We start from the raw sequence: 70,685 nt of genomic DNA, 5'->3' as shown, positions 1-70,685 counted from the left end.
TGTTGCTTTGTATGATTTTGCGGCTCATTTGCTTTTATTAAAATTTGCACGTTTTTCACGCTTATCAAACGACGGAACAGACTCCGGCACAGACTCTGAAGTTAAGGCTTTGATTGTGCGTAACCAGCGCCCATACCTTACCTTTAGCCCACCCCTTCCACCCACCGCCAACTCATCCAGTCCCACGCATAGCCATTGTTGTCCCTTATGCGACTATGTAAATGCCTGTGTGTGTGCGTGTGTGTGTGTGCGTGTGAGTGCGAGGTTTACTTTATGCTAATTTCAGAACAGAAATGAATAAATGTCTTTCGTTTCTTTGACTTTGCGCCGTTTTTGCCTTTGCCTTTATTATTGTTATGTAAATTTTTATAGTTTCCCCATCATTTAGTTGCCCTCACTCACACACACACACACAGAGACACACACACAAGCAGAGAGAGAGTGAGAAAGGCCGTGTCCTAAACGCTTTTTCAATTCGGTTTTTTGAAGCAGGAGGCTCTGGCTGCGGTCTGTGGCTGCTGTTTCCGTCCGTTTCGTCGCTCAGCTTTTGAAGTAGAAAATTTAATTTTCATACAGACACTCGCAGACACACACACACACACACACACAGACACATTGAATGGCAAATGCATACATTACTAAGCGCGCGCTCAAATGTAGGCAATGAAATTTCCGCTTTACAATCCCTTTCGACTCCCCAGACTCGACGTCAGCTGCGACGTCAGCAGCGACTGCGACAGCGACTGCGAGTGCCTTGACGGCGCAACCTTTTGTCTGTCATTTGTTCTAAAAATTGTATGCAATAAATAAAAATTACACGTTCAACAATTTTTATCTCGCTTTTGTGATCTGAGCGCCGGCAATGGCAGCGCCGGCAACAATGGCATTTGGGCCGCCACATCCGTTTGCCCCGGGAGCCCGACCCCTGCTCCTGCTCCTGCTGCTGCCCCTCTACCCCTCTGGTGCGCTCTACCCCTTTTTGGCTGCCATCTAATTGGATATGTTGGGAGCGTTGTTGTCCTCGATTTTCAGCTTTTAGCTTTTGGCTTTTAGCTTTTAGCTAGCCAGCGATTGAGATTGCGCTAGAACGTCTTCTGCTCTTTTTGGCCAGCGCATTTCTTGATAGCAGCCGAGGACAAGGAACAACTTCAATTAGACGAACAACAACAGCACGAGGGAATCAAAATAAAAAGATAGTGAATAAAGAAAACGAGAGCGAAGGCAACAAGAAAAGCGAAAAGAAGCTGCAAAATGTCGCTGGCAACTCTTTGGTATGCGTGCTAGAGCCAAAGCCAAAGCCAAAGCCAAAGCCAGAGCCAAATCCGAAGCCAAGGGAGAGCTAGAGCTGGAGCTGTATAGAAAAGCGGCCTGGCCTGGCCTAGCCCGGCGGGCAATCAGAACTTATGTTTACCCCAATTAAGGTGAACACGAGACCGTTTTTGCGATCCAATGAGTTAGAAACAAGATAAAGGACTAAAAGCCATACAAACGGCAACAATAAACCGGTCCTAGGCCCGCTCCTGTTCCCCCCTGCGCACCGCCCCCGCCCGTAATCCAGCCCAGTCACAGCCAGCACAGTCTGGCCATGCATGTTTATGTGTCGCTGGCACAAACAATGTCCACGACGGGCAGCCGATAGGAGCTGGGGCCATGTCGAGAATACCCAGCCATGATTAAAAATTGTGCAAGCGTTCTTCATGTGCTGGGGTTGGCTGGGGAGGGGTGGAGAGGAGTGGAGAGAGGTGGGGATCCAGCCGAAAGCAACCGCCGGCTGCCGAGTGGAGGGCGATAAAAGCAAAGTCGCAAAATCCAAAACCAAAGTCGTTCAATTTTATTGTCATATCAATGCGTGGCATAGCAAAGCGTGGGCCCAAGCTGAGCGCGTGACACGAGCCCCGGCACGAGCCTAACACATTGTCAATTAATTCTGATGGACAAGTCAATTCGTGCCCCAATCAAACTCTCAGCTCAGCTCGCTCCACTCGACGATCTTTCGTCGTGACACGACACGAACTGGGCTTCGTGTCACTACAGCTATGCTCGATCAATTCTATATGTTCTACCCATGTCAGTCTGTCTCTCCTGATAGAGTCGAGCACTCACTCAGACTCAGACTCACGCACTTCCGTGAGTGTCAACGAACTGAGACTCACGCGCTCAGCGCTAGTGGCAACCCTTTAAGTCACGCCGCCCCGGCTGCTGCCTCGGCGTACTTGTCCGTCCGCCTGTCTCCGTAATACTCATTAGACATAACGACCTGCAGGCAGCTGCGTTTCCCTGGTCAACCACATTCTCATTCGGATCCCAGTCCATGTCCTGGTCGCCAGAATCCGACCCATCAGGCAGTCACGCAGCGCACAGATCAAAGCCTAGTGGAGCTGGAGGAGCAGGTGGTTTTGTTTGGTTTGGTGTGGTTTGTTTTGTTTTGTTTAGCATTGTTTTGCTCTGCTTTGTTTTGTTGTGATTCGATTTGACTTGATTTGATGCGGCTCAGTTTCGCTTCGGCATAGTTTCCGCCAAGCGGGCAGCACTTGGGGCCGTTCTCAAAGTGGCCTATCTGCGCCTTTCCACTATTTACACAGCTCATTTTATCTAGTTCGATTGGCAATTTATCTGAAATGCTTTTTGCCACAGACACAGAGACAGCTCGTTTACCTGAACGCACAGCCCAGCATAGCAAAACATGGGCCGAGGCTGGGCCGGCTTATAATTGGGACTGGTAACATGAACGGTATCGGTTTTTGAATCTTAATTTCTTTGAACAAAATCAAAGACCCGGTGACGGACGCAGCCAGCCAAAAGTTAACTAAGCAACACACAGGACCTCCATTGCCCTCCCTTACCTGCCTTACCCAGCTGCTGCTGCTGCCCTCCATTCAACTAGGCTTCGCTTTTCGCCAGCCCCACTAGAGTGAAGAGGACCAAATCGCAACAAATGGAAATGTTGTCAAGCTTGAAATCCTTTTATAATGACAAAAGGTTTCACCTCTAAGCCGATTACAGCAACGCAGACATTCGACTGTAACACTTCGCTCCTGACGTGCCCGGAGACAAGGCAGCGCAGCTTACGCTTTAGGCAGCACACCTGCTCTAAGGAAGTAGCTGCCGAGATAAGGCAAGCCCCAGAGACTGAGTGAGTGGGAGCAGGCCAACAGCTGCGCAGCTGCAACTCAGCCGGCATTCAATTTTCTAATTAGCTCTCAACATTTCAATTATACCGAGCTACGTTTATAGACTCACAGCTCCCCAATATTGAAAAACTCATCAGAAATCTATAGAAATATCTTGAAGAGGTCTATTGATCTATCGAAAGTGTTTTGCGCTTAGTTGACGATCTGAAGGAATTCCATATTCCATGCAAGCAATTAGTGAAAAGAGAGAAGAGAATGAACGTGCCTTGAGTCAGCTTCGAGTTCTCATGTTCGAATCCACTCAACTTCACAGAAGTTGACTGTGGAAAGTTTATGAAACTCTGCAATTGGAGCTGTCTATAAACAGTGGCTCACAGCATATTTCAATCACTTATTTATATGATAAATATATACAAATTACTGACATTTGGAAGTGACTAATGATGAAAAACTCAATTCAAGCAAAGCTTTAGTTTTTAAACTAAATTTGTATGTGCCCAAAGGACGTTATTTAGCTTTTAGTATGTTTTTCAGTACTTTAATACTAACTGCAAAATAGATATATGTATTTTGGTCATTTTTAAAGAAATATATAATAATAAAGAAATATGTAATAAATATTATTTTATATTTATATTTTATTGTGGTTTTGTATATTTTTTACTATATAATTGCATGTTTTTTTTTTAAATTAAATTAAATTTATTTATTATTATTATTATTTTTTTATGAATTTTTTTTTTGTTTTTTTTTTTTTATTTTAACAAAATTTCTATATAAAATTTATATATTTACATACATTTTTTTTATAATAAATATATATTCTACTGTATTTACTTGTTTTTTATTCAATATTTTTAATCTAAAAGTCTAATAAAGAAACTTAAATTTCTATTTCTATTTTGTATTATCTTTTTTATAAAATGTCAAAGCTTAAAATGAAAACAGCAAAATATTTTTCTTATAAGCATTAGAGCTGATAATCGCAACTATCGATACACATGGCACACACATCGATAGTGTGAAACATCGATTGAAGAAAATAAAGAAAACGACTATCGATGTTTCTGCAGCTTTACTGTTTACATATTTATTTTATTTATATTTTATGCTTATTGTCTATGGCTCTGCAGCGCAATTTACTCAAAGCCTTAACTTCTTAGTGGACCAGTATATTTGTACTTCAAATTACTATGTACATACATACATGCAGTAACATACATACATATATTATAAAATTGAGCTGGAATATCTTTGACATTTTGCAGTTCTTCAATCTGTACAAACAGATACATATATAATTATTATACATACATATATTGTATATATTATCGGTTGCCTCCAAAATACGAAATATGCAAGTTCCTTATATGCATTACAAGTGACGTTCCTGCATAGCCGATCTGTAATCTCCAACTCAAATCGCAAGACTAGCATTTGGGTGCTACGAGATCAAAGCTCAAGAGCGCAGATGGACAAATGGACGGACAGCGATGGAAAGACGTTGATGCATGTATAGACAGACCGAAGCAGGGACGGAAATGGTTACATCGATGCAGCTCAATATGCTGATCAGGAATACATACAAATTTAAGGGCTAGGCCACGCCTGCTGCCGTTCGTTGCATACAGAATCATTATACTTAGAGTTTACATTATTATCAGTGGATAAAAAGAGTGTTTTACATTGCTTTAAATTGAACTATAAAATGTGAATTGAATTCAAGATGATATCGAAATGTAAATGATATTTATAGCTTTGCAGAAACTTAGGTACCGGATCGCCAGATGATATTTTGAGTATGGGTATAACTCATTGTAGAAGAGCTAGTCAACTTTGGTTGTAGTTGTGAAAGAGCAAGTCAATCATAGATAACTTTAGAGGCAGTAGAAATATACTGCAAGAACATATCAGTCGAAGAACTAGAAGCTTTAGATGCAAAACATTTATTTGGTTAAGTAGACCCTCTATTGAATGGGTGAGTTAGAAAAACATATATGAAATGTCTGCGCGATGAGCGAACAATTATGGAAACGTGAATTTGGATGCTGAATGAAGTGTCCTCGCCTAAATGGATGAGGTTGGGTCGTTGCCGGCAGTGTCTTCGGCATCGATGTCGCTGAAGTCCTCCTCCATGGCGAGCGGTGGCACTGGGGGATTTTGGGTGCGCCGTTGGCCTTGGTTTTGCTGTTGCTGCTGCAGCTGCTGTTGTTGCTGTTGTTGCTGTTGTTGCTGCAGCAGCTGCTGCTGTTGCTGCAGCTGCTCCTGCTGCTGCTGCTGCAGCAGTGCGAGCGGCGTGCCGCGGCGCAACTGCGAATGTTCGACCAGGCTGCTCAGATCAAGATCGGTGTCGCGCATGGTGTGCATGCTGCCGCTGAGGCTGCTCAGCTCGGGCAGCCAGGATTCCGGATAGAAGTCCTCCTCCTGCGAAGCGCTGCTGCTCATGCCCAGGCTGCCAACTGGCCACTGAAAGCCGCCCATGCGTGCCGGATCCGGCGGTGGGCTGCGAACGCGCAAGCCACTGGTTAGCTCATTCTCCGGCCCCTGGCCCTGGCCCAGGCCCGACAAGGCGCTAATGGGCGGCAGCTCGAAGCCGGTGGTGCGCATCGAGCTGCTGCCGGCGCCGCCGCCGATGCGCAAAATGCCGGTGCCATGCATCAGCGAGACATGGTTCACCAGGTTGGTCATGCGCACGGTGTCCGCCGCTGGCACCGCCACGCACAGCGGACAGATGACGGGCGTGCTGTCGCCGCGATGCTTGGCCTGCATGTGCTTCACCAGCTCCTTGACGGAGTGGCCCATCTTGCCGCAGAACGGGCAAGTGAAGCTGTCCGCGCACAGCTCCGGTATCTCCTCGCCGGCAAAGAACAGTTCGCGCGCAGCCCGATCCAGCAGGCACTGGAACGGATGCTCGTTGCTATGCTGTCCCGTCTCCACCTTGTTCTCGTAGCACGCAGCGCACAGATCGTAGTTGGGGCAGCGCAGACACTTGTATCTGTAGTGCACCAAGTGGGTCTTGTCGCAGCCATCGCACTTCACATCCCAATGCATAGCCATCCTGTAGAGCGAGAGCGAGAGCGAGAGAGAGAGAGAGAGGAAGCGGTTAGTCTATCTGAACGGGTTACGCGTTTTTCTATACACAATTCTATAGCCGTTTTTGCACTCACTTTGCGATTTATTTTCAGCGTTTGTTATTTCTTTTCGGAATTTATAAATTTTTTCTATATATATATTTTTTTTTTCGGTTTTTGGAAATTTTATTTTTTTTATATTTTTTTGGTGTGATTTGTTTGGTGTTTGAATGCTTTCTGATTCTGAGCTCCTATAGGGCTATGCTATGCTGTGCCTGCTTCAACGACGATGACAGTTGACTCCGAGCTTACTATTATCGAGAGCGATAATTGCTTGGGATCTTATATAGAAGCAGCTGAGGCTCGTTACAGCTATTTTTGTTTATAGAGCGATCAAACTGCGCGCTCACACACACACACTCAGTCTCTATAAGTGTATATAAATCTGACTCTGTGTGCCAGATCCAATATCATATTTATTTCATTCAAGAGAGAGAGAGATAGAGGGAAAGGGAGAGGCCTTCGCGTTCACCTGACTCGAGTGGCCCTTGGGCAGGAGTCCTGGCGCTGGGCAGCCAGCGCGTGTCTCCTTCATGTGTGCGGAATACATCAAAATTCGTTTCGTTTGTTCGCGCTTTGTACATAAATTTCATGCAAATTGACTAATTAATTTTTGCGCAATGGATTCTTATCGTGCAATGCCATAGAAACACACACGAGCCACACACAATATTTGCATAATGCCCATGTGCATGTGTGTGTGTGTGTGTGTGTGTGCTAGGGTTAAAGTTGAAAGTTGAAGTTGGTGGCAGGATGCGCCTAAGCGGCACAGGCACGCGGTGCAGGCGCCCACGCACCTGGGGGCAGGCAGAGGCCAGAGCAGGAGACCTGCAGAGCAAGGCAGGGCTCCAACTGACCTCTATGGCTGCACAGGGTGAGGGAGAGGGCGGGGGAGACGGAGGGGGAGCGAGCGAGAGTGCACGTTGCGGCACAAACAACAATTTTAATGACGGATATTAAGCATAACCACAACTATGGTTAGTAGTAGTAGTTGCTGCTCCTGCTCCTCCTGCTGCTGCTGCTGCTGTCGCTGCTGCCGCTGAAGTAGCGAACGGCATAAAATTTACAATATTTCCGTGTTATTTTCTTTCTTGTGTCCCGCAGGATGAACAATGTAAGGCAGCAGGAGGCGGGCCGCATTGAGCCTGCCAAATATGCTGATTGCAGCAATAATGATGATTATGTTTGCCTGGCCTGCATGCACGACGCAAATTTGTTAGCCAAAGCGGAAGGAAGTCGAAGCATTGACAATGCCAGCGACACGAAACGAACTGCAACAACAGCAACAGCAGCAGGAGTCGAGCAGCAGCAGCGGCAGCTGGAGGGGCAGCAGGAGCGGCGGCAGCAAAACTGTTGCAGCTGCAAGTGTGCGCCACGACAATGTGAAGCAACAAAAGCATTTAACGACTTGCAAATGCGACCAGCCTGACGGACAGTCGGACGGTCGGACGGACGGACAGACTGACCTGACTAACCTGACTGACTGCCTGGCAAACTGACTAACTGACATTTAAACAAATGCCATAGATAGCGAGCTTGGGCTAGCCACGCTGGCCAAGTCGCAGCGCAAATACACTTATACTCACATCATTGCAGATAATCCAAAGCAATTTTCAATCAATCAATTAATTATTATTTTTCACTCGATGAATGCAGATTCGGTAACAATTTGAGAGCACGCGACGCTGCGCAGAGCACTGTCATTACTAAAAGACGCAGCGAGAGTGGCGGCTTTTCAATAAAGAATCTTCTTGGCGTTATGCAACACTGTCAATGCCAATTATCGATGCTGCTGTGCAAAGCTGTGGGAAGCGTTACCAAAGCAATGCAAGAAATTCGAGGTGGACAAATTTGGCGAGCCGATGGGGCAACATTCGATGATCTACTCTCGTTATATAACACTATCTTCGGACCACTTAACAGCAGTAAAGAATGTTAAAGTCGCGACTGGACTGGAAAACAGATGTAAACAGAGAACAGAAAAAAGAGAAAGAGAATCAGAGAAGATCGGGATATAACAAATTGGCTTTTCTCGGTCAGATATAAAAGTTATTCAATTCGAATTGGAAATTTGTAAGCAAATTTTGTGAACTTGTTCCACACATTAGAGATATGCGCTCGTTCGCTCTCTCTCCCTGTTTATCAGTCCCCTGTTATTAGTCCCTACTTATCTATCTTCTTCATATATATATATATATATATATATATATATATATATGTATCTCAGTAAGACTCTATTTATTTATCTCCATCTCTCCTCTTATTTCTCTATAATTTTTCCCTCTCTGTCGCTCTCTCTATATGTCTCTAGCTACTTTTACTTTCACTTCTTCGCTCAGTACTTCTATTCCGTTATCTTTCTCTCTTGTTTTCTCTTTATCTCTCCCATTGTTATCCCCTTCTCTCAATTACTATATTTTCTCTCGCTTTTACCTCTCTCTTTGTTATTCATTCTCTGTCGTCCTCTCTCTTTCCTTCTATCATTCTCTCTATAAAATATGTATATGTCTCTAGGTCTCACTCTATTTCTATGTGTCTGTTCATATATATATCTATCTATCTATATCTATCTCTCTCTCTTTCTCAGTCCTTTTCTCTGTCATTTTCTCGTTCCTCACTCTATGTATATGGTTCTCTTTTCTCTCATGTTCTTCCAAAGCTCGTTTATTACTTTTCCCTATATGTCTCACATTCTCTCTTTCTCACTCCAGATATCCTCTCTTTCTCACACTTTCTCTTTCTCTGTTATTTTCTCATTGATCTATTCTGCACTTTTTTCTCCCTCTTTATTACTCCGCTCTATCTATCTCACAGTCTCTCCTTATCTCTCAAAAGTCACTTTCAATCTCAACCAGTTCTCACTCTGTATGTCTCTCTTTCTTTCACTCTTTATCTCTCTCATTGCAATTATTTATACCCATTCGGAATTCAAGTGACAAACGCAACAATAGAATCAACGCCATGAGCCCTGGGGCTAGGGTATTCAACGACCCTTGGCCTTTGGGCAAATTATTGCATTGCGTGCGGAAAGTTTTGAAGCACCTGCACCCGAAACGCAGCCAACACCGGATGAATCGCTGCGGCCATATTAGCAAAGTGAATAGGTTTTTATTTGTAACGGAAATGTGCAAATTATTACCAGTTGTGTTTGTTGCTGCCCGTCCGAGTATTGTTATTGTTTTACTTGTTGTTGTTGTTGCAGTTACTATTGCTGCTGTTGCAGTTACTATTGCTGTCGAGCTATTTGCATAAGATCTCGATAAGCACACAAGAATTTTCCAGCTAATTGCGTCGCATAGAGAGCGCTTACTCCCATATCTGCTGGAAAAACGATCGCCCTGCCGGCCCAGTTCTCTATGGAAGTGGCCTTGGGTACACACATAAGCATAAACATTGCTCGGAAATGAATTGAGACGAGCATTTTATTAATTTGATATTTGTTTATGCAGTGCATGGTACGAATTAGATATAGGCTAGCGCGTAAACAGCCGAGCCGCGGCGCCGTTACTGTCTGCCAATTCTCAGGCCTATCCAGAAGCGATGAAGACACCTGAAGCTTGCGCCACAGCAAGTTGGAGACCTTGGCGCCACAGCAATGCGGAATGAGCAAAGGCCTCAACGTGCGACATCTTTTGAGCTGCTGTAAGTTTCAACATATGTGTGAACATATGTATATAGATAGATATATAGATATACATAAACAAAGCTTGATCACAAGATCCGCCAGACGCTGTGCAGGCCAAAGTTGTTCCAGGTAATTTTTTCTCGAGCTGTGGGCTGACAGATTGAAGCATTTGGAAGAGCTTGCTGCAAGTTTCAAGTAAAATCAATAAATAGAGACTTCTACATGTAAACATATAAATAGATAGATAGAAATAGATATACAAAACGTTATCTCAAGATCCGCGAGACGATCTGAAACCTAAACTCGGATATAGGCCGAAGCTCTTCCAGGTCACTTCATTTCGGCTTTGGATGTACTCGAACTGTGTGCTGAGAGATGGAAGCATTTTGAAGAGCTTGCTGCAAGTTTAAAGTAATATCAATTAATAGAGAATTCTGCATGTAAACATATAGATAGATGTACAAAGCGTTATCTCAAGCGTAAGCCAAAATTCTTCCAGGTCATTTCGTCTCGGCTCTGAATGTACTCGAGCTGTGAGCTGTGAGTTGAGTGATGGCAACAGTTGAAAGATCTTGCTGCTAGTTCCAAGTAAAATCAATTAATAAACATATACATATATAGATCTTGATCACAAAATCCTCCAGACGCTGTGTAGGCCGAAGTTTTTCCAGATCATTTCGTCTGGGCCTTGGATGTGCTCGATGTACTTAGAAGAGCTTTCTGCGAATTTCAAGTAATATGAATTATTCATGTAAACATATAAATAGATAGATAGATAGATATAGATATAGATATACAAAGCTTGATCTCAAAATTCTCTAGATGCTGTGTAGGCCAAAGTTCTTCCAGATCATGTCGTTTCGGCTTTTGATGTACTCGAGCTGTGAGCTGAGAGTTGTAACGCCTTGGTGGAGCTTTAACAATCCTGTGCTTGATATAGGTCAGCCAATAAGCATCTCCCTCTATGTATAGTGCGACTTTTTCCCTAATCATTTCATTTATGGAATTCAGTTCGAAGTGAAATTAAAACCAACAAATTGACTTTAATCGATAAACGCAAGAATAGCAACAACAACTATCGATAACGATCTGTGGAACTAGTTCATCTGGTCGACAGAAAGTGTGCATAGCGAGCAGAGCTTTGTGTTGTGTGGCATGCGGCATGCGGCATGCGGCATGTGCGTTGCGTTGCAAGTTGCAATTGGCAATCGATGCAACGGTTGACATTTGGCCTGCACTTTGAGCTGTTGATTTATGCATGTGGTGGCCAAGCGTCTTGCTCTTTTGGAATTTAATTTAATTTATATTTCATTTGCGAGATGCAGCTGAAGCGCACCGAGTGGAGTCAAATCGAGTCGACGGCGACTCGTGGCGCGATGGGGGCGGCGATGGCGATGGGGCGCGGCACGTCAAGGCGGGTCCCCGGCCAGGTCCATCTTCGTGGAGAGGCCAGGCTGCTATCCGTTCAGCTTTTTATGCATGTAGCCATTAACTGGCTGCCCGACTGGCGATTCGATTCCTTTGAGCTGACATGAAGTGCATTAGTGTGACACGGGCATTCGCCAACCACACCCGATCGGACTGGATGTTGGCCGCACGCCCAGCCAGCCAGTGGCCAACAGCAGCACCGCCCACACTCATCAAGATTGCAACGCCTGTTGGGCTTGGACTGACTCGGCTTGTTTGCCTTGCATTTGTCGTGGGAAATCAGTTTAATGGAAATTATAACATTCGATTACTTTTCAAACTAAACTCAAAGCAAGTCAGATGATGTGGCCATGCGCCCGCCCCCCTCTGTGGCTGGGGCTGCGGCTGTAGCTGTAGCTGTAGCTGTAGCTGTGACTGCGGCTGCGGCTGTGGCTGGGCGTCAGCCGTGAAATAGCAGCAGCCCCACCAAACCAACTCGGCCAGAGTTTTGGCAAATGCCTACAAGTATGCTGCAAATAAGTGAAAATTGCCAAAGCACAAGCTGTCAAGTTCTCAATCTCTTTATCTCTCTCTCCCTCTCACTTAGAGCTGAGTAAATTTTGCATCATCTGCTTTTTTTTTTTTTTTTTGTATCTCTATTTCGACTAAGTTGACGCAACTGACATTACAATGGACACTGGAAGCAGCTCAGATTATCAGCTCGCTAACCTTTCTGCCTCTTAGGGCATTCAAGTTTGCACTGGAGCTGAGAGGCCTGTGAGTAGCTGAGGGGTCTAGCGATTCATACTGACACAGCACTCAAATTATTTGTAAATAAGTAATCAAATAATTTATTGATGGAATAAGCAAATATATCAGGATCAAGCCAGACTGCAAGTGAGCTGGGAAATGTGACTCGGGATATAGCAAAGAGTACGAATAAATTACGCAGCGTAAGCAACAGAATGGAAAATCGAGCGACTCTGAATATGCAGACATAGAGGGCATCTGCTTTTCTTATAATCTAAAGTCTGAAGTCTTAAATTATATTTGAGGCATACATTTTATTTTATTTATTTATTTGTATTATTTATTATACTATTTGATTTTATTTTCATATACTCTTATTATTTTTATTTATATTATCTTTTTTAGCTATTCATTTGCAATAGCCAAGTATAGATGAAACTAATTCCAACTATAATTCATTGTTTGGGCTGTCACATTGTACTTATATTATATATTACATTATATTCCCAGTGTTTATTTTTTTTTATTTTATTTATTATTATTATTATTATTTTTTTTTTTATTTAAAGAAAAAAGCAATTTTATTTATTTTTTACTATATTTATTATTATTATTATTTTTTTTAAATAATAATAATTTGTATTGTGCCCGTCATGTCAAAAGATATAGGGCTGCCAGATGGGTTCCTCGTAAATGGGAACGAAATATAATTCTATTAGATTAAGTTGCCAATAAAGGTGTGAAGCCTTTGTTTAACAAAATATGCAAAATAAATATGAAAACAAAAACTTCCTTTTGAGTAACTGGACTTTTGGATCTTAGCTTTAAACATGACTGCAATGAAATTGCTTTCAGCTACTTTAGTGATTTTTTGTGTCAATGCTGATTTTATTTTGTTTATTTCTTATTTTATTTATGTTTTTTTTTTTTATATTTTATATTTTATTTTATATATTTTTCAACTATATATTTTGTATTTTTTTACTGTATTTTTGTGCACACGTGACGGCTACGTGATGTGTCCCGAGTGCAGGCAATGGCTACGATTTCAGCTCTTTCTAGAGTCGCTCTCAGCGTATGTGTGTGAGTGAGTGTGTGTGTGTGTGTGTGTTGGTGTGTGTGGGTCACGTGGCGCACTTCAACACTCAGACTGGCAGGCAGTGCACAGAAAATGCACTGCCTGCCGTCGATGTCGGGTTTAATGAAGTGCAACGGGCGTCGAGCAATTGAAATGCATTGCCTGCTTTTGGGTGTTCCACCTGACGTCGAAGACGACGCACAAATCACAGTGGAATTGTTATTGCAGCTGCTGCTGTTGCTGCTTATGTGGTATCATCAAGTGCCGTTAAACATGCCACACGCATCAAAGCAAGCGAAAATGCTGCAAGTACAAAAACAGCAGCACAAGCTAAATCCGGACATGTGGCATAAAAAGCCCGAGACGGAGCAACACGAGCTCTAAATAAACCAAAAACAAAACAAAATCACACACACGCACACACACAAACACAGAAACGAAAATAAAAATAACTAAAAGAAGAAGAAGAAGACACACACACACACGCTCGCCCACTCACTCAACCACCCGCCCACCAATTAAGTTCAATTCCCATTCACATGGCCAGCACAGAACTGTTCCCAGTTACTGTTGAGCCACTGTTAAGTCACTGTTAGCTGGCCATAACAATGGTAGGCGGCTCTGCCGCTGCCTCTGTCGCTGCCACTGCCGCTGCCTCTGCCGCTGTCTGCGCCTGCGCCTGCGCTCATGCCGCATTGGCTCGGCTCTGGCCGCTTTTAGCACAGGCGACCCGAGGCGCTGTCGTATGATTTAGAACATGTCCTAATAAAACCAGGACATTCAGCGGCACGCAGCCTTTGGCTGCAGTCGAGTGCCCCGGACGACGGTAGCGTACGCGGCGATGCCAGCGCCAGCTCCGCTCCGGCAAGCGCGCGAAATGTACGTAACTTTGCGGCTGCACTTGCAATTAGACTGATGGAGCCCGAGCTGCACTTGTCGCTGCCAGCGCTTGATGACATTTGAAAAACTTGCCATCTGGCTGGCGGGCAACTTTGTCTTGGCCATCAGGCAGCACGTCGACGCTCGACGCTCGACGGTCGACGCTCGACGGACAACAGACGTCAGTCAGCAGCGCTCTGTTTATGTTGAGTTGTGCTCATTAGTGCAGCTCTTATGATGATAATTTGGATTAAGCAACAAGCAGCGGCCTGCCTCCATGGAAATGCTATGCATTTCGCTTAACATAGTTCCCCTTCCCCGCACAGGAGCATCCGCCATGGCAGGCCCAGCGCATTGTAATACGGCATTTAAATATGCGCATGCAAATGTTGTAACCTTTGCCAATTATATATACAAATCGATTCATTCTAAATTACAAAATATATACAATATCTAAGTATATATGTCTGTGTATATCTATATACATAAGTTATATCAATTGAGGCGCATTTCTGCTGAGCTCAGCTCGCTTGCAACTGCTTTTCAGGTTTTCTCCGAATTGCGCTTGTTTTCTGAAATCATTTGAATTCTAATGGCTTAATTATTGAGGTATGTGCCAGCACGTACTATCCTGAATAATAAACATTATATATGTATGTCAAGTGATTAGATTAAAACAATTGTCAAATCAAGATATCTGTGACAATGGGAACAGTGGGCTTAGTTATGCAAATTAGTATATTAGCTATAAATGATTATTATATCTATATTTCAAAAAATGTTATATTATTGTCATGGTCATGGTCATGCTCATTGTCATTGTCATTGTCATTGTCATTGTCATTGTCATTGTCATTGTCATTGTCATTGTCATTGTCATTGTCATTGTCATTGTCATTGTCATTGTCATTGTCATTGTCATTGTCATTGTCATTGTCATTGTCATTGTCATTGTCATTGTCATTGTCATTGTCATTGTCATTGTCATTGTCATTGTCATTGTCATTGTCATTGTCATTGTCATTGTCATTGTCATTGTCATTGTCATTGTCATTGTCATTGTCATTGTCATTGTCATTGTCACTGTCAATGTCAATGTCATTGTCATTGTCATTACATCACTGCATACAGTTGAGCAACGCTGTATATTGTCTACCGATTACAGTCCTAATATTGTATTAAGGCATTCACTGCAGCTTCCATGCTTATCCGCACACGCTCAATTTAGCAGTAAATTCCCAAGGGTAAACTATATGATGTAGTAAATTATTTTTTTTTTTATATACTTTGATTTTATTTATTTATATTATCTTTTTTAGCTATTCATTTGCAATAGCCAAGTATATATGAAACTAATTCCAACTATAATTAATTGTTTGGGCTGTCACATTGTACTTATATTATATATTATATTATATTTCCAGTGTTTATTTTTTTATTTTATTTATTATTATTATTATTATTATTATTATTATTATTATTATTATTATTATTTTTATTTTTTTTTTATTTTTATTTTTTTTGGATTCAAAGAAAAACGCAATTTTATTTATTTTTTACTATATTTATTATTATTATTATTTTTTTAAATAATAATAATTTGTATTGTGCCCGTCATGTCAAAAGATATAGGGCTGCCAGATGGGTTCCTCGTAAATGGGAACGAAATATAATTCTATTAGATTAAGTTGCCAATAAAGGTGTGAAGCCTTTGTTTAACAAAATATGCAAAATAAATATGAAACAAAAACTTCCTTTTGAGTAACTGGACTTTTTATACCCTGAACCCATTTTCAATGGGAAATCAGGGTATAATGGTTTTGTTGAAATGTATGTAACAGGCAGAAGGAGGCGTGGCAGACTCCACAAAGTATATATATTCTTGATCAGGGCGACGAGCTGAGTTGATTTGGCCCTGTCCGTCTGTCTGTCCGTCTGTCCGTCTGTCCGTCCGTCCGTCTGTCCGTCTGTCCGTCTGTCCGTCTGTCCGTATGTATGAACGCGTCGATTTCAGAAGATATAAGAGCTAGAGACTTCAAATTTTTTTTAAAATGTCCGTAATTACAGCGCGCATATCAAGTTTATCATTAAAAATCGATAACTCATCCCGATCTTTTTTTATCGATAAAAACCTTATCGAAACCCAGTTATAAAATTATATCTTCTACACCTTTATTGCTAGAGTCTCCAAACTTTTAGTGTATGCTTACATGCAATTTATGCAATTTCGATTTTTGTTAAAATTTACCCCGCACCCTTAAATTCACCCCCTCACCCTCACTTTTGTAAAAAGCGTATTTCAAATACTAGAGACTTGTGCTTTGGCAATTACATGCATATCCATGTTATAATCATAATCTGAAAGTTTCATGAAGATCGTACGTCCATAAAAAAAGTTATTAAACAATTAAGTTCTCATAGTAAGCGCACACTGCAGCCCATGCGTGTTTATGCGTGGGTGCTTGTGTGTGTATGTGTTTGTGTGTGTGTGTGTGTGTGTGTGTGTGTGTGTGTGTGTGTGTGTGTGTGTATGTGTGTGTGTATGTGTGTCTGTATGCGTGTGTGTGTATGTGTGCCTGTGTGTGCGTTTGTGTGTGTATGCATGTGTGAGTGTATGTGTGTCGCAGTTCGCAGTTCGCAGTTCGCAGTTCGTGTCGTGTTTCTTATGTAAGCTGAAAGACGCGAAAAATTATTGAAATATCTATTGCTCCAAGGGTTCAGGGGATCTCGTAGTCGAGCAGTCTCGACTAGAGCTTTTTTACTTGTTTATCTTAGCTTTAAGCATGACTGCAATGAAATTGCGTTCAGCTACTTTAGTGATTTTTTGTGTCAATGCTGATTTTATTTTGTTTATTTTTATACCCTGAACCCATTGAAAATGGGAAATCAGGGTATAATGGTTTTGTTAAAAGTATGTAACAGGCAGAAGGAGGCGTGGCAGACCCCACAAAGTATATATATTCTTGATCAGGGCGACGAGCTGAGTCGATTTGGCCCTGTCCGTCTGTCTGTCCGTCCGTCCGTCCGTCCGTCCGTCCGTCCGTCCGTCCGTCCGTCCGTATGTATGAACGCGTCGATTTCAGAAGATATAAGAGCTAGAGACTTCAATTTTTTTTTAAAATGTCCGTAATTACAGCGCGCATATCAAGTTTATCATTAAAAATCGATAACCCATCCCAATCTTTTTTATCGATAAAAAACCTTATCGAAAAGCAGTTATAAAATTATATCTTCTACACCCTTATTGCTAGAGTCTCCAAATTTTTAATGTATGCTTATATGCAATTTATACAATTTCGGTTTTTGTTAAAATTTACCCCCCACCCTTAAATTCACCCCCTCACCATCACTTTTGTAAAAAGCGTATTTCAAATACTAGAGACTTGGGCTTTGGAATATACACACATATTCACCATATGACTACGCTCTAAAAGTTTCATTAAGATCGTATGTCTACAAAAGAAATTATTTAACAAATAAATTCTCATGATATTGCCCACACTGCAGCGCAGCCCAAGCGCAGTCGCTGCTTACTGCGCAGTTAGCAGAGCGCAGGCTTATGCGTGCGTGTGGATGCATGTGTATGTATGTGTGCATAAAAGAAGTGCAGAATGATTAGAATATCAGCTTGGAGGGTTCAGGGTATCTCCTAGTCGAGCAGTCTCGACTGGAGCTTTCTTACTTGTTTATTTTATTTATGTTTTTTTTTTTTATATTTTATATTTTTATTTTATATATTTTTCAGCTATATATTTTGTCATTGTCATTGTCATTGTCATTGTCATTGTCATTGTCATTGTCATTGTCATTGTCATTGTCATTGTCATTGTCATTGTCATTGTCATTGTCATTGTCATTGTCATTGTCATTGTCATTGTCATTGTCATTGTCATTGTCATTGTCATTGTCATTGTCATTGTCATTGTCATTGTCATTGTCATTGTCATTGTCATTGTCATTGTCATTGTCATTGTCATTGTCATTGTCATTGTCATTGTCATTGTCATTGTCATTGTCATTGTCATTGTCATTGTCATTGTCATTGTCATTGTCATTGTCATTGTCATTGTCATTGTCATTGTCATTGTCATTGTCATTGTCATTGTCATTGTCATTGTCACTGTCAATGTCATTGTCATTGTCATTACATCACTGCATACAGTTGAGCAACGCTGTATATTGTCTACCGATTACAGTCCTAATATTGTATTAAGGCATTCACTGCAGCTTCCATGCTTATCCGCACACGCTCAATTTAGCAGTAAATTCCCAAGGGTAAACTATATGATGTAGTAAACAAAATTGTTTTCAAAATATGAAGTGACCCAATTGAAATTTGAAGCAACATGTTTTTGGCTTCCGATAGCTGCCCGGCCATCTGTGCCGAAAGTTTCGAAACTCATGATTTTACGAGATGCGCAGCTTCTTGCCGTTGAAGCAGATCCATACAATTCATTTATCCAATTAGCATAATTGAAATATATGCTCGTGAAAATTTGCATTTTACATTATGCTCGACGCTGAAAGCTGTTTTTCTCTAAATGCGGCTCTGGATATGGCAAGCACTCCGATATGGCAGCCCTGGCTGGCTGGCTGGCTGGCTGGCCGCCTGGAAGCCCGCCCGCACTATGTTACATATGTTGCATACTTTTTGCTGCTTAACTGCTGCAAGCTGAAAATGAAAAGAAAAATGTTGCAAAGGTGGAAAAAACGAGAAAACTAAAAAACGGGAAAAGCGGGCAAAAAGGAGTGGAAAATTGTAATAATAAATAAAAGAGAGACGCAGCGAGTGGCAACTCGTTGCAGCGGTTTCACACGCAATTAACATATTCTCTCTGTTTCATTAAAATTGTTGCGCTTGCAGCGGGGCTACGACCGGTCTGAGTCCCCATCAGTCCCCACCCCAGTCGCACAGCGAGGATCAGGATAGCACCGGGATTTTGTACTGTTTTTTTTTTTTTTTTTTTTTTCCTTTCTACACGTGCACTTTTTAATTATTTGTTGTTATTTTCTCGTTTTTTTTCGCTTTTTATTCAATTACTTGTACACGCACTGATAGGGAAGGGGGTGGCAGAGAAAGTTTGCTCTGTCTGCCAAATGTTAAAAATGTTGCAATTTACATTAATGCCGCATCACTTTGCAGGTGCATTAAGCAATTAGCAAATGTAATTGATAAACAATTAGTGCGGCTGTGTGTGGGCAGCCGAGCCTGGCTGCCAAACGGTTTATTAACAAATGAGAACATTCCAAAAATAATCATAATGCATCAATTATAGTGCATGACATGTCGCTGCCCTGCAATCGGCACTCGATCAGGGCATATCAGTTCTTTAGCTTCACATGTAAGCTTTCAGCTCAGCTAATAAAGCATCTGCAGAGTCGGCTCGGTCACCAAGCTGTTGGCATGTATTGGGCCAAAACGAGTTAATGCTGACGCACTCGGAGCGTGAATTACAAACACAAATAAGCTGACACATACACTCACGGAAGTATTCAAATATATATTGGCAGAGAGGGAGCATACGCCGCTCATAGTTTTGCGTATGTGTAAAGAATTCATTAAAGTGTAAATTGTAAGAGCGAGCCATAGTCAAGTGCGGCATAGGCGACAGGCCTAAGCATGATTAACTGTGAAGCTTTTTGCTACAAAGTTGAGCTCAGAATCTAGCAAAAAGCTTTAATGAGCTTTCAGTAATGTGGGATTCATAGTAAGTAAGCTTCCGAGCTGACTTAAGCAATTGGAAAGAAAGCAACAATATTCTTGAAAGCTCCTTCGAATTCAGATTTTGATGAATAGTTTTGTACCGAAGTTTGCTCAAGGCTTTTCTGAGCTCATTTTTGATAATTTGATGAATTTCAAGGAAGTCTCAAAGTTACATATGTAAATATGTAAAATAAAGCTAAGTAATCTATCAATGTGCTTCAAAGCATTCAAGACTTGGACATGGAAAAAGATTGCGATAAAAATCTTATCAATTTGTTATTTTTAGTTTGTTCAATTCATTCGTAACCAATCCTTGTTTAAAGCTCATTAATGCAAGATCTAAATCAAGAAAAGCATTTTCAGTGCCTAACACTCTCAAATCTCTTTATCTGTACAGCAAAGCTTTCAAGCTCTTTAAGCAGTCAATCTGCTTTAAAACTATTTTAAATCTTAAATACTCTCAAAGCAGATTGCTTGATTACTTAACTTTACAAACAAAGTCTAAATTTGGGTAACTAGTTGTTTTACCAAAACTCATCAGAGCTTTCAAACATATTCCCCTTTTAAAAACAACAAAAGCTTCGCACAAATATTCCTTCAATTCTTCGTAGAAATTAAGCATATTTCCGAGCATACGAAAAGTGGCAAATTAAATCAAAAGTTTATTCAAGCATGATCCAGAGTCAGGATTCTCGATCAAGATGAGCCAATTTTTTAATATCTTTGTTAAGCTTGCCTGGTTGTCTCGCATAATTGTATCAATATATCTCTGTTTTTCCAGCGAATTGCTCAATTTTTTGTAGGCTCGCTGTGCCCATGGACGCACTCGTTTCGCGCGTAGCGCATGTCAACAAAGCCCCCCGCAGATAAACATGAAACTCAAATAAATTCGTAGTTAGTGTATTTTGGTCTATTGAAAAACCAGTCAGGCCGTAAGCTTGGCGCTGCTGCTCCCAGTGGGACGTATCGGAGGTATAAATGAATGCAATCGATTGTTGGGCTGGCTTAGTGTTGATTGAGCTGCTGAAGGCAATAAATCATCAATAATGCGCAAGGAGACGATTGTCATTTGCCTCATCCTGGCCGCCTGCTGCCACGCCTATCCGCAGAGCACGGAGGCACCGTCCTCAACGACTACGCCAAAGCCCGATGTGGATGAAAATCCGAGCAGCAGTACGACAACAACGATCATCTCTACAACAGAGAAACCCAAGTCTGAGCTGGAAGCATCGATCACGCCCAACTCAGATGCATCGAGCACCGCCCTGAAAAACGACAATGCATCGAGCACTACGTCCAAGTCCGATGAATCGAGCACCGTCCTGAAAGAGAATATTGCATCGAGCACTACGCCCAACTCGGAGGCATCTAACACCGCTCTGAAGAACAACAATGCATCGAGCACTACGCCCAATTCAGATGCATCGAACACCGCCCTGAAAGAGAATATTGCATCGAGCACTACGCCCAACTCGGAGGCATCTAACACCGCCCTGAAGGGCGACAATGCATCGAGCACCGCCCCGAAAGACGACAATGCATCGAGCACCGCCCTGAAAGGCGACAATGCATCAGGCACAACTCCCAACTCAGATGCATCAAGCACCACGCCTAAGGACGACGATGCTGAGGTTAAGGAGCTGCTGGCCAAGTGCGAGCAGCTGCGCCGGCGCCGTAAGCGGGACAGCTCCTCGTCTGAGGAGGACGAGGACAGCCACGAGCAAAAGTCAGTCAAGAAGGAGCGCAAGAAGCTGAAGAAGATGTGCAAGGAGCTCAAGAAGCAGCAGGAGCGCAAACAGCAGCGACAGGGATCGGAAAGTCTACGCGAGCTAGCGCAGGCTCTGCACAGCTACCAGATGAAGCAGAGGGAGCGCAATGATCGCAGGAGGAACTAAACGATCAATTGCACAAAACTATATTGAGCTCATTTTTTTTTTTTTTTAATTCACTTAAGTTTTTGTATTTTATTTTCTTTTATTAAATTTTTTGTTATTTTTGAAAATAAAAAACTGTTTTTCTATCCCCGAAAGTGCGATTAGTTTGTTTACTTTTGCAGTGATTAAAGAAATTTAGTTTTTGAGCCTTTTCTGCGTCCGCTAATGAGAAGCTCAAATATGGAGCGGTCGCCGCTTGATACCAGCTCCAAACTGTTATGCCCCAACCAACAATGGACTTGCTTGATTATGATAATAGCCTAGGCAAATGTTGACGAGTCGAAAGAGCCAAGTCGATCAATCCAGGTAACTGACTCAGCGCACAGTAAACACGATTTCTTTTCCATTAACTAATTGTAGGCTACGCTAAAAACTAAGAGAGCGAGAGGGAGAGAGAGCGAGACAGACCCTGATTATGCTGGAGTATCAGGGTCTGCCTCTCTCTCTCCCTCTCAGTTTAAGTGTAATAAGATCTTTTTTAAATTGATATATAGTAGATCCAATGTAATTTAAGAATTATCTGTGAGCTTGTAATCGCTGTAGCTTGACTCTTCTTGACTCGAGTCAAACCAGTTGCCGAATGTAAAGTCGCACCTTTAATCGTGCTAGTTCTTGGAAAGAGCCACGAAAACATAAACCAATATAAATAAATAACGGAAGATTAATATTTTTATTTTGTATCGATTTCGTGGAAACGAAATGAAGCTGCGAGTAGGTACAAAGCAGAGATACTAGATCGACCTGATTGTGGCTCCTGCTCAAGATTTGAAATGCCATTCCAGATATATATATTTACATATATACAAAAATATATAATGTGTAAATATATTGAAGCAAATTTTGTATGGCCAAAAATCTGATTCGGCGTAAAAGAGAGAGAGAGACAGAGAGAGAGAGAGAGAGAGAGAGAGAGATAGAGAGAGAGAGAGAGAGAGAGAGAGAGAGAGAAAGAGAGACAGACCAGAGATACCCTAATATATTGCTCCTTCTCAAGATCTGATATAACATTTATAATAATAAAAATATATTATATTATTTTTGATACGTAATAATATTTGTAAATTATCTAATAATATGTAAATTTATTTATTTTTTATTATTATTATTATTATTTATTTTTATTTATTATTATTATTATTATTATTATTATTATTATTATTATTATTTTTATTTATTTATTTATTTTTTCGACTAAATCCAATGCAAATTCCATTGCTTAACGAAGATATTTACAATAAGAATGAACGTCCGTCCAGTCAGACTGATGCTGAGGCATATACCGAAAACGTATTCAGCCACGCCTTCTGCCTCTTTTACATTGAATCCATATACTTACACAGTTCATAGCTAAGCACACAGCAGAATCGGAATTAGCTAAAGCATAAACCTGTTTCCCTCAGCTTTTTTCATGTTTTTCTACTTTTTTTTTTTTTTTTTTTTTTTTTTTTTTTTTTTTTTTGTAATGAAGAAGTTTGGCATATTTCATATAGTTTTAGCATTGGCCGCAGGTAGTCACACATTTGGCTCTCACTGTGCACATCATTAACATAAATTAAGTTTCATCTCTGCAAAAAAGCCGCAAAAAAAAAAAAGAAGCAAATTTTATTGAAAACTAAAAAAAATATATTAAATAAAATTAAACAATTTATTTTTTTTCTGTCTTTTAATTATTCAAATGAGCTCTGAAATTATTGATAAATTTCTTATTAAATGTTTTAATAGCCAATTGTTATTTTTTTTTTTTGTTCCCCACTTCGCTGCATGAGTTTCTGGCTAACCGAAAACGGTTTGATTTGCGTCTCGGACAAATGCTATATACATATGTATGTAAATAAATACATATGTATATATACAATCCGTAGTCCGTTCATCTTTAGCTTATTAGATTCCATCATTTGTGGATATGGTGAATGCAAACATTTCACGGTCCCGGCTCGTTTGTTAAATTAGCTATCGGAGCCCGACGACGGGAGCCCGAGAGCTGCGTCTATATATAATATATGATTCTATGCTTCTTCTTGTCGATCGACCCCAATGCTGAATTTGAATAAGCAGCGCGCAGAACGTGTAAAAATGTAAAATGCGGAACGGCTGTTACCGACTGCATGATACTCAAGGGAGCAACACATCTTCAACCAAACTGGGGTAGATGGAGGTGGACGAACATATTAACGGATAGATGACAGCTGTAGACACGGACAGAGTTCCAGGTGAAAAGTACACCAAGCTAATATACTCCAATCAGATCGCAAACGAGTTGAACAAAAGGCAAAACAAACGAAAATTGGTAAATAGGCAAACATGATAATGAAGCCAAAGTTCAGGCATTGAACTCTCATCAGAACGTGGCCGATAGAAAGCCATAGATGCTGGCCCAGAGTCGCCGAAAGTTGCGGTAAATGGGTCGACGCGGCATTCGTCGTGCTTTGAACTCTGAGGGCCCAGACGGCCCCAAACTGCGGCTAATTATGCACAGCCTCAAGACGACCCCAAAGTGCCCAAGAGGCTGGCAAAATGTGCCGTTAGCCAATGATTTATGCACCGATCGGCGATCGCTGGAAGTTGATATAAGCGGCAGCTCGCGGCGACTCCCGATTCAGTTGCCGTGCACAAATCAAGCCATGAAGTGGGCAATACTATCGTTTCAATCGCTGCTCGTCCTGGTCCTGGCCATAGCCAGTGGCCATTCACTGGTGAGCGGTAAATTTTTTTGATCCCCCCACGCTGCGAGCAACCAAAAGCAAACTGACAATCCACAACCCTCTGTCTCCTTCACTCTTTCTCTCTCGCTCTCTCTCTCCCGCTGATCGCAGCCCGCGATGAGCTGCGTCCGACTCAAGCGCCGCTGCTGAGCTCCACGGTGAAGCCGACGAGCGCACCCAAGGCAGAGTCAAAGCCCACCAAGCCGCTGATGATCATCAATGCGCCACCCATGAAGCAGAAGCATCTGGTGCCGGTCAGCGTGGAGACAGCCCAGCCGGAGAAGGAGCAAGAGTCGGCCCAGGCGATGCAGTCGCAATCGCAGTCGCAGTCGCAGTCGCAGCCGCAGCAGCTGAAGTCGTCGCTGCAGGTGCAGGAGGCAAAGCCGTTGCAGGTGACGGGCTTCATCACCAAGTCGGGCGACATCTACGAGATCGAGGACAAGCGCGGCCTGGGCCGCATCGAGCCCCGCCAGGCGGACGACGCCGACGAGCCGCAAATCGTTTGCAACTACGGCAATGTGGTCATCTACAGCGATGTGCCCTGCGATCAAGTGACCAAAGTGAAGGTGGGCGAGGTGCAGCCCCTGAATGGCCCATCCGAGCAGCAGCAGTCGCAGTCGTCCACCGAGGGCCCGTTGGCCGCCGATGAGGACGACAGCCAGCAGGCAGCGGCCCAGCCGCTGGCGGGCGACGGCTCCAATGTGCCGCGCCAGCAGAACATGCAGCAGCGTCGCCGTCGGCGCCGACCTCAGAAGCAGCAGCAGCAGCAGATCCGACGTCGCCAGGGCAGCAATGCCGTGCGACTTGTTCGTCGACGCAACCGCAACGGCAACGCCAATCGTAACGGCAATCGTCGCGGCCAGCAGGTGCGTCGCCGTCGCCCCAACCAGCAGCGCCGCGGCAACGGTCAGCGCCGGCCGGCTGCCAACAGGCAGCAGAAGCTGAAGCAGCAGCGTCGTCGCCAGATGCAGCGCCGTCGCATACAGCAGCAGCAGCAGCAGCGCCGTCGTCGCCAGCAGCCACAGCGCCGCCGCCAGCAGCAGAGGCAAATCATCCGCGACTACGACGAGGCTTAGGCACCGCCCACTGGCCGCAGCTATGGCCCGCAGCTGCTGATTAGGCTCTGTATCAGTGACGAAATACGAATAAAATGTTAATCGAAAGCCCGAAACGCTGTGTCCAATCAGAATTTTAATCCGATTTCCAATCAGAGCTGCAGCAAACTGAATCCTTGCTCCACACGGCTGAGCTTCAAGCAAATGATGATGCTATGACTGAAAGCTTTTTTAAAGCTGTAGCAAATTGATAGTAGGTGCTTTGCTTGCGTGCATCATATCATATATTGGTCATATTGGCTATATTCTTGCTTTGGTCTGATCTTACACTATATGCTTAAGCTTGTGCTATTGCGATCTTCAAGTATTCCTCTTAAGAAAGAATGTTTCCTAGTCATCCCTACTCGACTCTGAAAACAGTTGAGCTTAAAGCATTTGAAGGTACTTCTATGACTCAAAGCTTCATAAAAACTGTAAATTATTGAGAGCAGAGGCTTACCTGTATAGTCACACTGGCTTTACTGTTAATATTCATTAGCTCAAATGTCGCATGCGTCTCTCATCTCATCTCATCTCATCTCATCTCATCTCATCTCATCTCATCTCATCTCATCTCATCTCATCTCTCTCATCTAAACTAAACTATAAGCTTCAGTTCTAAAGAGTTTCTAGTATACTTAAAAATAAAAAAAAATCCAGCTTAAAGCAAATTATGAGGACATTTATGGCTTAAATATTTCTTAAAACTGTAACGAATTGAGCTTATTATGAGCTTTATTTATTATTATTTTTACGATTTTTCACTACCAAATATTAGCTTTATTCTTAGAGCTCTTTAATCCAGCGCCTATGGCTCTCATCTTATACTATAAACTTAAGCTTCAGAGCCTACGAGCTGCGAGTATTCTTCTTTAAAGAAAGATTTATATATCTACTAGCTTCAACTTAATATTCTTGTACTCAAAGTATACATATATTATTCGGTATTAAACGCTCGCACTTGTCAATCAAATGAATGAAAGTTTTAATGAGCTTTGAGTTCTTTCTAAGGCTTCGCTTTTCTTTTCTATTAACATAAATTTTAGTTAACCTCTCCTCTAATCTCTCTTAATCTTATTCGTACTCAAAGCAAATATATTCTTTTACTCGTGAGATTTATAACGTGCGATAAGCTTTCACTTTGGACTTGAAGCTTAAAGAAGAACTTAATATTTAGCTTAAACGCACTTTGCTCATTCATTGAGCAACTGAATTATCATAGTACCATCATGACTTTAGCTAAACGTCCAAAGCTTCCAGAAGCTTTATATACATTTTTTTTTTAATTTTTCCTCCAATCCTCACTTTTGTCTTGAAGCTTGAATGAGCTTTAACAATATTTTTCAGAAACTTTTCGTTGTTGTTAACTTTAAATATATGAGGATATTTGATCTTGCTGAGCCCTCTCTCATTTTAATGGGCGTGAGTATAGCTTTCTTGGCTACAATATTTAAATATAGTTTGCATAGATTTGGGAAACCTTGAGACACTTGATTCGTAATCCTTTGCCTAATCTCCTGCTTAGCTTCAAATTTTAATAAGCTTTCCTTACGTTAGAGAGTAGTTTTCACAGTGCTCATAATTCGCACAGTGTTCTGAGCCCTCCTTGACTTAATCGCTTAAGCAAATTAACAAGGCTGCAGCCTTCTAATTGTTCAAGCCAATTGTAATCAATTAAATGCCTATCACTTAAGTTCTTCAATTAAACGCATTTAGCCTTACAAGCTAAATAAATAGTTAGCTTGAAGCGTTAAGCAGCTTAAGCGCCCGACAAACATGCAGAATTTCCTCAACATTTCTTTCCTCAAACTGTTTTGTTTTGTTTTGTGAGTTGCGTGAATGGAAATGATTTCAAATTCAATTTGCGTTGCTTGGAATTTGCATGAATATTGATTGACATCAATTAACTATTGTGGGATAACTATTCCATCGCATACTTTTCGGCAGCGCTGCTAATTCAGCATATATGTATTTATTCCTGCTCCTGCTGCTGCTCGCAATTTCATGCATATTTCAATTTCTAATAATTGCTTGAATTATCAACAAATGTCAATCGAAACGAAACGCTTGCTACATTAATTGCAACTAGATTTAGCCAAGCTCGACTCGAGCTGCTGCGCATTGCGTGTGGCATGCAGCATGAGGCGTGCGGCGGGCGGGCCGCGGCGTGTTGCGTGCGCTGTGCGAGCTGCAAGTTGTTGATTGCGGACTGCGGATTGCGGGCTCTGTGGCAGCAGCAGCAGCAGCAGCAGCAGGGGCAGGAGCAGGAGCAGCAGGAGCAGCATCAGCGTCAGTTACAAGCAACGCAAAGCAGATGCATTCTGTGCGCTCGGGCACAGCGCACTTAACACATAAAACAAATGCAACATCGACAACAACAGCAGCAGCAGCAGCAGAAGCAGGAGCAGGAGTAGCAACAGTGACTAGAGTCAGTCCTGCCCCCAACGCGACGAGCGCCAGAAAGTCATTCAAAAGTCAACCAACTTTCTTCGTTTTGAAAAACGTTAAAGAGCAGAACAAGAAATACTTGCACACTCACACACACACGCACACACATACACACACATGTGTGTCTGGAGGGGGCTGGATGAAAACTTGGCAAAGCAGCTACAGCAGCAAGACAAGCCATAAAAGCAAGTCGCCTGCTGATTTTGCTTTGTTCTTCGCATGCACACGAATGCCCACAATAGCAACAACCCCAAGACCTAAACACCCCCACCCCCCGTCGGCCCAGACTCCTGGCAGCCGTGTAAGATCCCTGGCATAACCCTGTCATGTCAGACCCGGCCCGATCTCGGCTGGGAACGGGGCTGCTGCTGCACTTCTGGGCTGCGCCTCCTCTCCAAGGTGCCATCTAAATGTGCGGCACGTTGACGTTGACGTTGAGGTTGACGTCGCTGTCGCGTCGCTGTCGACGTCGCTGTCTTGGACCGAAGCTGTTGTGCGTTGAGCCTTCAAGTTTATCACCTCATTGTTTTTGCACGCTGGCGCTGGGAGCTCATTGTCAGCGCCTGCACATATGTGTGTGTGTGTGTTTCCCTCTCTCCCTCTGTGTGTGTGTGGTTTTTATCGTTCGCCCAACTGCAGCGGCAGCCACTCAAAGGTGGTAATGCCGACATGAAGCTGACGTTTGGGTCGTAAAATGCATAAACAAATTCGAATGCCGTTGCCATTTATGGTTAAATCAGCTGCCAGAGCTGCCAGACAGTCCGTGGGCGTTGCCAGACATGCATAGTTCAGCACAGACAGTGATTATGAATGTTTATGAAAGTGACTAAGGGGTATTTATAGGTTTATCAGGAAGTGTTTAGCGAGTGCATTGCACTGCAGGCTCAAAGAATATGGCGGACATTAAAGAAGGGCTACAGACTGGCTGCCGACTCTGACTCTGACTCTGTTTATTCAAGTGCAGATAGCTAGAGACTTTGCTAGGAATAGTTAAACTGCATGGGATATAGAGTATATATCTATGTATATAATCAGATACATATCTTACTTTACGCTCAGCATCTAGCCTAGTGCATCTCTATATTTGGCCCTTCGACAACTTTTATGCGATAGCTTTACTCAAGCTATCGATGACGCTAAGTACATAAAATATCGAATACGAAATTCCAGAAATGTTGCTTAAATTTGCCAAACAAATGGAATGCATTAAAAAGTGTTGAATTTAATCTTGAAAAAAGTACAGCTCATGGTTCAAACCGAAGCCAACATCCACAGGAATATCAATGAGCTATGAGAATCCAAAAAGCTTCAGTATTGGGCCAACATCTACATCTACTGAGCATATGCTGATATATTGAATGATGTGCTATACCGAATATGTATGTACGTACATATACCATATATAATCACATGCACGTAGCTGCAACATAAAGCTCTTATCATCAGCTGCTTCATCTATGACTCTAACTGGGCTAGTTCAAATGAGAGAAAATAACTCTTAAATCAGAGCACCACAGCTTTGCTTTTTATACCGTTAGTTAAGTCCTTTATATGGCAGGTAAGTGTAATGCTTTCGCTTTCATCCAACTGAGTTGCAAAATTTCACAATTTATAGCCTGGCGATTTACAGCGACTGCGGTAGAGTGAGCCCATAGCCCACAGCTATGAGGTGTATCAATAACCTTGAACTGCTGTCGGCTTAAATGCTGGGAACAGCTCGACTGGCCAATAAACTAATATTGAACAGAGCAGGTGAGCAAGGATGAAAATGGGAATGGGAACACGAACAGGAACAGGAACAAAGCAATGTAAAAGAGAATAACGAGCAGGGGGCGCAGCGAGAGGCGAGAGGCGAGAGGGAGGCCGGTAGCTGCGTGCCTGGGCACATCGTGCATTTAACTTTGTCAAACAAAAATCCTTTGGGCAAAGAGTTTGTCTGGCACACGCACAGACATTAGATAGCTGGGAAGCGAAAGGGAGACAGACAGAGAGAGATAGAGAGAGAGAGAGAGGGCAAAATTGTGTGGGTGAAACTGAAGATATAATCTCATAAAGATAAAACAGTTTATTGCGGAGACGAACAAAATGGAGCACAAGTTAAAGTGGAAGATGAATTTTCAAATGCACATGAAGATAGCTAGAGACAGGCAGACAGACAGAAAGAGAGAGAGAGAGAGAGCGAGAGAGAGAGAGAGAGGGAGGGAGGTAGACAGAGCTAGAAACGATATGAAGCGGTTTAAGGAACCCATTGACCCCCTGCCGATATGCCAGCTAAGATGGCCGACGGCGCTCAGTGAAATGCGAAAATCTGTCAATTATTTAAATCGCCTGCCAAAAATCTGAGCACCGGCTCGAGCTTTGGCCCGCAGCCCAACTGAAGTGCTGGCGCCATCTACTGGCCGCGGGCGGTCCTCAGCATCGCCCATTGTTATGCTATAGTCGAGAGTCGAGAGTCCCACGGCCTGACTTGACTGCCCAAACTATGGCCCCGGCGAGGCCGAGGCTTGTCTGCTGGTAATTAACATGAAAATAAGCGCATTAACATCATGGACGCTGGCGGTTTATGTTCCTGATGAATGGATGGAGCGTAGGCAGGCCATGGGCAGGGCCAGGAGCCAGTGGCCAGGGGGAGGGGGGATGGGGGCAGGGCAGGTTATTTGGGGTGGTGAATTTGAAGCGGTTTTTGGCTTAAGGACCGCCAGCGCTTGCCAGGGGCAACCGTCTAAAAACGACTAAGGCCTGGTCCCTAATTATGAAATCGAAATCGAAACGAAAATTCGCTCAGCGAATTTGCCGCGAAAAACGTAAAGCGCGCAAATTAAAATAATAAATTCGCTAAATTAAAGTAGGAAGTCATTAAAGACGCTGCCAGACAGACAGACAGACAGACGGACGGACGGACGGAGAGACAGACAGGTAGACAGACGGATGAGCCACATGGAGCACCGAGCGACGAGCGACGAGCACCCACGACCGAGCAGCGAGCACTGAGCGATGAGCTTGGCGCATTGAGCCTTTTGTGTCTTGACGACGACGTCATTAGCAGCATTTACACGTCGCACGCTGAAGCCGAAGGGAAGCCAAAGGATAATAAGTAACGACGACGACGACGACGACGACGATGACGACGGCGTGAAAAGAAAAGCGCTGCTAAGGCAAAAACTGACACAAATTAAACTGAAATTAGTTGCAACTCACTTCGTTTGAGATGCTGCCGCAGCCAGACGAGGCTGAGCCGAGTGGCGAGAGCAGCCTCAACCCAGGCGGACTAAATGCGGGGCAGACTTGGCTTAGACTCAGACCAGTCATTGCATAATGTATTATTATCACTAATGGATATATCAGCATCTGCATCTGTATCTGTATCTGTATCTGTATCTGTATCTGTATCTGTATCTGTATCTGTATCTGTATCTGTATCTGTATCTGTATCTGTATCTGTATCTGTATCTGTATCTGTATCTGTATCTGTATCTGTATCTGTATCTGTATCTGTATCTGTATCTGTATCTGTATCTGTATCTGTATCTGTATCTGTATCTATATTTAGCCCTATATCTGTATTCATCTTCATCTTCATCACCTTCATCTCTATTTCCATCTTTGTCTACGTCTATCTTCCTCCTGCTCCGACCCAATATCAAATGACAGCCCAGACATTTGGCATTTGTGACCCACATTGTGGGGCAAGCAGCGTCTGGCCTCGCACCAGTTCGTCAATTTCATATATTGTGCTCTATATTTAATGTGCCTGAATGCTATTTGGGGCTCGGCTTAAAGTCGGCAATAAATGCGAAAATAAATATGACATAAGTAAATAAAATATATATTTATCTCTATATATTTCTATTTATATGCTGTGCTAATTTTGTCACGCCCCTCGCTCAGCCTCTTCGACGCGGGCTGAGGACAAGTCGAATCAACTTTGCCAACTGTTTCAACTTGCCGTTTGGGCTGGGGGTCGGTTGCTGGCAGGGGGTGAGGTGTGGGGGGGGGAGGGAGTGATTGCGGCATTGGGCTGGGGATACTTTGTGTTATCAGCAGTCAGTTAGTAGCGGAAACTTTTTAAACGTTTTCGAAACAAGTTGAAATTTAAATAAACCTTCCAATTTTTGACGACCCCATACCGCCTGCGGCCGCTGCTCCATCCCGCCCTCGCTTGCATATGAATGCAAAGTTGAGACAACAAAATCGCCAGAGAAATGAAACTTTTTGCCCGAGAACTGTAATTTTGGCCTTTACTTTGCATTCGAGAGTTGATGCCACGATTCAAGTCTGCACAGACACAGAGCCGAGGACAGCGGAGGACTGAGGACTGTAGACCGTGGACTGAGGACTGAGGACTCAGGACTCAGAACTCAGAGCTCGCGAGCTCAGAGCTGGCAACTCAAGACGTAGACTCGGGCTTTCCACTTGCTTTTTGTGCCCATAAAATCGACTTAAATTTTTATTGCGACAAAAAACTGTTTGAGAAGTGAAAAGAAACGCGAGCGCAAAGTGCGCAAAGTACAAGAGCTTTCCAAATGTGCCTGGGTGGGCGGCAGGCGGTGGGCGGTGGGCGGTGCGCGGTGGGCATGGCTCACGCTATATCAAACTTGGTGGCGGGCAGCGGCTTGTAAGTGCAGTCGACGCCATTGCTAAAATCGTATTATAGCATAGTATTTTTTTCATCCCTCCGCCCCTCGCTCAACCCGCCCGGAAAAACACGTTCATAACGCGCCCAACTCCAAGACGACTCAGACCTATCCAACATACGGATAGAGTTTTTTGTTTTTTTCAATATTTATAGCGGGCTGCTGCAGATGCTGCATAGGGTTTGCCAGATGTTATAGTAGCTTGAGCTGTGGGAGTCTCGCATATCTAGTGTGGATTGTGGAAACTTAAGATTAAATATTCTGAATATGAACAAAGATAATCATGAATTGCGTACATGGCTTGGAGTTAATTGAGGAATTTTAAAGTTTTAAAACAGCAGCCTGAACCTTTTATCTATTTATCTATTTCCTTTCTTCTTATTTCTTTTCACTCTATAAATGAAATTGCTTAAGCAAAGTATTCAAGAGCTGATTTGCTCAAGTATTGTTGCAGGGTATCTGCTAGTCTAGTCGATTATCATTTATGCTTTATTTCATTTCTATTTGTAAATTAAGTCTAAGGCAAGGATATAGCTGATTTGAAGAGCTGAAGCATTTTAGTTCATATTACGTTCATTTTTGTCGGGTATCTGCTAGTCGTGTCAATTCCAGCTTATGTATTTAATATCATATATTATTATATATTATAGTTCCTTAAAAATAATCTTTAAGCTGTAAACCTTAAGCATTTCTCTAATTGTTCAACTCATATCCATTTCCTTTATGGCCGGGTATCTGCTAGTCGTGTCAATTCCAGCTAATATCTTATTTCTTACCATTTTTTAGTTATATAGATATTTAATATATAATATCATGCAATATGTAGAATATATAAGCCGTAAACCTTTAGCGATTCTCTAATTGAACAACTCAATCATTCATATCAATTTCCGGGTATCTGCTAGTCGTGTCAATTCCAGCTAATATCTTATTTCTTACCAGTCCTTAAATATATAAGCCGTAGTTTAAGCAATTCTCGCTCAATCATAGGCATCTATATCAGTTTCCTTCATGGCCGGGTATCCGCTAGTCGGGTCGTTTGCCTCTGTGATCTCAATGCCAAAGATTCCCAACTGGAAGAGCTCTGGGAGACTTTCGCCTGCCACAGAGTATCTACTAGTTGCGCTTATCCCGTCGATGCTTTTGCCATCATATTTTTCTTATTTCGGTTCACTCGTTGCCCAATTTCGGTGAGCGCTGTTTTCGTACATATTTTGCCCAGCGCCGGAAAGTATGCTATGTTATAATATTTTCGCTCGGTCCGCGTTCGGTAAGCGGAGCGTGAAGATGAAGACGGGGCAGAAGCAGCAGCAGCAGCAGCGACGGCATGCGGCATGCGGCAAGTGGCAAGTGGCAAGTTCAAAAAGTGCCAACGACGCCGACGATGAAGGCAACGAAATAATAAAAAGCAAACTTTTTACCAAGTTGACTTTGACACATTGGGCCAAGACAAACACGAAGCGAGATAGACAGAAATAGAGAGAGACAGAGAGAGAGAGCGAGAGCTATATATTTATAGAGGTGGTGATAGTAATGCAGTTGTAAGCATACGCCTCCCTACCACCCCCACTCCCTCCCACAATCTAAAAGCAATCCGTTAGCTCTTGCATGAAAATGGCATAAGAAAACTGTCGAATGGACTATGAAGGCAACTAGCTGATCTATAGATATATTACATATATACTTATATATAATATTTGTCTTGAGCAGATGGCTAAACAAACGGAAGTCGCCAGCAACTTGGACCAAAAAACAACAGAGCTAACAAGAGCTGCCAAAGTAATGCACGATGAATGCATAACTCAATTAGCAAAGGATTTATCTGTAACTTGCTCTCCCCCCCTCTCTCTCTCTCTCTCTCTCTCTCTCTCTCTCTCTCTCTCTCTCTCTCTCTCTCTCTCTCTCTCTCTCTATGTATATCTGTCAATGGGTCGTTGCAGCCTTTCGTGCACTCAGCTGCGGCTGGTCCTCGCCGCAATTAGCGTCAAGTTCTTTGCTGGCTTTAGATCAGGCAAAACTTGCGCGAAGCAAAATTAATGGGCTCGCTTGGCTATCGCGATGAAAGCCAGAACGCTTCGACTCGCTGATAAGCGTCGGCGATAACTGTCGAATAAATGGCGCTCATTAGCCACGGCCAGCTGAAACCAACTGGAGCAACTATATAAGCCGGGCGGACGACCTCTAGCCAGGCAGACACCACAGACCACAGCGACCCATCGGAGCAACTTGGGCAAGAGCACAAGCAAAGAGAAGAAGAGCAAAAGGACAAAGGCAGAAAAGATGATGCGAGTGCAGGGGATAAGGAATTTACTGCTAGCGCTGGCCGTGATCGGCTCGCTGGGCATCGATGGCGGCCGGGCGGCCTCCGTGGGCAGGGAGCGGCGCGTGCAGACGAGCGCGACGAGCATGGGACCCGCGCAGCGCAGTGGCGAGCCACTGTGGCACACCACATTCGACTCGAACGACGTGTACATCGAGACGCCGCTCGACGGGCCCAATCTGCGGCGGGCAGCACTTGCCCTGCTCCAGCAGCAGAAGAAGCAGCAGCAGCAGCAGGCCAAGCAGCTCGCTGCCAACGTCCATGCCGAGGAGCAGCATGGCAAGCAGCTGGAGCAGCCCGAGGCGGACTATGCCGACCTAGCGGAGCTGGCACCGGCCCTGAGGCAGAACCTGTTGCTGGTGAATGTGCCCGCCGTGGCGGAGAGGGAGTCGCCCAGCCAGCCGGACGAGTCACGTCGCTTCCATTTCCTCAAAAGGCACAAATTCGAGGACAAGAACGGGACTCTGTTTTGGGTGAACAACACCAATATCAACAACGCGCCCACCGAAGCCCCCCCAGAAGGCGGCACGCGCTATGTGGTCCGCGAAATCGTGCGCACTCCTCAGGTGATGCCGATGCCGATGTCGATGTCGATGCCGGTGCAGTACTTCGAGATGCGTCAGGGCCAGCAGCCGGGCCTGGCTCTGCCCTACAATCTGATCGACCACGGCTCCGCCCAGATGTACGGCAACGGCGCCAGCAGTGCGAACGTCTTCGCTGGCTACAATGGCCTCAGTCGCCTCAGTGCTCTCGGCGGTGCAGTGCCCCTGGTGCCCGTCAGCCTCGGCAACAATGCGGTCGGCTATGTGCCCCTCAACCTGCGCATGCTGCGCCAGCTGACAGCAGACGCTGACTCTGGCCCCCTGGCCATTCGCGAGGGTGAGGACGATGCGTCGCTAGTCATGGATCCCCTCGACTCGGATCAGCCGAAGAGCACAGCCGACACAGCACTACCCAGCACCGACATACCCAAAATGGGCGATGCTCGCTTCCCGCTGCTGGGCCAGCGTCTAAGGCAGCGGCCGGCGCTCGCAGCTGCCACTGAGAGCAGGAATCCCCTGGCGGCCTTCGCCAAGAACATTCGCCGCATCCAGTACCTCTAGGCGTGCGTTCGACCCGACTACCCATCCCCCACCCCAACGACTCCCATCCAAGCTAACTGGCCATGCACCGCATTTACTTGACTAGAATTTAGCATTAGATTTAATTTTCAATTTTTTTTTTCTCTTCCCACTTATTATATGTAAATTATTTTAACAAGCATATAACAGAGTTTGAATTCTGTAAAGAAATATATTACAAAAAAAAAAAAAAAAAATAAATAAATAAAATTAATTTATTAATTTGACTAAAAACATTTTGAGGTACTTTATTTTTTATTAATTTATTTTATTTTATTTTTATTTTTTATTTTTTTTTATTTTTTTTTATATATTAAAAAAAAATAAATAAATAAATTTAATTTGACTAAAAACATTTTAAGGTACTTTATTTTTATATTTAATTTAATTTTTTTTTTTTTTTTAATTTTATTTTATTGTTAGCATAAATTTAAGCAAAGAATTTGCAGCTTGCAAGGACTAGAGCCATTACTGACGTTAATCTATCACTATTTCAACCATATATAGGTATATACTACATATTTATATATAATAGGTACACATAGCTATACATACATATACATGTATATATCCTATATTTTCTTCTATTCTATGCCTAACCAATCGGACCGTATACATACATATATATATTTGTGAAATTGACCACGCCTCTTTTGACCTGTTACATTCATTTTCAGCCAACGTCGATTTAGCATTTTCAGTGGGCTCCTCAGCTTAACAAGGATTGGAATTATGCATCTGAATGGTAATGAATTTAGCTTACAACGAATTTTCACTATTCTCGAAAATGCGAGGAATAGCTTAAAAGATTATTTTCATTGGAAATTCCGCAATGCTTACGTAAATCCGTATTGAGTATACACTCAACAGCCGCCTCAGCCGTGCCCAGTGGAGGTTTGTTTATTGAAATTCAGATTCGATTGGCACTCAAGTTATTAGCAGTAGTTTGGGTAGACAAAAACCACAAATCTGTTAATAACAACAGCAAATGCTGTAGAAATGAAGTGGCCATTATTAGCCCAAGACGTTGCATATTTGCCTTTGAGGTTTAATTTACGCATGTTTTCCGTTTGTAAACGGAGTCCATTTAGCATTATTAGGCATACGCCCCGTTGCCCACGAATCGAATAGCAGAGGCTGAATGCCATAATGCATTTCGTTCATATTTTAAGTAGATCGATTTAATTTGCTTGCATAACAATTCAATTCAGGCCAACAATAGCAACAATGGAAAGAAGCAGAAGAAGAAGAAGACCAAGATGAAGGAGAAGAAGAAGAAGAAGGCGATGTGGGAAGAAGCAGTACTAATAAATTGAAATCGGGCTAATGGGCGCTCGGGCAGCTGGGGCTGGGCTGTGAATATTGAAATATGCTGGCAAATGAAAATGGATATTCAGATAAATGCAGTCAGACGGACAAACGTACAGACAGGCAGACGGACAGACAATTAGACACTTAGCCTGGCTGTAATATGTCAACTATTTTCCAAGAGAAAGATGGCCAACAGACGCACAGCTGCCAAGGAATTCTTATTTGATGGCAGCACTCATAAAATCACCCACTCTCTCTGTGTGTGTGTGTGCTGTGTGTGTGTGTGGGTTTGCTTGTGGGTGTGCATTTGATAGCAACAATAATTGGCAAGTAGAACAAAACTAACAACAACACCAATAGAAACAACAGCAACAACAACAGCCAAGCTACAATAACAAATTAAATAAATATAAGAAGCTTTTAAGTTAATAGAAAATGTTATAATTGAATTTTATCACAAACAGCCGCAGCAGCAGCAACAGCAGCCACAACAAAATTATAAATGATGGCAGATTCAAAGGCGAATATATAAAATAAAATTAATATAGATATAAATATTTATAATACACAAAGAAATATATATAAATATACATGTATAATATCATATATCAAATGTAGTGAATAGATGTATGCATATTGAAAATGGAAAATAATTGTATAGTAGCAGAAGGAGGAGTGGCAGACCCCATAAGGTATAAAGTAAATAACGAACTGAATCGTATGTGTGAACGCGTCGATCTCAGAAGATATAAGAGCTGAAGACTTTAATTTTTATTTTTGAGTTTGCATATGCCACCCGCATATGGAGCTTGTTTCCAAAAATCGATAGCTACTCCCCTTATTTTGTTATCGATTAAAAACCTTATCGAAAATCTGTAATAAAGTAATATTTCCTATGTCTTTAGAGCTAGAGTCTCTAAATTTTATATATAGACTCATGAGTATTTTAAAGAATTTCGAATTTTCTTATGCTGCTTATGTGTGCGTGCGCTTGTGTGTGCCTTTTGTATCTCTTGTGTAAGCAGAATGTATAAAATATCAGTTGCTCGCAGGGTTCGGAGCCTCTCGTAGTTGGGCAGTCACGATTAAAGCTTTCCTACTCAGTAGTTCTCTTGTCTTCTCTTCTCCTCTCTTCTGTTCCCTCTTCATACAGATGTAATTTATGAAATTTTCCATTGGCTTTCAATATTTTTCTTGTGTTTTGTTAATCAGTTCGCCCCGGGTTAAGGACCCTATGAGATCCTGTTGATTATTGACTCAACACTTTGCGAAATTACAAGAAAACATTTTGACTTGGGCGCCAAAAGTTGAAGTCAAGCATAGCTACGCACAGCTGGCATACAAAGCAAGATACATTTCGTATCGTATATACACAGACACAGATTCAGAAACAGATACAGATACATTTGCAGCTGCTGGACAGCTCTCAGTGTGTGTGTTTGTGTGGGTGTGCTACAATGTACTTGACTGTCAGGACTCCACAGCTCTCGCCCTCTGTCTGTCTGTCGCTCTGTCAAGCTATGTCTGAATGGAACACTTAGTGCTTGGCTCTGTGTCTGTCTCTCTCTCTCTCTTTGTGTGTGTGTGTGTGTGAAACACTTTTCAAGATTAAACCGAAAAGATTTAAGTGAATTATGTTAAAGTTATTTGCCTCTGTGTCTCACGCACTGACACTATCTGCCGCACATCCTTTGGCCGCAAAAGTGGTCATGTAATATAAATATGTGCATAAAAAAATATGCCGCACACACACACGCACAAAAGATTGAGGCTGGCTGTGAAAACATAAATTCGTTTATTTATTTATACAACACGCTCGGGCTGCTGCTTTAGCCAGCCATAAGTATTGTATCTCTCAGATACATATACAAGCTGTATGTGCGTGTGTGTGTGTGTGTGCATAGTTGTTTGGGCTGCAACTTGATTTGCCAGTTTTTCGTTCGTGCCGCCTTCCGAGATTTATGTGCGCATGTTTATTGTCGAGTTTATTAGATTTGATTTACTGTGCCTACAACTTTCACTTGTGCCTCGGCTACTTACTTTATCTCAGCGTATGCCTGTCTCTCTCTCTCTCTCTCTATGAGCTCTTCACACACATATACACTTGCCGCTTGATTTACGTGCCCGCCAGTCATGGCTGCAACGCAACGGCTCAGCCTCAGCGCCTCTAATGATACCATGTCAAGGCAGCGTCGCGCACGCAAGCACGCAATTCGATTTCGGGTGAAACTTTTTAATTGCATCCCGCATCATGGACCCATCTATAAAAGCGTCGCTACCCAGCCAAGCCAGCGCACAGAACCTACTGCCAGAACCGCTAAACGATGCCAAGAGACGATCCAGCTCGATCTGTGGGCAAATGGATGCCGTGCAGCGTCTATCTGGCGCTGCTGCTGTTCCAGGTGCTGCAAGGGGCTGAGACTCTGCGAGCCGGTGAGATCTGAGATTCATTTCCAGCACAATCAATTGCATCTAACTCTGCCCATTCAGGCTATCGTCTGCCCCAGACGGCGGGTCGCAGTGCCAGCGGCACGGATGTGGGCAGCGGACGAGATCTGTTCAAGAAGTTCATGCTCTTCCGCGGCCTCTTCCCGCAGGAGCCGGCCCGTGAGAATATCATTGTGATACCGCAGTCGATCCCGACCTTCACCACGCCCACCACAACCACCACCACAACGACGACCATCATCAATGGCAACGACACGCGGCGCTGGCGCCACCTGGACCACAGTCTGCCCACCCAGCTGGACGATGGCGACTCAGCGCAGCAGCGCGTCACCAGGCGCCGCAAGCCCAGCAGCAACAAGCAGGGCAGGCACAAGAAGAAGCGACGCCACCGTCACATACACAAGCCGCGGCAGCAGCAGCGGCAGCGACTGCGGCAACGCCACCGCCGGCATCGGCGATAGCTGCCAGAAACCGCTCGACTGGGCAGATGAGCAGTCGACGAACCGATCCGCCAAGCTGCCAAGCAATACAATCAAATCTGAAAAAAAAAATAATAGTTTCTCATTATTGCTTTAATTTATTTTATTTTTTTTTTTTTTTTTATACTTATACAAACTTTATTTATTTACTTATTATTATTATTATTTTTATACCCTGAACCCATTGAAAATGGGAAATCAGGGTATAATGGTTTTGTTGAAATGTATGTAACAGGCAGAAGGAGGCGTGGCAGACCCCACAAAGTATATATATTCTTGATCAGGGTGACGAGCTGAGTTGATTTGGCCCTGTCCGTCTGTCTGTCTGTCCGTCTGTCCGTCTGTCCGTCTGTCCGTCTGTCCGTATGTTTGAACGCGTCGATTTCCGAAGATATAAGAGCTAGAGACTTCAAATTTTTTGTAAAATGTTCGTAATTACAGCGCGGATATCGAGTTTATCATTAAAATTCGATAACTCATCCCGATCTTTTTTTATCGATGAAAAACCTTATCGAAAACCAGTTATAAAATTATATCTTCTACACCTTTATTGCTAGAGTCTCCAAATTTTGAATGTATGCTTATATGCAATTTATACAATTTCGGTTTTTGTTAAAATTTACCCCCCACCTCTAAATTCACCCCCTCACCCTCACTTTTGTAAAACGCGTATTTCAAATACTAGAGACTTGTGCTTTGGCAATTACATGCATATCCATGTTATAATCATAATCTGAAAGTTTCATGAAGATCGTACGTCCACAAAAAAAGTTATTAAACAATTAAGTTCTCATAGTAAGCGCACACTGCAGCCCATGCGTGTTTATGCGTGGGTGCTTGTATGTGTATGTGTATGTGTGTGTGGGTTTTCTTGTGTAAGCTGAAAGACGCGAAAAATTATTGAAATAGCTAGCACTCCAAGGGTTCAGGGGATCTCGTAGTCGAGCAGTCTCGACTAGAGCTTTCTTACTTGTTTTTTTTTTTTTTTGTGTGTGAAATATAAAAGTGAATATAATGAAAATATATTTAATAATCATTTTTTCATTTTGGCCATTTTTTAAGAAATATGTAAAATTGCATATATTTCGTTATTTATTTATTGTTATTGTTTTTTAAATTTTAATTTGACTTATTTATTTATTGATTTTTTGAGTGAAATATAACAGTGAATGCTATAAAAGAAATGTATTTCATTATTATTTAAATATTTGTTTCATTTTAAAGATATTGTATATTTCGTATAATATTTATTATATATTTTTTTCATTCTCTCTACTTATTTATTTTTTATTTTATTTACTTTTTTAATAAATTATCTTAATTTTTATATTTTGATTCCAAGAAAATTTCTATATAAAATTTATTCATTTACATACAAAATTTGTCTTAAATTAATAGCCATATATTTTTATTAATTGTGAAATATAAAGGTGCAATATTTTAATTTTTTTTTTACATATATTTTCTTGTTTAAATTTACTTCCATTTATATACTTTACTATTTTAAATATTTTTCGATTATTTAAAAACAAAATTATAGTGAAATGTGACTATTCCATTAAATGAAAATTCCTTTTTAATAAGAATATATTGCTTTAAAAAAGTGTAATGTAATATTAATATACAACTTGAGGAAACACAAAATAATTACATATACTTGATATTAAGTTTTAGTCAGAAATAAAATAATAACAATACTATTTTAAATAAAATAAATTATTTATTACTATTTTATATATTAAAAATTTTTTTTATTAAAATAAAAAAATTAAATTGTATATTTTATCAAAAAAATATTACAAATATAATAATTTCTTTTTAACGTTAAACAAAAAAATTTTTTTTGGTTCCACATTGTTTTAATTATTTCTTATATATAAAAGATTTTTCTCGAATGAAATATAATATATTAAAAATAGATTTTCATTATTCTAGTTTTTTTTCTGACAAAAAGTTAATATCAAATATATGCAATTATATTGTTTTTCTTGAAGTTGTAAATTAATATTACATTACAATTTTTATAAAGCAATATATACTGTAGTAAATATTAATTTATATTTTGAATTATTTCTTTCATATGAAATGGAATCGTGAAACCCCTTTTATAATTTTGTAATATATTTTTTCCAGACATTTAAAAAATGTTGAGTTGCTTTTTCTATGAAATTCAATAGTGGAAAATATTTTTATTAAAAATCAGTTTTGTTAGATTTTTTGTATCTGATAAATATGAATATATTTTAATTTACTTCCGAGCGAAGTTTAATTGCGAAAATCTATTTGAAAGCAAACAGAAAATATAAGGTACAACAATTTCATATTAAATTTCATCAAATTATAAACAATAAAAAGTGTAATGGCTTTGATATAGTACACTGCGAACAGTATATTTATTTACCTATTAATTAAATTGAGTTTAGTATCCATTTATGTGCATAAAAAATCTCAGATGTAGTTGAGCCTTTAGGCTTATAGCATAAACTTGGCCAACTCTAGCTCAAATATTGATGCATTTAAAGACTGGCTCAGCCCAGTATAAACCTGTAAGAGAAAATATTGATTTGAATTTGGTGTTCAATAAGATATACATATATATACATCTATAGATATTCGCATACATAATTCAACTGCTAACTTTCACGTCCGCTTAAATACGAGTTTAAAGTCTGATTAGCATCTGAGGTGCGACACTCTCCAGGCGCTCCTAAATCTTCTTTTAATTCGTGGGCCAAAGAAGAAAACGTAGCACGTTCAACAAAATGGCAGACGCTGAATCCTTTTTCCTGTGCAAGCTTGTGTGTGTGTGTGAAAACAATTGATAACCCATGCCAGAGTCTTTGGCGTAGCCTTTGCCTTTTGCGCTTGGTGCGGCTGGTGTCGCTGCTGGCCTCGTTGGCTTTGGCCAAATAGAGGAGTCAACGACTTGGCTTACAGTTTATATAAATAAAATGCAGACAAAAAAATATGCGAACATGATATCCTGGCCACGGCAAGTTCAAGGATGTCTGGCGCGCGTGAGCCCGTAACCGTAGCTGTCCCTTCGTCCCTCCCTCCGTCCGTCCCTCCATGGAACTCGAACGTGAAATGCGACGGTGACGCCGTAGAAAGGCGGCCAAGCTGGCTCAGGCACGCAAAAGGTTGCGTTTCGGCCAGCGAGATTCAATAGGGCCAACAAGAATTTGTGTAAATTGGCAAATTACGCATAAATGGCGAGACGCCAACAGCATTCGCCGGGGAATTCAACCCGCTCGTTGTTTAGCTCCACACTTGCTGTGTCTCCCTCCCTCTCCCTCCCTCCCACTCTCTCTTCATTCTTTTGGGCTGTCATGGCTGGAAATTAATGTTGTTTGCCCAGAACCGATCGACGTTCCGGCGCGACGGCCCAATAAAGCGTTGCCCATTGCCAGAAACGGGTTTGATGCCGCCGGGCGCAGCCCGTGACCCCCAGCAAAGGTCAGCCCGTCCGTCACCAGCTGGCGAGCAATCAACAGTTGACTTATTATGCCCAGCAGCGGTTTGTGTTTTTCAGCTCGACTCGCACAGATCTGCCACAGCAGATTGCAAAAATAGAAAAAATATTTAATATAAAGATATACGTATAAATATTGCTTAAATTGGCGAATTTCGTTTGGCGATTGGCGATCTAACAAGTGGAGCGCAGCATGAAAAACAAACTCGGCTTGTGGCGGCGGCATTTCCGAGAACTTTCTTCAACCTGAGCCATGGGCAAATAGTTCTAAGCAGACGAGCTCCCCTGGGCATGGCAATAAATATTCAATCTACTTGATATGACTGATAAACAGAGAGTAGAGCTGAGACGGTGTCAGCGAAACATGTATATTGATATATGGCTATAGGTTTTCTAAGGAGATTCGCATCAGCATCTTTGAGTATCTTCTGGACTCTTCCATGCCTAAGCTGAAGCCAATGAAGCTAAGTACCCATTGAGCGAAAATTCGAAAAGAATAGAGTAAGTAAGAGCAAACGGTGCTAAAAATTGGAGAAAGCAACCAAAAGTTGCTGCTGGAGACTAGATTGCTTTATTCAATTGAGCACTACTCAGAGACTACCCCCCTCTAGACCTACAGGACCGACTCTTAATGGTCTATTGACTTGCAAAAGGCAATGACCTGCGCTAGTTACACAAATTGTCTTGGCTGCTGGCAATGCATAACAAGGCTTTCTCGGTGCTCGGTCAACAAGGTCATAATCTACAAGGTCTTGCTAGCTACTCGTTCGATGTTATCCAAGTGTCATAGCTGCTGAGTTGGAACCCCGCAAATTGCGTCTGCTACACACAAAAATACTGATGAAGTTTGCTGCGGATCTCTGATACATGAGACCCAGATATATAGAACGAGACCTCAAGACTCCTCAAATTGGTTACAAAATCCAGGAGGTGGCCAAAGAGCAACTAGAGAGAGCTCAAATTCTCATCCAAAAGTAGCCTGGCCAAGCGAGCAGCTACAGCAGCTTAAAGCTCCCTTACTGCCTTCCCGTAGATTATAAGTTTTTGGTACCATTCTTTCTTGATCTAAAAAATAAATTATAATACATTATATGTATTAAATTGTGAAAATAAAAGTGTAATAATGAAACAATAAGCTTTACCTGTGTTGACTGCACTCTAGCATCAATTCCATGCCCCAAGATATGTATCCCAACAATAATGTTCTATATATATATATATATATATATATATATATATATATATATATATATATATATATATATATTTTTTTTTTTTTTTTTTTTTTCATATACATATATATTTTTCATTCACTTTCATTTAGTTTAAGTAGCACACTTTCTTTACTTATCTGATCAAGTACCAGTCGTAGGCTAATAAGAGATTAGATTTGTTTAGGGAGGATAGCCAAATGGTTAAGTATCGATAGACTTACAGCTAGGTATCGATAGTCGAGCATCGTGCCATCGATACGAAAACGAGAATGACATTAGAGAAGAGGAAGAGTGCGAGGGAATTTATAGTAAAAAGGGAAAAACATAAGAGAAAATATGAAGAGAATATTAAAATGTGAAATTAAGAGTATTTTAAGAGAAAGAAAAATAGGGCTCCATTAAAACCTCCTATACATCCAATCAAAACTCAAAGCTTATAAACAAGAGAACTTGCAAATATGTTCATGAGGGGAGGAAGACTTTTTAGTTGACTAATCATTTTGACAAAGGCCATTCTTATCAATCGTCTCAGAGATCTGACGGGTAACTGGCGAGTGTCTGGTAAGCGGTATCTAATCAACCTATCACTGTATCGAATTTTGAAACTGCAAGTCTCTGGGAGAGAAAGAACAGGACAGTGATGCCAATCTGTCCTTTTTCCAGAAGGGTCTTTCCTGTTTTTAAGGGCTGCTTCATAAGAACCATGCCAGCATGAGTATAACGGTGATAAATTGAATTGAGTAGGTGCTTTGTATGTATTATCGATATCGTTTGCAATTATGTTCAATGCGAAAAGAGTGATAAAATACCCAAGTAGACTTATAGGCAAAAATTTCGGGATTGCTGGCTATAGAAGCCAGATTTCAAGTTGTGAATAGCCCGATATGAAGACGACAACAATAAAGCGTACTGCAGAATCTGCAAATGTAGTATAAATTGCAAATTTATACCGAAAAATTGTTTGTCCTGCTTTCTGTATTTTTTTTTTTTTTTTTTTTTTTTTTAATTTTCAGCCTTTTTTCAGTATTTTACGGACAGTTTTGCCTTAAAAAAAAAAAATTGACATCACTGGAGCAGGAAGACACGCGAACATATGAATAGCAGAACACGGCTATAGCTCATCCCCGTCTCAGTCCGCCTCATCAGGAATGCAAATGCATCAGCTCGTCTGCCACGCCTCTTTCACATTTACGTAAGCATAGCCAAATATAATACAAAATACAAATCCCACGTGACCATTGTCCACATACAGAAATCCTTTCGATTGCCGCCGCTTTAAATTTTTGACAGCAGCTCTTGCACTTTGGCTTAAATGGATTTGCAGCTTCACCTTGACTTAACTTGGCTGCTTGAGCAGGCTTAAATTCTTATTGCTCACATATAGGTGGAGCTAGAGAGCGAGAGGGGGAGGGGTACTCAGGCAGTTTACAAAATCAATATGTCAAGCCCTCGCTGCGCCGCTTTGTCGACTCCTGCTGCGGTAAGGCTGGCGCAGGAATATTGAAAAAGGCGACGCTGGCAACACGACGGCAGCGGAAACTTTTTTCATTTTTAGTTTGTCAAGTTGCACACAAAGACCTTGCCGAACGGCAAACGAACCTGTCGATTCCAAGTTTTGTTTTTTTTTTTTTTTTCAATTTTTCATTTTTTTTTTTTTTTTTTTTTTTTTTTTTGGCTTGAGCTGCAAGTCTCCTTCACCGTCTGCCCGGCGACAATTCGGCGCTTAGGCAAACAAAGGCCGCAAGTTGGGGCCAACTTCAGTTTCAGTTTGGGGCAAATGTGTGTGTGTGGGGGGGGGGGGGGGTGGCAGCTGCTTAGGCGCTCCGCAAACTGTTGTAAATTTAAGCAGCACGCCCAACAGGTCGCATACGTAATAAATCGCAAATGCCAGGCGAACGCATCGACGCAAGCAAGGGGCGTGGCACAGCGCCAACTCAATGCATATAGCAAATGAATACATGCATATATACATATGTATATACATTTATATATACATTTATATATATTTATATTTATATGCTATATAGCGCAATCTATGTGGACTATTATAAATTATGCACGCGCCAGGCCCTGGGCTAAGGGCCGTTCTGTTGTCCTTGCCATACAAAGGCAATTGTATAATTGCATTCTAATATGATGACTGCGGCACTTTCGCAAGCAGCCGCAGCCGCAAGCCTCAAGTCGACGGCCTGATGCGCTTTCCCGGGTAAACTGCAAGGGCAGTCAAAGAGCGAGAGAGAGAGAGAGAGAGAGAGAGAGCTGGCCAGGGCCTGGCACAGTCAATGAGCCCAGCTGGCTACACTGCTGTCGAAAAGTATGTGCACGCGGCAATTGTTTTGCATAAATTGCTGGCGTTTTAATTAAATGCCAACGAAGTGAGACAAATGCTGCAGCTGCAGCTGCAGCGACTCGACGACTCTCACTCCGTCCGTCCGTCCATCCGTCCATCTGTCCGTCCGTCCGTCTGCTGGTTTTTGGTGCAAATGCCTTTGTGTCTAGCCTGCCTGCAGCAATTATTTACGTTGCCCATGAACTTTTGATTACGCATCGCTCCACTGCCATTTGCAGGTGCAACAACAACAACAACAACAACGACAGCTATTGCTACAGTAACTGCCACAGTCATGTCTAAATTAATGCCTGCAATTAAAATGCTTAACACTCGTTGCCCATTCGACTCAGCTCTTGGCCAGCCCGCCCACCAGCTGTCGCTTGACCAGCTGCTGTTGGCTTTACAGTTGGCCAACTGCTGTCAACAGCTTGCGGCTAGATCTAAGTAGCTCTGGCTACTGCCTGCCTCTGCCCCCGCCTCTGCCTCTGCCACTCGACCACAAAATCATCTTCTTTGCTGGTAGCTTCATAAACCCCATTCAGACGTTGCCCAACACTGGCTCTAGCTGACATTGTCTCTGCCTCCGACTCGATGGCTTATTTGGTTTATTAATTGCATTTTTTCCTCTCATCAACTCGAAGTATTTTTGCTGATGTATCCAACCAGTTGAGCCCTGTTCTAGGTAGGCCTAAGATAAACATGAGAAACGCTGCACAACGCATGTCACACACATGCCAAAGTTTTCTCTCATAGCTTAAGCACATTCAAATTCAAATGCGGCAATTGCAACTCTTTTGTGATGAATTTAAGAAATGCGCACGCAGTTGAGCGTTAAGCTCCGTTCAAAATTGTCGCTACCTCTGTTTCCGTCTCTCTCTCTATTTTTGTCTCTCTCACTTAACTCTTTTGTGCCGCAATTGTCCACTGTATATTCGATTTACATTGACCAAAAAACAGAGCCCGTCCGTTCGCTCGCTCGCTTTTCCGGCGGGCACAAAAGCATTGCCTACTTTTAGGCAGCTGCAATTTAATTACCGTTGCAAAGTTACAGATACACAGATACACAGATGACCATGCATCCAATTGCCAACAGCCGAACAACAGTCGTCAGCCTTCACTCAGCCTTTCACTGACATACGCCCCCCATCCCCTGAATCCCCATCCCTCTCACCACGCCCCCCACACCTACCCGCTCACAGCCATTGCCTAGCCAAAATGCAGCGATAGTTTTTGAAATATAACCATAGCGCCGCTGTTTGCCATCGCATGCAGATACCCTGGAATCTAAAGCAAGCTGTGGGCGTATAAGCACAAGGGAGAAATATGGACATGAAGGTACATAGATTATAGATATATTACGGTATAGAGATATGTATATGCAGGAAAAGTATTGCAGACATATGGATAAGAAGAGAGATAGATATAGATGTAGTACAGATTTACATAGATAGATACATAAGAATCTATATATAGTGGTATATAGATATACAGATAGATATGTAGACATAGATTTATAAGTATAAAGATGTAAAGATATAGATAATATAATAATATACATAATATAGATAAAGAGATATATATATATAGATATATAAATATAGACGAAAATATAAGGATTTATAGATATATGCATATAGAAATCAAGCTATTAGATGTATAGATATAGAGATTCACAAACATATAGATATAGAGACGAATAGAAATATAGATATCCAGATGTATAGATACACAGATGTATATATAGATATCTACATATGTATATATACATTTAGATATATAGTTATCTTGATGTATAGATACACAGATGTATATGTATATCTACATACGTATACATTTAGATATATAGCAGCTCTACGCTAACGTCTATAAATTGTGTAATTGTATATTTTATGTTACAGATGTGCAAATAAATCCCGCGATGTTCGCTGATGCATCTCAAGGTCCAACGGCGTGAGCTTCTGGTCCAGGCTGGGTTTCAATTGATTTTGGCCTCTCTTTTTACGGAGATCACTTTGGGCAGTTGACATAAACTCTCGATTATTAGCATTGTGCAATAATATATGCATATAGACCCACAGTAATTGTGCCATAATCCATGCAAAAAAGTAAAATACAAAGAAAATTCTTATTGGTCCGCTGCTCTGCGCTTTTATTCTGCAGACTATCGACAACCGGTTATCGATGGATCTTAAGCAACCATCGTCACTATCGATTGCTCTAACTATTGCCATTTTTGTGACTCTTCAATAACTATCGTCTCTATTGATGGCCACCCACCTCTAAATTATTTGGCATGTTAGAGTATTTAAATATTGGAATCTAAAGGTATATAATAGACGTATATATTATAACTATGTTGTATCATCTATCTTATCTATATTATATTCTCTATTTTCAGACTCCTTATTAAAATGCGTAGACTATTGCTTTCTATATGCCAGGTCAGGCATTGACATTGGCATTGGCTTTGCTGGAGATCCATGTATGTATTGGCATATGATATATGATATATGATATGTACATATAAACATAGTATATATTGATGTATTACTCTGTTCGTACAGCTCATCTCAGTGTCGACTCTCAGCAGTTGGCCATATATATTTTTTCCGTTATTTGCGCTGCTGCTGCTACTGCTGTTGCTATTGTTGTTGTCGTCATGATTATTGTGCAAATAAAAGGAAAATCGCATAAAATTTTTTTCACCGTTGCCCCGACAACACGTTGAGTGCCATGGCTTTAACAAAGGCGCCCACACACAGAGAGAGATGGGAAGAGACAGAGAGAGAGAGAGAGAGAGAGAGAGTGCGAATCAAATGCTGCTCACTTCGTACGCCTCGCTTAACTAATTAGGGTGTGTGGAGGAAATGACGGTCGACTCTGCTGCTGCTGTTGCTGCTGCTGCTGCTGTTGCTGCATCCACAGCTGCAACTGCAACTGCAACTGATGTTGGCGGCCGCCAGCAGAGGCTGGTGCTAATTCAGTGCGGCTTGCCGGCTGGATGGGTGGCCCATTCACTCGTACGCTGCCAGCACAGATTTACCGTTTGGCATTGTGTCTGAATTATGTATAATTACATTTCAACATTATTCACGGTTTAAGGCCGCATCAGCAGCTGTGCGAATGCTGCGGGCAAATGGGATTGCGCCAAGCTCTCGTATCTCTCACCAGATTCTGCTCAGCTAACAGCTAGGCGATATACCAGCTTAACCGTATCTCCAACACACACACACACACACACACACACACACACACACACACACACACACACACACACACACACTCATACACACATGCTTTCAGAATAGTTTTTGCCATTTGCATGTTCGATTAATGATTTCTTTGCATTGGCGCAATAATTATTATTTTGATCTGCCCGAGGCGGCGACAATTGGACAGCCACTCATAAAAGTAAATACTCAAAAGAGTGTACATATATGCATATAAGTGTGCATGTATGAGTGTGTGTATGTGTGGGTGTGCGTGTGTGTTTACAGTTTCAATCTTGTTATGTGCGCTCGCTCTAAAGTAAATATCAATTACAACGCCGTCTCGCTCCCACGCACAGCTCTCTGTCTCTGTCTCGCACGCATTCATTTTTATCTCTATACTCAGTCACGTATGTGAAATGAGTATATTGTTTTCATGCAATGCCCATCTAGTTGTCCGTCCGACAGTCCATCCGTCCGTCTATGCGTAAGGCAAACCATTTCAGCGCTATTGAAGCTAAGGACTTGAAATTTTAATGATATCCCAGTGTAGATGCTTAAGATACCCCCTAAAGGCGTGGCAAATTGAAAAATATATTTTCTGGCATTTTAGAATCCACGGTAGCTAAAGTCGGCAGATGTATTCAAGTTCATCGAGAGTAATAGTAAGAAAAATTTACTAAATTACAGAGTTAAGAGAAAGAGAAGTCATTAGCTCTTTCTCTTATCTATCTCTCTTTCTCTCTCTCTCTCTAGACATTGAACTTGATATAACATATACATATATAGACCCATTGATCGTAGGATAAGTCGGAAAATCAAATCAGCCAGCACTTGTGCCGTGGATGAGTATTCAGCAGTCGGTAACACCCGACAGCAGCGTTGCCGCTTGTTTTCTTTTATGATTTTTGTCTTTGCGTTGTTTTGTTACTGTTTATTTAATTTATTTGTATTTTTATTTGGGCGTGTTTACAGCCCACTCGCAGGACACTGGGCGATTTATGACCGGCCCGGCAAGGCGCACGGCGGGCATATCAACTCCGCCAATGCGCTTGGCTGCGCACAGCACTTAATGCAAAGCGGAATTAACCGTAATGCTGATCATCGGGAATAAATTACAGTTTCAATAAAATGCAACAACATAAATAGACAAAAAATGATGAAACGAACTCAATCAAAAAGAAATAAATATAAAAAAATATTTTAGTAATAAGCAATTTATAATTATTAATTAAAAATTTAAATATTAATTACGTTGCACAATGTAAAAACTCAACGAAATTATGCCACTTTTTTGTACAGCGATTACAAAATGTTAATGCTATGTAAAATGTTGATGCTCTGTAGAAGAACTTCCAGAAGAAATGCCACTTGGAAAAGAAAACTTGGATTACTTTATGAGTATTAAAATACAAATTAATTCAAGTGTATTAATAGTTGTTCACCTTATACAATTCAACTATATGTTCAATGTAAAAAGAAGTACGAACGGGTATTACCGACTGCAGAGCACTTATTCGTTGCGAGATCTGTTTATGCATATAGAGTATATATAAAATATACTTTATGGGGTCTGCCACGCCTTCTGTTGCCTGTTACAAACGATAATAACAGCCTTTGCGGTCGGGTGTTGCCAACTGCAGAACACCTATTCACAGTCCAAGCACTTCCAGATCCATACTCCGGTTTGTCAATTGATATGTAAATAAAAAGAGTATATATAAGTATGTATGGTAAGAGTATGTATACCTTATGGCGTCTGCCACGCCTCCTGCTGCGTATTTCCCCATTTCAGTGGGTTCATTGCACAAATATACCCATAAATAATATTACAATTTAATAAATAAAAGCAAATTAAAATTTATAATAAAAATAGAATCTTATAAATGAATAAATGAAAAAAAAAAAAAAAAAATAATAATAATAATAATAAATAAGAAAAAACTCTCAGTGTAGTGTAATCAAGTTCATAGTTCAATTGGCGCTGTGTAGTAGCGTATGAGAAATGTTTCATTTGTTGTTTCAATTTGCAATTTTTTTTTTATGGTATGCTGTTGCCATTGCTGATGTTGTTGTTGTTGTTGTGGTGGCTTCGTTATTTGTTGAATTAATTAAAATTCAATAATAAAATTGTTAAATGCAAAGCTGAATTAATGCAGAGAGCGCGCGCCTCGCTGAGAAATGTTTAATAGCATAAATAAATAAAGAGGAGCACAACTGCTGCACGATTTCAGCTTGTTTATATGTAAATATAATTAATAAACACACACACACACACACAAATGATGCAAAAAATTTATGAAATTGGTTATTTTATTTAAGTCTTCTGGTTCAGGTTGATTAAGCCTCAATTGAGAGTATCAATTTCGATATTTCATGTGCAATACAAATTCTAGAAAAATAAAAAAAATAAAAAAAAAAAAATAATAAAAACAAAATAAATAAAAAAAATAAAATAAATAAAAAAAAATAATAAAAATTTAAAAAAATAATAAAAAAAAAAAATTAAAATTAAAAAAAAAAAAAAAATTTCGAAAAAATTGCAAATGTTGATGAAATATCTGATATGATACATCTGAAAAATTGTGGGCGTGTTTGAAGATTGCACATGGCCGAATTAAGGATGATGTACGCCGCACAGCTCGTATTGAATGAGCTGAGCGAACATCTCAGCGACCTGAACGAACTCGTCCAGCTGCCTCTGATAGACAGTCCAGTTGTTGACGCGGTCCTGATCGTAATCGGGATCCTCCGGGTCCATGACCGGGGGCACTGGAAACTGTGCCATGGCGGCGGCCATCAGCTGCAGAGTGGCCTGGAGGGCGTGCCAGAGGCGGACGAGCTCCTCGAAGTGCATCTCGGTCATTAGCATTAGGCGCTGCATAGTGGGGTAGTCGTTGCAGATGGCTCCCATGTCTATCATGGGAAATGCTAACGGCGTGCACTGTTCCTGCGGCACACCATTAGAAGTCAGCATGAGGCGAGGCATCGCCTGGGCCATTGTCTCAAAGAAGGTCTCGTTGAGGAAACTCGCAGGAGCAGTGAAACCATTGCGCTCGCCAATGATATTGATCAGATGCGGCACAACACCATAGATGCTCAGAGCCGTCAAATAAGGATTAGAACCTGCAGCAGCGGCCTGCTGCTCCTGCCCCTGCAGCTGCACCTGCCCCTGCAGCTGCTGCTCAGCGGCTGGCTGGGCCACGTTGGGCTCTACGTCGTTCATCTCCACTTCGCCAGAGTCAGTGGTGAGAAAGCTCGAATCGGTCAAGCTAGTCTCCATGTCCTCGCTCTCGGGCTCCAAGGCGATGGCAATGCTGCGGCGGCGAGGCCCCTTGATTATTGTGCATTCAGATTTTCACAAAATTCGCACGCTTACCTTTGATCGACGTTGCCAGACTGCTGGACAACGCCCTCAGTGATAATTACCGGAGGCTGCTCCTGCTCCTGCTGCTGCTGCTGCTTCTGCTGCTGCTGCTGCTGCTGCTGCTGCTGCTCAGCGCATTCATCGTTGCTAATTGGCAAATGAGTTGCATTTAGATGCAATCAGGCTCACTCAGAGGCGACTGCCGGCACTCACCCGAAGATATTTCCTTGATCAGCCATGGTTTTTCGATTCTAATTGCGAATAACGAATGCTATTGAAGTTGGTTAGTCGATGGTTATAATATTTTTGGTTTTGCAAAAGCAAATTCGAAGGAAATCAGAAAGCAACTGTAAAGCACGTGCGCCAAAGTCGAAAACAAACTCCAAAGTGAAGTCGAATCTAGCTCCGTGCTTATGCTCGCCTGCCTTTGACAGTACTAATAATTAAAGTACGCTGTACCTATCGATAATGCATGGGTAGTGTTGAGCAATTTTACAATGTATCGTATTGGAAAGTACTTGAATTCATAGAAATTTCATAAATTCTGAGAGCATAGGCCATAGGCTAGGCTTATAGCGAGCCATAGGGAGTTAGAACAGAAGGGAGCGTGCAAGAGAGAGAGAGAGCGATATATGGACTTAGTTGGTGGAGCCTGTGGCGCCATCAATGGACGAGTGGCCTAGACAAGCCTCAGTGTTGTGAATCACTATGCTTGACAAATTAACCAACACTTTGACCCCGAAATGACTTGCATATACTCAAATGCCAAGTGCTAATTGTAAAATTCTTATTGAATTACCGACAAGTAACGTGCAGGCGTGTAAGGACTTCACACATACATATATACTAAAATACGTTATTGGGCTTATCAATATTTTCTTATTTCATAGGATCAAAATAAACAAAAAACGGACAAGAAAGTTTCTGTTGCCTAATCATTTTAAGCAGACAAACTTGGTGGGCTGTACCACACCGCCTCTCTAGTTTTAAGGTTTACGGCATGGGACAGACAATAGACAGGTGAAGTTTAAGGAGTGTCCGGAGGAGGGACAGACAGACGGAAATGACTTCATCGTCTCAGTTGCTCAACCCGATCAAGAATACATGTATGTGCTCCATGTGGTCTGCCACGCCTCATTTCGCCTGTTATATTCTCTCTCTGTCTTCCCCTCGATCTGCTCCTCTAAGCCAACTAATGAAATTGATAGCTCTGCTTATAGCTGTAGTCTTTTTATACCCTGAACCCATTGAAAATGGGAAATCAGGGTATAATGGTTTTGTGAAAAGTATGTAACAGGCAGAAGGAATCATCGCATATATTCTTGATCAGGACGACGAGCTGAGTCGATATAGCCCTGTCCGTCTGTCCGTCCGTATGATCAAAAGGATCTCAGAAGATATAAGAGCTAGAGAGCTGAAATTTGGCATGCATACTCGTGTATACCATAGGCAGTACGAGTTTGATTTATTTTTTTGATAACTCATCCGATAACTTTTTTTATCGAGAATAATCGAAAAATCGACATTGTTTTTTCAGCCTAGTTTGAACACTTTTAAACCTGGAGACTTCAAATTTGCGTTGTATATAAAGTTAATGGATACAAAGATTTTGTGTATGTATGTGTTCATAGAAGAAGTGCAGAATAATTAAAATATCAGCTTGGAGGGTTCAGGGTATCTCCTAGTCGAACAGTCTCGACTGGAGCCTTCTTACTTGTTTTTTTTTTTTTTTTTTTTGGCACCTTTACTGCTGGGCGCTCTACTGCCCGCAGTCCAGGCCTGTAAGTCTCGTCTCGCCTTTTTTTTTTTTTTTTTTTGCTGTCACTTTGGCGGATATCATACATGATATAATGTAAATTGGTGCGGCGCACAGCATTTCCCATGTGGAAAATTGAAATGTGTGTTGTCTTAACCAACACTGGCTGCTAGCAACACCGCCCGCGCACTCCATGCAGATTATTGACTAGTGCGGGCCAACAAAATGCTAATGATATCAAGTGTGGGCGCCACTGGAAAATGGAAAATTGGAAAATCGTATTGTGGAAAATAAGCGCTTTAAAGAGCTTATTTCAATAGAATTTCACAAGCGAATTGTTCAAATTGCAATTAAAAATGCAATATGCATAAATGTTTAATGATAGCCCAGCAACAACAACATGAACATCTGCAACAAAAATAACAAACAATAAATAGGAAATTTAATTAAATTTTAAAATGCGTTTGTGGCACTTCTTGGCCATTGGCTCGCCTGGTAGAGGCCCTAGTCCAGGCTCTAGTCAAAATTGACATAATGACCAAATAATTTTCCAGTTCGCTGCATCTTAATGGCCCTGTGATGCGAGGGGCTGTGCAGGGTGGGGGAAGGGGGGGGGGAGGTTGGCGTGTCTAGTGACAGGCGGAGAAATTTCAATTTCGCATTCGTTTGACAGGCGACGCCAGTGCGGCACATTAAATGCGAATGTTCATTATCAATTTGCAAATTTATTATGAATGTCGACATTAATTTGACGCTCAAATCTATGCAACATGCCCGGGGATACGCGTCACGTGACCGGCCAGCGGCGCCAGGCAGCGACTGTTTGGGCCAATTAATCAAGCGAACGCTGCAACGAGCGACAAGTCGCAAAGGTAATTTGGCACTTAAAAAGGGTAAACGAGCCTCGAGCCGAGCCACAGGCCAAGCCAACCCAGGCCAACGCGTACCTTCTTCAAGGCACTTTGAGGGCCGCCAAATGTGACGAGTCTTTGTCCACGTTTGTCCCATCGGACCGAGGCCATTTATCATCTGATTGACTAGATAATTGACTACGGCCAGGCACCTTGTCCCACATCGCCCTAAGAGCACCATCATCATTCATGGCCGCCGTGTGACGGTGCTTGTAAAGCCAGCCCAAAGACAAGTCCTAAATATTATTTACAAAAAATTGAAAGAACCCAATGCAACAATCTCAGCACAGAAATCTAGGTCTATAATCTATGTTGATGTCTTATAAAATTATTGAAATTAATTAACAGCTCAAAGATTTATTTATTCAATGATTTTTAGATATCATTTCCAGGTCCTCAGGTCCTCAACTCAAAATGGAAATCCTGCTTAGCAGTCGCTTTCTGTGGCAGTGCAACAATCTGAGAATAGAAATAATATTCATTTTTAGATCTCATATCGATCTATAATATATAATTCATCAATAATTTCCAGTACAGGTCCTCAACTTCATAGGGAAATCCTGCTCAACAGCCGCTTCCTATGAATAGAAATCAAAATTAATTTTTAATATTAATTTTTAGCTCTCAAACTCATTTATAATATATTCATCAATAATTTCCAGTGCAGGTCCTCAACTCTATATGGAAATCCTGCTGAACAGTCGCTTCCTGTGGCAGTGCAACAATCTGGGAATAGAAATCTAGGTCTTAAATCAATTTGTAATATTCTTTTTTAGATCTCAAATCGATTTATAATATATAATTCATCAATAATTTCCAATACATGTCCTCTACTCCTGCTCAGCAGCCACTTCCTGTGGCAGTGCAACAATCTGGGAATAGAAATCAAAGTCTTAAATTCAATTGTTTTAGCTCTCAGATTTATTTATTGTATTATAATTTCCAGCTCAAGTCCTCAACTCCATAGGAGAATCCTATTGAGCAGCCGCCTCCTGCCGCTGTTGGGGCAACAGTCGCAGCTGCAGGAGTAGTACATTTTGTATTTGGAGTGTGGTGCTTTGTTTGCGCATCCATAAATTGGCTGGCATTCACATGGCAGGGACGCAGGGACGGACGGAGGTCAGCAGTCGAAAATATGGCAGGACACGAGCATTAGACAAAGCACGGACACTAGTATATAAAAATATTACTGATTGGCATGCTGCAGGCGGGCTGGAGGGGGACGCGCTAGGCAAATGGAGACGCCTATTAGTAAGCGGCGGGTGTGTGTGTGTGTGTGTGATGTGTGTGTGGCGCTGGACAAACGCATGCTATAAAGCCATAAACGCCAAGCCATAAATTATGCTAGCCACACGCAGGGCCAACGCAGAGGTACAACACACACACACACACACACACACACACAGGCAGGAAGACAGCAGGAGGCGGGAGATTGGGGGCAACAGGACGCGGGGGCCTAGCTTGTGTGACATGTGTGAAAATGCACTTTGCTGTCACTTGACTCTTTGGCCATTTGGTCCGCTGACAGTCGCTGACGGGCACTGCCTGGGCGTGCCACCAACTGTGGAATCCAAATCCATCCTCCACTCCACCTCGGGCTGCCCTTTGCAATAAAATTTATTTATTTTCGCGCTTGTCCTCCTCGCACAGGACTGGTCGGGGCTGGACTGAGCTGGGCTTAAATTATGTAGATGGCAGCGCGAGTGCATGGCGATGAGCCCGACAAAAGATTACTGAATTGCCAGCCAGCCAGCCAGACAGACTGAGAGCCAGAGTCAGTTGGCAGCTGGAAAAATGGAAATCGGAAAAATGTTATGCTTTACGTTTAATCTAAAGTGCAAACACATAAATACAAGTCTGTTTGCAGCAAGAGCTCTTCCCACATGCGGCAGGCGCTTAACGAACTCATTTCGAATGCTTTATGGCCTCCACGCTGCACTGCATTAGCAGTGCTAGGCGTGTTTCTATATCCACTATCTATCTATCTATATATGTGCTTGATCAGTGGCAACTGTTCATATAGCCACAGCTGCGGTCACCAAACTAGCAGCGACTGAGCATCCAGTGTTGGATAACAACATTTATTGATAAACTGAGTATAAACATCTCAATGAACACGTTATATATTGACATTCGTTTCAAATTGAGTTTATGCCCAAGTCTATTTTGTAACTCTTTCTCTCTACTATTTTTATGAACGCAGCTGTATGCATTAGCAATATCTATAAAGTAGTTTCATAGCAAATCTTCAGCTCTTTGCATTCATCTTTCTGCTAGTTTTCGAGTTTTAGTTAAGGAAGCTGAAGATATGCTCTGAAACTCATATTGAATCTAAGTTGTACAAAGTTACTGTAGGAAGCTATAGATAACATCAGTTTGATCTATAGACCTGCAGAGGCTAGATTCTTTTGGTGGACGTGGCAGAAGGAGCCCAGCTGCTACAGTCCAACTGGCAAGGCCAGGCAAGGCAGGAATTCATACTCAGAACAGGAGCCTAGCTGCTACTGTCCAATTGCCTCAGTTCAGCTTCTTCAACATGGCAAAAAGCCGGTGATAATACGCCTAAAGGGAGCTCAGCTGCTTCAGTCTGCATACTTCAATCAGGTTTTTACAGTCCAATTGCTTCAATCCTGATTCTTTAGCCAGGCAAGGAAGGAGTTTATATTCCGAGTACTGCTGCTTTAATCCAAAATCTTCCCAGTTAGCCAAGGCAGAAGCTAACACGACCAAAAAGGAGCCCAGCTGCTACACTCCAGATGCTTTCATCCAGCTGCTTCAAGTCAGATTCTGCAGTCCAAACGTTTTAGTCAGATGAGGCAGGAAACAATATTCCGAGGAGTACAGCTGCATCACTTCATTCTTCTGTCAGAGGGAAAGGCTAAAATGTTTGGCTGCTTCACTTCAGATCTATAAGCACAAGTTAATACTACCAAACGGAGTCCAGCTGCTTCAGTCCAGAATCTTCAGCTCGCCAGCAACGGGCTCATAAAAAGGAGCCCAGCTGGGTTTCAGACTAGATGAGGCCCAAACAAATACGGCTCAGCTGCTTTAGTCCGGCTGTTGAAATAATCCATCTGTAAGAAAACAGTTTTTGTTAGTTTGAAAATGAATGAATAGAAACTTCGTTATTAAAGTATGAAGCATCGTCCAATGAACTCTATTTATAGCACTACAGAATAGCATAGAATTAATAATAAATAAGTGTGGAGTTAAGATGGCTCTCGGTCCACTCCTTAGTTCAGCTTTTACTTATAGAGTCTTTGATAAAAGGCTGCAACAAATGAGCTGAATAAAAAATAGTAATTAAAATAATATTAAAATAGTTGAGCAACTTTCAGCTCGAGTCTTAATAGCCAATAAATGATAGCTATAGAATGTCTGTTTCAATATTGCTATAATCCGTTTGGGAGTAAGGATGAATATGAACTGGAGTCTGGAAGAGCTACAAACAGGGTAGAGCATTCATAGTAGAGTATTTATAGAAGAATATTAATGGGAATTCATTTACACGCATCTAAGCTTTTTAAACTCGTTTTTTGTGCACTCCCTCCTCTTCTCTTCTAAATGTCCATAAAATCTCTTGCATTGTTTCTGCCCATATCAATTTAATAGTTCAGTAATTGTGTTCAAATACTTAATTGTTGTCATGGATTCAACAATGATTGATAATAGTAATTAAAAAATAAATAAATTAATTTACATACATTTTGAAGTATTTTCTAAAAAAAAAAATAATATTAAAAAAAAATAAAATAAAAAAATAAATAAATAAAAAAAAAAAACAAAAATCCCTAGCTAGAAAATTAATAAATATTTTAGTTGAAAAGCCAATACTATCCTTCTTTAAAAACAAATTAGATAAATATAAAAGTAAAAATTAAAAATTAAATAAAAAAAAATTGCTTACGCTCTACATGAATATTCGAAAATTACGAATGGAAATAGAACTTAATAAAATAAAATAAAAATAAAAAATTAAAAAAACCGTTGGGGCCTTTGATGAGTCAAGTCGCAATATGGACTGAAATCTGCTAGCCTTAGAGAGAGCTTCAAGAGAGAATGCATACAGCTTTATTATGCTGTTATCACATTTGAATCTTACAAGCAGCTGGAACTGAAAAACAAGAAAGTTATATATATATTTATTTTACTTTAAAAAAGATATATAAAAATACCTTTTACACTTCTCTTATCATCTCTGAAATTTGAGATTTCACTCAGCTCAGCTTGGATAGGCCTTTGTGATAAGCTTGGCTTGAAGCAGTTGATCAGCTGGACATCCTATACTTATACATATTGTATTGATAATACTCTTAGTAAGAACTGACTCTTACACTCCACTCGAGTCTGCTCATGCCTTGGGTCAGCTTCATTTTGCTTCTGGTTAATCGCTTTTCAAATTTCTTTTCCGATTGGAATTGAAAAGCTGCTGAATGCCAATAAGACTAATTATGAGTTGGAGCTGGACTGGCTCCAGTGCAGCATCATTGACACGTGCTGGAGCATGTAGCACGCCTCATTCGCCGCTTCTTATATTATCTCTGGCATGTGAGTCGTTTGGCTGAGAACCTTTAGCAAGTTCAAGTTGCTGCTTGGGTGGCGCTCGGACCTGATGTGATAGAGTGCCGCGACACTGAGTAATCTATTTGGAGTCCGGGCGTGTGACACACACACACAGAGACAGACGCACACGCACGCATACAGATGCGAAGCACTCACTAATAGTGGCATATAAACTCGCACGTTTCGCGCCACGTTTCGGGCTTCGTGTTGAACGGGCGAGCGGACGGACTTTTTTTTTTTTTTTTTTTTGGCTACGTTTGCTTTTGGGCTTCGCTTTTGTTTTTGGCGTTTTTACAACACGGCCAGCATAACAATGTCGCCCAGCAGCAGCAACAACAGCATCAGCAGCAGCAGGCAACGAAAAATTGCAAGTGGACACATGAATTATGTGCAGCACTCGAGTTAAACAACCGGCGGGCGCGTTAGCCAGCTCCCGGCTCCTGGCACTCAGCTCTCCCTCTCCCCCTCTCTCTCTCTCTCTCCCTCTCTCGGTTTTTAGCTTTTAGCTTCCAGTTCAGTTCGCAGCACAGCCCACAGCAGCAGCAGCAAGCGGCAGTCGCGGCAGCGGCGTCGGCAGCGACAGGCAAACAAAGAGCGACGACGGCTTCCTACTAAATGCACGAGTAGTTGGAAGTTCTTTTTAGCTGTTATTGTTGTTGTTGTTGTTAGGACGCTTTTTTATACACTCACATGCTCGTTTTTGTTGGCTGCCCATTGGGGACGCGTTAGTGGTCCGTGGCCGGGTAAACCAGCCCGGCGAAGGCGCAAACCTCGGATGCGGGCTGACGTCTGTGAGCGGGAGAGAGCGAGCTAAACAGAGAGAGAGAGAGAGAGAGACAGAGCTGTATGCACTGTGGACAAGTGTGGGTGGGCAGCGTTGACTTTGCTTGGCTTTGGCTTGTTTTGGAGGTCACACAACATGCGAGTGCCACACACATACTCACACACACACACACACACTCACATATGTAGAGTATGTGGAAGCAACTGCCATTTGGGAGTTGGCTTTGCGGGTATTAAATTATACATCATTTTGCAACAAATGATGGTCGTTACGTTCGCAACCGACTCACACACACACACTTATAACACTCACGCACACTGGCACATGCCACATAGCATGTCTCATGTGGCAGCAGACGACGCACAGAACTAGCAATTGTTTATACTCTGCCAAAGAACCCCATTGTTTTGTCATTAACTTTGCGGCTTCTGCTCTCTCTGTCTCGCTCTCTCTCTCTCTCTCTTTCTCACTCGGTCTGTCTCTCTCTGACTTCGAGCACTGCATTTATGATTGTAAATTCAGCTGCCATTCGCATTTAATTGCAGCCAGCTAAGTTTACCAAGTTTTCCCATCTTCAGAGGCTCCCAGCGGACGGCTGGCAAATTCACAAACTGTTGCCAGAGCGCGCTGCGCAATCGCACGGCCCGTGCGGGGTTGCCAGACTATTTGCCGACACTTTGCAGCACTGGCCGAGCATTTGTGCTGATTTGCTCTATTTTCAATTCACAATTGGAATTAATCGATATATGTAAATGTTTTGAAAAATATCAAATGCAATTTCTGTTGGCAAATTGTTTAAAATATTTAATGAAAAAATAAATATTATGAAAAGACTGTCTAAGTTACTTGATATAGCTGCAATTGCTGTGCTATAAATATGCTTAAAGTACAAATATAAAAGTCAAGTCTAATTAACTAATTTCAAGTGTAGGCATTGCCTCAGGCTGAGCAGAGGCAGCTCCAAAGCTCTGTGTTGCTATCGTTCAGTTAATATACATATGTATATCTATATATATATAGCTCCAAGGCGAGGGCATTTCAGCTAGCGACTGTCGCACCTTTTAAGCCAATGCCCAGCCAATCAGCGTCCTCGGCCAGACAGTTAATAAAAATCAGTGGCTGTTGGTTTATTATTTGTAGAGCACACATGCTCTAAATGATTTAAGTTTTCGGCTGCAGTCAATCCAGCCATATAATCGATCTTAATTACGCGCCTTACACATGTATGTGGCAGAGGGAACGAGAGAGAGAGAGAGAGAGAGAGAGAGAGAGAGAGACAGCGAGAGAGGGAGACTGCTTCCTGCCAACATCGACATCGACAGCTTTGCCTCCCTGCATTTTATTTCGAGTCTGCTTACGCATTAATTGTTTTGGATTGCAATCGCTTAAGCCATACACACACACTTCCTCTCCCTCCCCCTCTCTCTCTCTCTCATGGGCACACACATGTACTCTTTAATTATGAGCCAAATTGGCAAAATAGCAAGAAAATTAATAACAATTTGTTACGATTACGAGCAACGGCATCGCCGCTGATTAATTTATGCGACTGCAACTTACTGCCATCGGCATGGCCCTTTGCCACGCCCTGTCGCCCACACACACCCACACACACACGCGCGTGCGCCGCCCGCCTTTCCGTTTCGTTCCGTTGCCTGTTTGTGCTCTCCGCTTGTCATTGCTTGATTTATGGCCGCTTAATCACCGTCACCTCGCTGCATTGTCATCAGACACACACCCACACATACACACTCGCTTATGGCTTATGGCGTATATGATGTTTTTACAAATTCAATTAAAATAGCTACCAAGAATGACGCCATTTAGAATTGATATAACCAATTTGCCACATTGGGCCTTTACCTTTGGAACAGATTTGATTACGGCCGAACGGGCTTCGTTATAGCTTGGCTAATGAGCGCACATTGAATGCAGCCAATATTGTGATTACCAATTATAATATGATTTACATAGCATTGCACTCGTACCAGCCAAGGCAGAGTTGACAAGGCTGAGCCTCATATTGCTCATGCATATGCAATTTGCAATATTGTCATAGTCATAGTCATAGTCATTGTCATTGTCATTGTCATTGTCATTGTCATTGTCATTGTCATTGTTATTGTCATTGTCATTGTCATTGTCATTGTCATTGTCATTGTCATTGTCATTGTCATTGTCATTGTCATTGTCATTGTCATTGTCATTGTCATTGTCATTGTCATTGTCATTGTCATTGTCATTGTCATTGTCATTGTCATTGTCATTGTCATTGTCATTGTCATTGTCATTGTCATTGTCATTGTCATTGTCATTGTCATTGTGATTGTCATTGTCATTGTCATTGTCATTGTCATTGTCATTGTCATTGTCATTGTCATTGTCATTGTCATTGTCAATTTATTATCAATAACTTTTCTCATCCTATTAATATCTATTTTCCCACATCAATGTACAGTTAAATTCATCTATTCAGTCACTCACCTTACGTGCCTTTGGTCACCTGAAATTTCTGTGTTGAGCATGAGACTCACATGCAGCGTGCAGGTCGAGCTCAACGTTTGCATTGAGTATTTTAATTACAGTTTCATGCTGATTAATTTTCTTCGATTTCGCCTCACACACAAGGATTGCGGGGGGGTGGGCAGTGGGTGAACCGGGGTCGTTTGTATTATGCTGAGCCGCTCAGAGCCAACCTGAACCGGTTCACTTATGTCGCTGTTGTTCTTTTGTGACAGTTTATTTCAATTTGCATCGCTGAATGTTTCAACATGAGCCGCAGCGGCAAGAGGCAGCAGCAGGAGGCAGCCAAGCGCCAGCGAGCCAGCGAGCGAGTCGACCGTTGTCATCGTCATTGCCATGTTGCAACATGCAATGCACCGTTCAATTTCTTGCTGCCGCCTGGCCCCAAAATAGCCGCATGCAATTGATTACAGCAACGATGCGGCCGCGTGGATGACCGCTTGCGGCCATTGGCCATGGAATGAAATCGAAATAATGCGCCAGGTGTTTGGCTGCTTTAATGCTGGCCGAGCGGGATTCGGCTTTGCCACTGGAGGCCTCTTAATGGCCAACAAGCCGGCCAACCGGCCAGCCTGCCAGCCAGCCAGTCGGCCAGAAAATGGCAATTGTATCCTTGTCAGCCAGGACGAAGATTAAGCCTAAAATGCAGCTGGCCCTGGCCAGCGCCAGATATGCAGCAGCCAGGCCCCAGCCATGGCGCTAGCCTCTTCGGCCTCTTCGGCCTCTCCGACATCGTTGTCCGCTCGCGGTTTTTGCCACCAACTTGAATTGGCTTTCATGCTGACTACATAAGACGCATTGTCGGCCGTCTGAGCGCCGTCTATCGCCGGGCCACAGTAATTGGCTCGGGGAATAGGAGCAGGAATTGGTAATCGTGTCGCGCAGCTTTTAATCGAATTTCAAATCGAACGCAACCAAACCAATTAGACGGAAAAATGTCTGTGTGTAAGTGTGTGTATGTGGGTATGAAAGTGGGAGTGTGTGTATGTGGGTGTGGGCGTGTGCTAAAGGGGAAAGGGAACGAAAGAAAATTAAGGCTGTCTGGTAGAGGCGCATCTTATCGCAGCTAGCACGGTGCAGAGCTAAAGAGCTCGTTACTTGGCTGAGAGCAACGAATGCCGCATACACTTACCAGCAGCAAGCGATGTCTATGAGAAGTTGATCTATGCTTATAAAGATAGTAGATGAAACTTATCGAAAAAAAAGTTAAGTCTCCAAAGGGTTTTCAGTCTGTCTTTGGGCTGAGACGAAATGCATGGATTTTTCCCATAATGTCATTAAAAATCCCAGCAGTTCATAATACGTTCCACTATTCAATAGTTCCAGTTCCAGTTCCGTTTCATTCCGTTTCATTCCGTTTCGAATGCTAAGAGGCATGACAATAAATACCAAGATATACATGCCTGACAACGCTCTACTTGGAAAGACTCCATAGTTAGATCAATTGAGCCATTTACCATAATTTCCACACATTCACAGTCCATATAGCAGCTCTCCGTTGAGCCGGCTGCCCCTGCACAGTTCCATAAGCTAGTTCACAATTGCGACTCAGTTCCGAATGCCAATTTGTCTAGCTGTTCTGCGTGGCTCCAAATTGGACTGGTTAGGGTATTCAAATTAATGCCGCTCAAATGCTGAGCCAGCAAAAGAAGAAGGAAAAAAAAAAAAAAAAAAAAAAAAAAACGAAGGAAGCTGGCGATAAAAAATGTGAGCTTTAAATAGCAGCAGCTGAAGGTGTAAGCCAGGCGCACCGGGGGCGTGGCAGCTGAGGGCAGGCCAAAAGGTTGCATGCAAAGCTGGATGCGTATTAAACGGACGACGACAACAGCAGCAGCGATAAACAGGCGACCAGGCCAATTGCCAAAAAGAGGGGGAGCTGAGAGGGAGAGCGGCGACACGGCAGGTGAGACAGTGGGCGGTGGGCGGTAGGCGTGGCTGGTTCGTGCAACGGCGAATATGTGTCATGAGCCATTTAAGCTCATTACGGGCATCAATTTGGGACGCAAAAATTATGCTCCAACCTTAAGTGTTTCCCACTTGCAGCACGAATTGAAGCTAGAGTGTGGCTTAGTATGTGTGTGTGTATGTGTGTCGAATGGGATGCTGTGTGTGCTGTGTTGGCAAACAAATCTGCTTGTGAGCGCAAAAAAGTGGCAAATTGTTAATTTTAAGCTACTTGGGAGCGAGCGACGCAAATTGCCATGTGGCAAAAGTTGTTGCTGTTGCTGCGAATTTGTAGCTTCTTCCTCTTCTCATATATATATAGTATATAGATATACACATTTTTTCATTTGACTTAAATGATATTAACACACACGCAGGTTGCTGGTTAGATCAATGTACAAAGCAAACAGCTCTGCTAACAATCGAATTGAATTTTGAAGTCGGCCAGGCAGCATGAATTGTACTTTGTAGCAGATGGACAGAGAGAGAGAGGGAGAGAGAGAGAGAGAGAGAGAGAGGGAGAGAGACAGAGACAGATACGCACACCTCCAAGCAAGCAGTTATATAGCCCAATGGATGGCTATATATTGTGGTCATGTAAGAAAAGGCACTACAACAGCAGGAGCAGCAGCAGGAGCAGGAGGAAGCGGAGGAGCAACGGCAGCTGGAGAAGAAATCCATAAAGCGCAGCAGCCATAACAAAAACGCGAAATGAATTTCACTTGAAATGTGAAAACATAAAAATTGTTTATGACTTCCGCTACGTTAACTGTGTGTGTGTGTATGTGTTTGAGTGTGTGAGCGAGTAGGTGTGTGTGTGTGTTAGCTCAGCTGAATCAAGCCAAACCCAGCTCAGCTGAAGCGGCCTGCATTGCCTAGAGACTTGAAGATTTCTCAAGCTTTTCTCAAGCGCTTTTTATTTCTATTTCGGAAACTTCAATTTAATAAACTTATAAAACTAATGTCATGTAACAATAAATAATAAATTAACAATAACAACAAACTTCCTAAAATCATAGTTAGTTTAATGTTTTTATAGAGAGAGAGAGAGAGAGAGAGAGAGAGAGAGAGAGAGAGAGAGAGAGAAAGATAAAGAGGCAGACAGATAAACTTTGTGATAAACTCCACATATTTAAAAAATATTTTGAATACATCTTAATATTAACTTATATGCTTTTTATTATTATATATTATTAATATTCTAATTATAATTAATTACAGTTGAGTCTCGATAATTCGATTATTGCTAAATCGAAAAAAAAATTCTTTCTCAATAATTCTCGATAAATTAAGTTTCTATGTAAATCGAAAAATAAAAATATATATGTATATCTCCTTGCCATTTCGAATTATTGGGACTCAACTGTATTTATTATTATTAATTTCGATATTAGCTTTCAGTTACAAAATCAACAAGTTTTTTATTTAGTACTACCATTTATTTATTTATTTTATTATTACTCATATTTTTTTATTTTTTACTGCAGCTATTTATGTGAATATCTCAATACAATTATAGTAATAAATATATGCAAAGATAACAGATAATAAATATATGTATATATAGAGTTATATGTATTCATTTATAGTGTTGCATGACTCTGTTATTGACTTTATTCAATTTATTCGAATATTTCGCGCTGCTCATCCCCGCTTTGTCGCTAGCATACGGGTTTTTCCCCTTATATTGCTTGTGATTTATTTGGTTATATGATCTGCTTTGATCTGTCCGGCTGGAGAGCCAGTTACAGGCTTTTAAGCACTCGATAAGCCAATGGCACTGACAGTGACAGCGACTGCTGAATGGCAGATAGCGAGCCAACCCACAGCGCTCCGAAAAAAGGACACAGCGCAACACGTTCCACTGAAGCTCATTAACTTCATCTCTGTCACACATTCGCCCTCTCTCTCTCTCGCCCTCTCTCTCTCGCCCTCGTCCTCTCGCTATCGCATTCTCTTTCGCTGTGCGGATATTTAAAACATAATGCAAACTAAATGAAAATTCGCCAGCAACGAACAGCGAGCCCTGCACAAACATGCAACAAAAGAGCATGGAAAAAATGCTGAAGAAAATAAACGCTGCTCACAAAGGAATTTTTAAATATTTTGCGCAGTCAACGAGCCAAGCGCTGACCACGACAGCTTCACAGCTCCCCAGCTCCCCAGTTCCCCAATTCCAGTTTCAGCTTTAGCTCCCAACTGCTACTGCAACTCCTCCTGCTCCAGTTATAATTCCACTGTCAAGTGCCAGCTAACTAACAATGCGTAGCCAAGGCATGCCTTAGTTTGTGTCACCTACACACACACACACACACACACTCACATGCACACAGACTCTCCTAGTCAGAGAGAATATAATAGTCAGCCAAACACAAGTTGGCTTATGCATGGGGAGACGATTGTACTACAATGCTTAATATGTGTGCTCAGGCACATTTTTAATAAGCGAAGTCTTTCAAATCGTTTAGCTGAGCAAATTTAGTCTGTGGTGAGTGCTGCCAGATGGCAGCAGGAAGCTGCATTCAGTCAGTTCATTAATGGACTTCATTGGGCATGCAACCTCAACTTGAATAGTCAAATATGTTTTAGAGCTGAAAATCTCGTGCAATGTGGAGTTGAAGTTAAGTCGGAAAAGTGAAAGGAAAAGTGAAACAATTGAGTTATATGTATCCTGCTTCAAGTGTCTTTCATTAGTGATTAGAATCTATTCTGAGTATCTGTTCCTGATGATACTTAAAGGGGATCAAGGGATCAGATGCTTATGCTTATATTATATTCGATAATCTGCTAATGATTAGATGCTCTAGCTCTTAACTCTTCTTTCTAGTGTTCTCTTCTGCAGCATGGCTGAAAGAATCCGATTCTTTAGAGATTCTATTTCGGTGATAGAGAGCCGAGATCTTCTAAGACGGCCCTGATTGGATTTGCGCTTGGTCGCTAGATGGCGCCAATAGCTCAGCGACAGCATGGAGCATGGTTCGAGAGGGAGAAAGAGCTCTGCAGTGTAGAGCTTATAGATTGTCATTCCCATAACTGATGATATGATATGGTATGTTATGATACGATATGATATATGATATGACATTATACGTTATGATATATGATATAAAATGATATGATATAAAATGATATGATATAATATGATACGATATAATACGATATGGTATATGATATAACATGATATGATATAATATGATATGATATAATACGATACGATATGATGTGATATGATATCACATATTACTGACAAGCACGCCCTCTGTTGGATGCGCCTAGAGTCCTGCTCCCCCAGGAAATCTCTTATGCAGTTGAATCCATATAAAGATATACAAGAAAAGCTGCACAGTATTAGCGAGAGCAGCTTCTTAATAAGGTCCTAGCTGGCTACTACCTCCTGCTACGCCCCATTTTTAATTACATGGCGTGGCTTGTAATACAATATATAACATCTACAGCTGTAAACTATAATTTTCATTTGATTTACTACTCTCACTTTTATGCTATTTCCCCCCAAAAAAGATGGAATTTCTGTTTCGACTGACTTTTATAGCTGCTGCTAGGCGAATGTTTACCTAAATAGTTGGTGCAGTTTAAAGCAAAATATGTACCAAAATAATAGAGAGAGAGAGAGAGAGAGAGAGACAGAGAGAGAGAGAGAGAGAGAGAGAGAGAGAGAGTGCTGTGAGTCTGTGGAACAGCCCGAATATACATTTATCCACATATTTATATATATATATATATATATATATATATATATATATATATATATATATATATTATACTGATATATATAAAGATATATGCATATACATACATATATTTAGATATATCGGAATTCAATGTACGACCTCTGCCTGCTGTTGGCACGAATATAAAATATGAGTCCGCCATTTTGGGTGTCCGCCATTTTGTTTAGCTCTGTCGCCCGCCGGCCATTGATGGACTGGACTTTAGTTCGAATGCCATTAACCAAATTGATTTGTTTTCAAATAAAATCCAACTAGCACGCAAATGGCGTTGCATTAAAAGTTAAAGCAAATCCCTTAAATATGCTGCGGGTCAATGCCTTCTCTTTTTACCCCTTTTCTGTGGCCTGCAAGAGATTTACAGAAAAAGCAAACAAAATAAAATAAATTTAAAAAATACAAATTGTCAATACTCTCACGAAATTTCAAACAGAAAAATCTATTTATTATTTGTCGCCCTCCACTGAAAATGCAAATCTGTTTCAATCATCTGCTCGAACTGAGGTAACGAGGACGAAACTCCCGTGATCGATTAAAATATTGACCTGAAATGAACTAGTTCTGACATGAACCAGTTTTTCAAATCTCAATTTGAATAAAAAGCTGCTTGAAATGAGAAAAAAAAAAAAGAAGAAATCCGATCAGTACACTTGCTGTTCAAATATTGA

At 41.8% G+C, this 70,685-nt stretch overlaps 6 protein-coding genes and 3 long non-coding RNA genes across 12 annotated transcripts; 6 read left to right on the top strand and 3 right to left on the bottom strand.

Moving 5' to 3' along the window:
• Positions 1-5,061: 5,061 nt before the first annotated feature.
• On the bottom strand, positions 5,062-8,000 carry LOC108618473 (uncharacterized). 2 transcript variants are annotated; one of them, XM_089474475.1, is made up of 2 exons: positions 7,849-8,000; positions 5,062-6,189 (listed from the first exon to the last, which is right to left on the bottom strand). In XM_089474475.1, exons 1-2 carry the CDS (start codon positions 7,851-7,853, stop codon positions 5,199-5,201), a joined length of 996 nt encoding a protein of 331 aa, XP_089330601.1. In that variant the 5' UTR covers positions 7,854-8,000; the 3' UTR covers positions 5,062-5,198. The 2 variants fall into 2 exon arrangements, with proteins under 2 accessions (XP_089330601.1, XP_017869986.1); XM_018014497.2 differs by lacking the exon at positions 7,849-8,000 and adding an exon at positions 6,299-6,518.
• A 12,632-nt stretch (positions 8,001-20,632) lies between these two features.
• LOC108618066 (uncharacterized) lies at positions 20,633-21,734 on the top strand. Its single transcript, XM_018013973.2, has one exon. The coding sequence runs from the start codon at positions 20,752-20,754 to the stop codon at positions 21,598-21,600; it is 849 nt and encodes a 282-aa protein (XP_017869462.1). The 5' UTR covers positions 20,633-20,751; the 3' UTR covers positions 21,601-21,734.
• A 2,503-nt stretch (positions 21,735-24,237) lies between these two features.
• LOC108618065 (uncharacterized) lies at positions 24,238-25,544 on the top strand. Of its 2 annotated transcripts, none has more exons than XM_089473845.1 (2): positions 24,238-24,339; positions 24,453-25,531. In XM_089473845.1, the coding sequence occupies exons 1-2, from the start codon at positions 24,261-24,263 to the stop codon at positions 25,415-25,417; spliced, it is 1,044 nt and encodes a 347-aa protein (XP_089329971.1). In that variant the 5' UTR covers positions 24,238-24,260; the 3' UTR covers positions 25,418-25,531. The 2 variants fall into 2 exon arrangements, with proteins under 2 accessions (XP_089329971.1, XP_089329972.1); XM_089473846.1 differs by having other exon boundaries at positions 24,242-24,332; positions 24,453-25,544.
• Positions 25,545-34,609: 9,065 nt separating this feature from the next.
• Positions 34,610-36,102, top strand: LOC108618064 (uncharacterized). Its single transcript, XM_089474375.1, has one exon. The coding sequence runs from the start codon at positions 34,798-34,800 to the stop codon at positions 35,938-35,940; it is 1,143 nt and encodes a 380-aa protein (XP_089330501.1). The 5' UTR covers positions 34,610-34,797; the 3' UTR covers positions 35,941-36,102.
• A 3,343-nt stretch (positions 36,103-39,445) lies between these two features.
• LOC108618063 (uncharacterized) lies at positions 39,446-40,412 on the top strand. The gene is made up of 2 exons (XM_018013969.2): positions 39,446-39,702; positions 39,760-40,412. Exons 1-2 carry the CDS (start codon positions 39,594-39,596, stop codon positions 40,176-40,178), a joined length of 528 nt encoding a protein of 175 aa, XP_017869458.1. The 5' UTR covers positions 39,446-39,593; the 3' UTR covers positions 40,179-40,412.
• Positions 40,413-45,679: 5,267 nt separating this feature from the next.
• On the top strand, positions 45,680-51,792 carry LOC149267834 (uncharacterized). Its single transcript, XR_016271158.1, has 4 exons — positions 45,680-46,074; positions 49,113-49,539; positions 49,613-49,696; positions 51,399-51,792. It is a non-coding gene; the product is annotated as an uncharacterized LOC149267834 (long non-coding RNA).
• A 111-nt stretch (positions 51,793-51,903) lies between these two features.
• On the bottom strand, positions 51,904-54,547 carry LOC149267833 (uncharacterized). The gene is made up of 3 exons (XM_089474807.1): positions 54,004-54,547; positions 53,803-53,937; positions 51,904-53,740 (listed from the first exon to the last, which is right to left on the bottom strand). The coding sequence occupies exons 1-3, from the start codon at positions 54,027-54,029 to the stop codon at positions 53,041-53,043; spliced, it is 861 nt and encodes a 286-aa protein (XP_089330933.1). The 5' UTR covers positions 54,030-54,547; the 3' UTR covers positions 51,904-53,040.
• On the top strand, positions 54,517-55,968 carry LOC149267832 (uncharacterized). Its single transcript, XR_016271159.1, has 3 exons — positions 54,517-54,610; positions 54,681-54,810; positions 55,328-55,968. It is a non-coding gene; the product is annotated as an uncharacterized LOC149267832 (long non-coding RNA).
• Positions 55,969-58,596: 2,628 nt separating this feature from the next.
• LOC149267831 (uncharacterized) lies at positions 58,597-62,581 on the bottom strand. 2 transcript variants are annotated; one of them, XR_016270974.1, is made up of 5 exons: positions 61,711-62,581; positions 60,633-61,631; positions 60,443-60,571; positions 59,388-59,531; positions 58,597-59,335 (listed from the first exon to the last, which is right to left on the bottom strand). It is a non-coding gene; the product is annotated as an uncharacterized LOC149267831 (long non-coding RNA). The 2 variants fall into 2 exon arrangements; XR_016270975.1 differs by having other exon boundaries at positions 58,597-59,319.
• Between the last annotated feature and the right edge of the window lie 8,104 nt (positions 62,582-70,685).

This window comes from Drosophila arizonae, chromosome X (genome assembly GCF_054131065.1).
Source record: "Drosophila arizonae isolate 15081-1271.41 chromosome X, UAZ_ARI_1.0, whole genome shotgun sequence".
NCBI lineage: Eukaryota > Metazoa > Arthropoda > Insecta > Diptera > Drosophilidae > Drosophila > Drosophila arizonae.
Note: the sequence above shows the minus strand (reverse complement) of the source record. Positions and strands in the feature narration are given on the sequence as shown.

What these genes read in the sequence shown, in the direction of transcription:
- LOC108618066 (XM_018013973.2), top strand. Translation starts at nt 20,752, where the DNA reads ATGCGCAAGGAGACGATTGTCATTTGCCTCATCCTGGCCGCCTGCTGC.
- LOC108618065 (XM_089473845.1), top strand. Translation starts at nt 24,261, where the DNA reads ATGAAGTGGGCAATACTATCGTTTCAATCGCTGCTCGTCCTGGTCCTG. An exon ending in TGGCCATTCACTGGTGAGCG is followed by an intron (nt 24,340 to 24,452) that starts GTAAATTTTTTT and finishes CGCTGATCGCAG; the next exon opens with CCCGCGATGAGCTGCGTCCG.
- LOC108618064 (XM_089474375.1), top strand. Translation starts at nt 34,798, where the DNA reads ATGATGCGAGTGCAGGGGATAAGGAATTTACTGCTAGCGCTGGCCGTG.
- LOC108618063 (XM_018013969.2), top strand. Translation starts at nt 39,594, where the DNA reads ATGCCAAGAGACGATCCAGCTCGATCTGTGGGCAAATGGATGCCGTGC. An exon ending in GGCTGAGACTCTGCGAGCCG is followed by an intron (nt 39,703 to 39,759) that starts GTGAGATCTGAG and finishes CTGCCCATTCAG; the next exon opens with GCTATCGTCTGCCCCAGACG.
- LOC149267833 (XM_089474807.1), bottom strand. Translation starts at nt 54,029, where the DNA reads ATGGCTGATCAAGGAAATATCTTCGG. An exon ending in GATCAAGGAAATATCTTCGG is followed by an intron (nt 53,938 to 54,003) that starts GTGAGTGCCGGC and finishes TTTGCCAATTAG; the next exon opens with CAACGATGAATGCGCTGAGC. An exon ending in TCTGGCAACGTCGATCAAAG is followed by an intron (nt 53,741 to 53,802) that starts GTAAGCGTGCGA and finishes TCGCCGCCGCAG; the next exon opens with CATTGCCATCGCCTTGGAGC.